Source organism: Hibiscus syriacus, unplaced genomic scaffold (assembly GCF_006381635.1).
Source record: "Hibiscus syriacus cultivar Baekdansim isolate YM2019G1 unplaced genomic scaffold, ASM638163v2 tig00003398_pilon, whole genome shotgun sequence".
NCBI lineage: Eukaryota > Viridiplantae > Streptophyta > Magnoliopsida > Malvales > Malvaceae > Hibiscus > Hibiscus syriacus.
This window is the reverse complement of record NW_024061969.1, coordinates 1,686,449-1,758,537: the sequence shown is the minus strand read 5'-3', so window position 1 is coordinate 1,758,537 and position 72,089 is coordinate 1,686,449. Positions and strand designations below refer to the sequence as shown.

General features: G+C 33.2%; 1 protein-coding gene across 1 annotated transcript; it reads right to left on the bottom strand.

Moving 5' to 3' along the window:
* Nucleotides 1-34,002: 34,002 nt before the first annotated feature.
* Nucleotides 34,003-44,610, bottom strand: LOC120176173 (F-box/kelch-repeat protein At3g06240-like). The gene is made up of 3 exons (XM_039182659.1): nucleotides 44,544-44,610; nucleotides 44,283-44,387; nucleotides 34,003-34,805 (listed from the first exon to the last, which is right to left on the bottom strand). The coding sequence occupies exons 1-3, from the start codon at nucleotides 44,608-44,610 to the stop codon at nucleotides 34,003-34,005; spliced, it is 975 nt and encodes a 324-aa protein (XP_039038590.1).
* Between the last annotated feature and the right edge of the window lie 27,479 nt (nucleotides 44,611-72,089).

Sequence of the window (72,089 nt, the reverse complement as noted above, 5' to 3'; positions counted from 1 at the left end):
GTGCATTAACTTAGCTTGGAAATCCCTTCAATCCGTGTGGATACGATACTTACTATTTATTAATTACTAGTTCGATTGTGTATACTTGCACAAATCTGCGTTTAATTTATGGCACTCACATACGCAACATTATTTTAGGTAGAATTTTTTTTCCAAATGAACGAGTTGGAAATTTATTTTGAGATCTAAGTCATTTGTTATAGTATTTATGGAATTCACTATGTCCACAAGACAATTCTTTGAAATATATTAATTTAATGGAACTCATTGTTTCAGCAGGACGAGTTCTACGAGATTTATTTTTTAAATTCAATTTAATAGAACTTCTCGACTTCTCGTATCACCAAGACGAGTTCAAAAAAAATATTTTTTATCCTTGGTATTTTTTCAATTTTTTTTTTAAATTTAAAGGGAAAACAACATTCCAATAGGACGAGTTACCATACATAGCCATTAAGATAACCATTTGAAAATTTTAATTTTTTTAATCAAGGGGAACCCACCATTCCAGCAAGACAGATTCCACCTGTATAATAGTTGGTTTTAAAAATTTTGGCCATTTGGTTTTAATTATTTTTTGTTTTTTTTTTCTTTGTATAAATAAGTGGTTTTGGTTTAGGGTTGAATTTGTTAGAATATAAGAGAAAATTTTGGGAGAGAAAGCATTGAGATTCAAGCAACGGAACCACGACAACAATTTGCATTTGATCTTAGTAATGAGTTATTTTCATTAGATGATTCCAGCTCCATCTTTTAGTATTCATCATCAAATTTTGAGGAATTGGATATTACGTCAATTATTTCCAAGCTTCGGTCGGGAAAAAAAAGATCCAACTCCAATTGAGAATGTGGTGATTTTAGACCATCAAACTCTTCAATTGTCGAAGGAAGTTGTAGAAAAAATTTGCAAGAAGTTATATGAGACCTTAAAAAAGTTATCGAATTTTTTTTGAATAAGTATAAAACTTTACACTTTGATTCAATAATCGACTAATTAGAAAAGCTTTAGAGAATTCGGTGCCTACATGTAAAGGAAAAATATCAATGGATGCACCATCATATTGTCAAAGGATAAATACAAATTTTAACCATTAAGCTTATTTTGTAAACTATTATAACGGAGCTCCGGGTTTATAAACCTCTTTTCAATGTTTTATGATATTAAGAGCCTTCTCGGATATTTTTGGGGCCCTGAGCGGAGGAGTAAAAATTTATTAATAAATCATAGAAAATAATTAAACATCATCAAATACATTGTTTTCATTATTTTATTAAAAGAATACAACTAAAATAATAAGATGTATTCACTAATTTACAAGATTGTCACTTGAAAAATCTCTCCCTCCGAGCATTCTTTGAAGTAAATTCATCAATCAAATCCTCTTTTAAATATTGTATTATACTCGATGGGTTTGTAAACTATTCAGTCGATGAAATTAAATATTTGAAAGAAAATTTATAATAGTAGTTTTTTCGATGGTGAATGTGACAAGTTAAGTCCATAAAGATTTTAGGATATTATATTAATTCAATCATCACAGTAAACATATTTGTATTGGTCATAAATTTTAAATTACAAAATATAAATTACATTTGTGTCAAACCAAATAGACAAAAATATTATATATGAATATTTTTAGGGAAATACATATCAAGTTAGATGCCAAATCCTTTTTTTTTACAGTCATGCGATGAAGGTAACACCTTCAAAGCGCTACGGGTGATCCGATCCGATCTGAGGTGTCACATTAGGGCCACCGGAGTGACCCACACAGACAAAATTAAATTTTTTGTTAAACCATTTAAAAACCATTAAACAATTTATAGATAAAAACATAAGTTCATAAATTAATTTATAATCAAAACAAAATTCAACAGTGCACTATATAAAATAAATTTCAAACCATAATATAAAAGCATTATATGACATACATGCCCCCTAATTACATCCACTGTACTCTGCAAAAAAACATAGTGGAACTCCATTACTGATGTTGATAAATGTACAAGATCAAATCCTTCAACTTGAATTAGTAAGTAACAGAGTGAGCTTTGGGAAGCTCAGTAATACATAACTACCAAATAAATGCAATAGGACATCAGGTAAAGCATAAATTTTCTTAGCGATACATGTATCTTCAGGTTCTACCAGTGAGTTCAGATTCATTAATTAGTTTTTCAGGTAATAGTCAGAAGACTTATAATCCGAAGGAAACATTGAGAGAGACATATTCAGGAAACTGAGTTGAGGAGTTTAGTGCATTCCAACAAAACCAGAGAAAAGTGTACAAATCTTTTAAAAACAATAGTAGTTTAAAAACATATTTTTAAAACAATAGTAATACCATCTAATCGAATATCGATATGCATTTCCCCAGAACTACATCCATAAGGACTTACCATAGGCCCATTGGGTGTAGGAGCCAACCTAAGGGAGCACCTTGGGTCTAGAAAAATTTCCCTATGCACAAAGAAAAAGGAGCATACGGTAAAGTTTTCCCCTATGCATGATGCAAAATGGGCATGAGATAAGGTTTTCCCCTATGCACGAAGCAAATGAGCTTATGGTAAGAACTTACCAAGTGCACAAAGCAAAGGAGTCTGCAGTAAGGACTTACCCTATGCACAAAGAAAAGGAGCTTGAGATAAGGACTTACCCTAGCCGTAGCGTAGAAGCCTACCCAAGGGTCACCTTAGGTCTCCATAAGGATTTAACAGCTTGATTGGAGCTGTACCTCAGAGACTCCATGTCTGATCCCAAATAAACCCCAATAAAAAGGAATTTTCAATAAGTAAACAGTAATATCAGAAATCAGGAATCGAGAATCAGATATACTATATCAGATACAGAAATCAGAAATCATACTTCATTTCAGATAATAGAGTCATACTTTAAAAAATTAGAGAAAATATCGATGTCCATAGGGAACACACTAGTGGATCCAGTTATTTTCCAAAAGTAATCGGTATTTATCAGGTAGGGAGCCATAAACTAATTGAACTTTAGAAACAAGATTGCTATTAAAAGGATTTGATAGCTAATGGATTAATCAGTCGTTCAAAAAGTGATACATTAGGATCATATAGTATTAAGATATATCATAAGGGTATTTATGAACTGTTGCATCTGAATTATTTAAGATTCAAAAATCCATGGGGATATTTCATCAATCAGAGTTACAATGACATTTTAATCATTTGATTCCTGGGAAATTTTGGTAATTTAGTTTAATAAGGGTAAGCAGTGATTTACAGTATTTCAGATTTTAACCATTTAACAGGCTTCCAAGTATGATCGAACTGTACAGATCCCATCAAAGGCGATGCTTACCAAGTATGCAGGTAGAGAATCTTCATGAATATTCATTTCTTAATACTAACCGCACTATAGAGTCTACTGTTTACCTTCAAAACCATCATTGGATGAAACTTGAGGAAACGAACAGGTACTCAGGTGGTATTTATTTTTATTCTCATATCAAATAGTAGCACACTTGGTCGATATGCTTGGGTCGTGGTTTAACCTTTAGGGATGATACAACCTTCAATTTTATTAGTACTTTTAGGATTTATCTAAGGCATTCACTTATTCCAAGTTGTAAGAGTGTTTAAGTCATTTGGAACCTCAGGGGTACCTCGGTCATTTTGGAGCCCAAGAGCATTTCGATCATTTCAAAGCTCAGGGTATTTTGTTATTTTAATGTTTAAGGGTATTTCAGTCATTTTAGAGTTCAAGGGTATTTCAGTCCTATCATTCAATCCATGCTTTTCATTTAATTCAGTCTTTTCATTTTTTAATCATTTTAAACAACTCGAAAATAAAGAATACTTCTGGTAAATTAGTCTTTAGGTATTTGCACAAAAATAAAAAAATTTAGGTCTAGTGTTGATAACCGTCGTTTTGTTTTCAAAATAATTCTGGTTTCTTAATTAAATAGAAAGGAAAAGGTAGTATAGAGAAGTAGGGTCGATCCACAAGGACTATGGTTTTTGTGTTTTAGTAAAATTGTTTCTTAATTTTAGGAAAAGATAGAATTCCAGGTAAAATTGAAAAGGTATAAAAATAAATAATTATAAATTAAAAAAATAAAAATCATAAAATAATAAATAATGAATTTAAAATAGTAATAAAGATAAAAGGGGGTTTAAAATTATTTAAAGAAGTATAATGAGATAAAAATTAAATAAACAAATAAAAAATAAATAAATTGGGATAAAGAAAACTTATAGTGAAAGTAGCCTCAGACTTCATCTTTGCCTCAAATTCCTCAGATCATCTAAACAGATTTTTACTTCAAGATTCACGTTGCTTTACAAGGGCAATTCTTCACTGCCAACTTAGATTGTGTTGTTTCAACAATAACTAATTTCGATCTCAGTATCCTCTTACCAAACAATTTTGCTAACTGTGTTTTCGCGAAGTTGAATATGCTTCAATAAGTAAATCCTTCTTCAAACGTTAACCATAACAACATCCGAACCAATGTCGAAATAATTTTGATTTAAAAAGTAAGCTTAGAAAAAAAGAGAAAAAAATTGAAGCAATTTAAGTACCTTACAATTCTCACGTTCGGAATTAAGCTTTCTCTTTAGTCTTCGGGTTGAAAAAAAATTAGCTAAACATGACCAAAGCCATACTTAGCATAATTGAAAAAAAAATCTAAATAAAAATAAAGGAGTATGCGAAAATAGAGAGAAAGCTAGAGAGAAAAAGAAGATTTTATTCTCAGATGAGAGAGATATGTTTCTAGGCTAACCCTGATAGAGTATTTATAGCATTCAAAATCCTAAAAACAAGCTAAAACATCTTAAATCCTAATTAAAATACTAAAACCTATTTAAACTAAAATACCTAAAACAAAGATAAAATATAAAAATAATATCCTAAAACATAATTAAAATACTAAAATCTATTTAAAGTAAAATACCTAAATAAAGATAAAATATAATGTTTAAAATATTATCCTAAAACTTGAGTTTAATCCAAATCCGAATTCCAGAAACGTGCAAACAATCCATTCGTGCTTTTAGAAACGCTGATTGGATCTTTTATAAGGTGTTGACGTCATCACCTTGTCGATTGTTTCATGTCCGAATTCATGCCCATTAATCCAGCTTTGATTCCAAAAATAAAAAAACTACAGAATTCTGTCCTTTTTGTACAATTTCCAGAATTGATGTCCTGCACAGAAAAATGAATCAAAACAAACAATTAAGCCACAAAAACCAATGATTAAGGAGTAATTTAAAAGCAAAATATTAACTAAATTAAGTTCTTATCAAATTTCCCTCACTTATTCAATGCTTGTCCTCAAGTATTCATCAATTAACATATCAAAATCATAAGTTGCCATCTTCAATTTCAATTTATTCCTCAGACTTCCAATCGAACTAAGTCCATGATATTTGTTGAATTCAAGTTACAATCAAGCAAAGATACAACCAAGAAAATTTAAAGTAAGCAAGATATCACAATTAATTGCCAACTTCAATGAAACATGACTCAATACCTCACAAAGATTCACACATATCAGCTCAAGGTGTTTGGGGTAAAAAATCGCTGATACCGAAATTAACCAAAATATTACCATAGGCTTGGAATCCAATCAAGTCTCCACTACGAAAAATGAACATATTGCAATAATCAAGGGGTCTTTAAACAAGGTGTAATGGGGCTTAGGTTAGGTTAGGGAAAAGGTCGAAAAGAAAGGTTTAAAATACCGAAACAAGAGATCAAAATAATTAAGAACAATCCATGAATTAACATGAAGCGCAATGAAGATCAAAACAAGAAAAAAGAATAGATGAAGTCAATTGAAACAATCGATTTTTCCTTCCTTTTTTGTCGAACAAGGGTATGTTTTTCCTGCTGTTCGAACAGTGAACAACTTGTTGTTTTTTTAGATTTTTTTGAAACAATGATTTTTTTTAATTTTTTGCTTTGTTAGTGGAACAAGAGTGATACAAGATCTCAAGTCTCGGTAAGGGTGTGACAAGAGAAGAAAAATAAAAAGAAAAGCTTCGGGTTTAATTATGAGGTGTAAAACAAAGAGAGGGAAATAGGATCAAATTTGGTTCACTAGTGGATATATAAACGAGTAGACTTTTTGGGGAAAGTGGGTTTATCCTAGGTGCCCCTATCATATTAAAAGATTATGTTCAACATGTAGTCTAGATATGCATTGTGATTAAAAGTTCTAGAATATCCTAATTAGTTTAGCACACACAAGTCAAACAATGAGCAAGAAAGAAAATGTATGCTCGTTAGGCCCAAATCTCTCAAGAAAAGTTTATGTGCATTGAGTCAAGTTCATCTCTATCGACAAAAGCATGAAATATCAATACTCAACAAAAATTCACTAGCTATTATGAATCACCAATCATGCAAATTAAATTCGATAAAAAAACGTGGTCATAATCCAAAAGGAAGCAAGAATACAAAGAAAAATTCAATACCAGCAACCAACGATCCCAACATATCAAACATCAGAATAACTCAATTTCAAAGAATTAAACAATTCAAGGTAAATTTTGACGACATGTTTTCCTTCCTCCCCTCGCTTATTTCGTTTTGTTCCAAAACGTATATCAAATTTAAAAACAAAGTGAGGGAAAAAGAATACTCCCTAATCTAGTAGAGACCGCGGCCACGTCGAGATGAGCTATTGTAGAGTAGAACGTCCGATACTGCACTGTTCTGTTTGAACTTTTCAGCACAGTTTAAACCAAATCTATTTTTTTGCATTGTTTTTTCTGCACTACATTGTTTGAATCTGCTGTGTATTTTTCTATATTGTTCGAACCAAATTAGTTTTTTTCTGTATTGTTTTGTTCGAATTTTTCTGTGCAGTTCGAACAAAGTCAGTTTTTCTGCACTGTTTTTAGTTAAATATTCGATCGGAATTCAGATTTGTTCAGAGAAAAATAAAATAAAATTACTCAAAATAAAATAAATAGAACGAAATAAAGTTCGCTAAAAATAAAACAAAAATAAAGTTCGAACCAAATGGTTTACCTCCCATCAAGCGTTTTTGTTTAATGTCGTTAGCTCGACGACCTGATTTTTCAAAGTGTGGGTTCCTCTAAATTGATTTCTTCGAATAGACCAATCGGTGTATTTTCATAATACGGCTTCAATCTTTGACCATTAACTTAAAATTGTAGTCATGAGTTATCTTCAATTTCAACAGCACAGTGAGGAAATACTGCAAACGGTTCGAGCCATTTTGATTTGAGTTTTCCTGCAAAAAGTTTAAATTTGGAGTTAAATAATAAAAAGTTTTAAAAGAAATTCTACTATCGTAAAATTATTTTGTTTTTTCTTTAAATATCCAAGCATTGTCATAGGCATTTCTTCGGATTTCATCAAGTTCTTGAATGTGTAATTTCCGAGCTTCACCAATTGCATCCATGTCCATGTTACACTATTTAACGGCCCAATAAGCCTGATGTTCTAACTCAACCTGTAAATGGCATGGTTTACTGAAAATAAACCGGTATGGTGACATCCCAATGGGACCTTTATAAGTGGTTCACTATGCCCAAAGTGCATCAGTTAATTTTAAACTCCAATCTTTTCGGTCCGGTTTAACAATTTTTTTAAGAATTATTTTAATTTCCCGATTTGATACTTCTGCCTATCCATTTGTTTGTGGATGGTAAGCGGTAGCAATTCTTTGAGTTACTCCAAATTTCTTCATCAATGATTCGATCACTCGGTTTATGAAATGTGTTCCTCTGTCGTTTATTATAGCCCTTGGAGTGTCAAACCTGGAAAAAAATAGTATTTTTCAAAAAATTAACTGTAGTTTTAGCATCATTATTCCAAGTGGCCTTAGCTTCCACCCATTTAGAAATATAATCTACAGCTGAAATAATATAAGTATTTCCAAATGACGAAGTAAAAGGACCCATATAATCGATTCCCCAAACATCAAAATTTTAACAAACTTGTATAGAATTAAGTGGCATTTCATTCCTACGACTTAAATTACATGTACGTTGACATGTTTCACAAGTTTTACAAAACATATAAGAGTCGTGAAAGATAGGCCAAAAGAAACCGCATTCAAGAATTTTATGGGTTGTATGTTTTGGCCCAAAATGACCACCGCAAGAGTAAAAATGGCAAAATTGTAAAATTGAATTTACCTCACTTTCGGCAATACATCATCGAATTACCTGATCCGAGCAGTGCTTCCATAAATAAGGATCATCCCAAATATAGTATCGTGATTCCCTCTTAATTCAAATGATTTCAGCTCTCGAAAAATCTAATGGTAACCTACACGTGGCCAAATAATTAACCATGTCCTCAAACCATGGAGTTATGTTTTGTGCCACCATCAGTTTTTCTTCAGGAAATTTTTCTCTAAGTGATGGTTCGGGTGTGGAAAGGGGAATTCAACTCAAGTGATCCGCTAACAGATTTTCACATCCCTTTTTGTCTTTAATTTCCAAGTTAAATTCCTGGAAAAGAAGGATCCATCGGATAAGCCTCGGTTTTGCTTCATTTTTGCTCATCAAATACCTTATAGTTGCATGATTAGAAAAAATAGTAATTTTAGTGCCAAACAAATAAGATCTAAATTTTTCTAAAGCAAAAATTATAGTAAAAAGTTCTTTTTCTGTAGTCGAATAATTTTTCTAAGTCGAGTCCAAAGTTCGAGACGCATAGGCTATGAAATGTGGCTCTTTCCCTATTTTCTGGCCGAGAACGGTTCCAACCCTAGTATCTGATGCGTCACACATAAGTTCAAAGGGGTAATTCCAATCTGGCGACTGAACAATTGGAGCTAAAATAAGCTTTTCCTTTAATGAATCAAAAGACTCCTTGCATTTTGAATTAAAGTCGAAGTCTTGATCCCTTTGAAGTAGATTGCATAAAGGTTATACTATATTCGAAAAGTCCTTAATAAACCTGTGGTAAAATCCTGCATGGCCAAGAAAAGAACGAATTTCCCTTATAGTTGTGGGTTAAGGAAGTGAGCGTATAACATCTGTTTTAGCTTTATCAACCGCAATCCCTTTTGAGGAAACAATATGACAACCATAAAATTATATTTTTCATAGTTTAAAACAAGGTTATATTCAAAGCATCTTTTAAGCAAATTAGTTAAATTATCAAGACATTCATTAAAAGAATTACCATAAACCGTGAAGTCATCCATAAAGACTTCGATGCCCTTCTCCACATAGTCGAAAAATATACTTAACATGCATTGTCGACAATGGTTTTCATCCAAGTGACGTTTATATATACGTAATAAATATAATAAATATTATTATATTTATATTATTATTATTCTTAATAATTACAATTTTACATGACCCAAATAAGCCTAGAGGCCCGATTACAACCCTAAACCCATGTTTTAACCAGATTTGATCCAAGTAGCCCCAGTAGGCACGGTAAAGAACCAAACTTGGACATAATAGTCCAATAGGCCCAAAAGCAAAGCCTAATGATGATAGGGTTTCACACATATTCCAACGCCGCAAGCTTCTACAGTCATCCGATCTAGAGACAGATCCAATGACCAACAAGGCACCAGCAAAACCCTAGGGTGCTCATTGCAACCCTAGGGCTATTCCGGCGCCGCCATAGAGATGATGATATCCTCGCTGCCGAACGCCCCAACCAGTAGTAGCCATATCTCCGCCAGATCTGTAAGATCTGGGTGCATTTAAGGCACCCAGTCTCTCTACCGTACAACTCACCACCCCTAGGGTGAGTCACCACCGTAGCTCCGGTGACTCACCGACGTTCGTTCATTTAATCGGACAAAAAAATGCATTTAAGATCTCTATAAATAGGGTCAAACCTGCGATGAAGAAAAAAACAAGCAAGCAAACCAAGGCAGCAATATAAACCATAAAAAATCATAAAATAGAGAAAGAGAGGGAAGCCTTACAGTCGTCGAAGATCTCAAGCGCCACATGAGAAGCCATGTTTTGAAGGTATAACTCTTAGATCTACGTCAGTTTAAAGCTTTTTAGAAGAAACGGTCGCCGGAATCGGCTTTAGGACGAGCAGGGGGTCATTTTGATGTATGTTTGTAATTTCTGGCAACCATAAGTGGTGGCCAGTGCTGGGTGTCGATGCCGGCGTAAGGTGGCTGACGGTAGTCGGATTCCCTCCGGTGAGGGAATCCTAGAGAGCGTTGAGAGCTTCATTCTCAAAGAGAGAGAAAAAAACGAGGAAATGAGAGAAATGTCTCTCTTTTAGGCCAGTTGGGGTTTATTTATACCCCTCATCGAACGACGTCTTTTTGGGGAGGGGCTTCTGGGTAAATTCGTGCAGGGTTCAATTACACGCGTAACACTTGTAATTTTGTAATTATTCGATTTAGTCACCAAAAAGCATGTTTTAGCATATCTTAATTTCATTTTCAAGTTTTACTAAATTTTATTTTAGTCATTATAACATATATATACATATTTAGGTTAAATATCATGTTTAGTCCTTTAAGCATTAGTAGTTCATGTTTTTATCCCTTATTAGCAAATTAGGATAAATTACATAATTAATATATAATTATAATATTATTTTGAATTGAGTTAATTAATTTTAATATTATATGTTTTAAATATATAATATTATATGATTATTTATTATTAGTATTTTAGGATTATTATTATACATAATATATACTTTAATATATATTTTTAATATTAAATATTATAATATAATTAATAATATTTATATAAAATATTATTTCGTAATTATTTAAATTAAATTATTTGTAAATTAAAGTAAATATAAGTTTATCATTTACTGTAACCGGTACCAATTTTGGGCGTTGTGGGGATGCTAATTCTTTCCCATACGTAATCGACTCCCGAACTCATTTTTCTGGTAAGAAGACCCTAGTTGTATTATTTTAATATTATTCTTAGTAATTGTTATTAAAATAATATGACATTTTGGTGACCAATCTCACCAAATAAAAGATTGGTGGTAACTCTACAATTTTGTGTTTTATCTGATTCGTAGAGGATAAGCACTTACTTTTTTGAGACTAGTTACACTGTCTGGGGTGTACTATTTACACTCTCGTCGCTAGGGCAGAGAAATGTCTCGACAGCTTGGCGACTCCACCGAGGAGATTTTTTAAAAATTGAGATTCCAACCACCAATTTATTAATTATTTGTCTTTGCAGTAAATAATAATTTGTTTTAATTTTGTTTTAATAATTTTTATTATTTTACTAACTTTGGTTTTTTTATGTGTAAACATATTTAATTTTGGGTCATTAAAATAGAATAATAGGTTGTATATTATTTTAAGCTTTTCCTCACCCACTATGCACTACATTCATGACATGAGCTAAAACCCCGCTCTTATTCTATTTAAGTAAATGAGAAACTACTCCCTCATGTGATTTTCACCTCCGTATAGGATAGGGGACCATTCTTTGAGCTCACACCTTATGTTCCTCGTGTGGTTTTCACCTCCGTATGGACATAAGGAAGTGTGTTCCCTCGAATTGAACTTAATCCGAAAGTCTGTAATGGACTAGGATTGAGGGCTTGGCAGTCTAAGGGGACACCAACAAAGGACAATTCGTTGACCCTTCTTACTCTAGAGCCAAAACTGAACATATAGTAAAACTTAGAGCTTAAGATCAGACGGAACCCAACCCGATTGAGTATCTTAAGACAAACACACAAGGAAAGCATGTTAAGTCCTTTTTAATTTTTTATTTAATATTATCTTATTCTCTGAATAAATACATGCGAACTAGAAATCATGTGGTTGGGTTTTTATTTTAAATAAAAGCATGAAACTAGATTGCATGGAATTAGGGTTTAATTATTTTTTAATGCTTCATGTTCATTTTTGCATTCTGTATTTTCATATCATGGTGTTGATTCATGACTGATTTCATATAGAGAACTAGAAATATGGAACAAAGAGTCCAATATAAAGTAGAAGACAATGCAGTTATTTTAAGATGGTCTTAGCAGTCTTAACTGGTCAAGGGAAATAGTATATCACCTGGATACGTGTCAGATCTAGTCAAATATACACATATCAACGTTCGCCAAAATAACCTGGATAAGTTAAAAGAAATCTGGGAAAAGTGGGAAGCAGCGGACAAGCAGCTGTTTCATCAGTTATATGGAGATATTACCTATCTTTTTTACATTCCTATTGATTAACATCTATTCAGATCTCTATCACAGTTTTGGAACCCTGCTTACAGTTGTTTCACCTTTGGCAAGGTAGATTTGACACCCACTATAGAAGAATATCGAGCTCTTATCCGTTGTCCAAGAATCTACGAAGATAGGGTATATATCAAGTCACCTAATACTGCTCCTTTCAAGAAGAAAGTGCTTTTATTAACCGGGATGAGTGAAGAACGAGCTACAAGGAATATCAAGAAAAAGGGTGATAGTGAATGCATTACTTTGACTTCCCTGAAAGAAGTAATCTACCGCCATCCAGACAAAAGTAAATAGATTGATATGTTAGCTTTAGGAATTTATGGATTAATCATTTTCCCAAAGATTCTGGGACATGTGGATATATCAACTGTAGACATGTTTGAAAAATTGAACAAGAATGTAGATCTTGTTCCTTTCATACTAGCTGAAACATTCCGTTCCTTGAATTCCTGCAGACGCGAGGGAGAGGGACATGTTATAGGCTTTGCACCCCTATCATTGGTATGGATTCTAAACCATTTTAAACATGAAGAAAGATCTCTTGGACGGGTATTCCTCGAAGGCTTCTCACCTTTACAAGATTTCCTTTCTCGCAAATGGCCTAGAGGTTATGATGAAGAAAAATGGATGAACATCTTTCGAAGTCTCGAAGATAATGATGTATTATAGTGATCCTCATGGAATACTTCTTCAAACATAACATATAAATGTGGAGAGCACGGTTGGGTTCCCTTTCCTGGCATATGGGGTTCTGTGGGATATATACCTTTGATGGTTTCCATACAATATGGATTAAGGTAGTTTATTCCTGCGACATCTGGTTTATCCAAATCAGAATTTGCATTCAAAAACGATCAATACAAGGAAAAGATTAGAAAGGTTGCTGAGGCCTGGAAATGGATTCATCGAGTAAATTTTTTTACTTTCAGTCAAAAGCTCTCACCCGAATATGAGCAATGAAGAATCAACTATGTTAACGACAACATTCTAGTGGTCAATTTCAAGAATGTCCAACCCATCAAAGAACATTTGAGAATTATACCATCTCCATTAGAGTTGGTAAAGCAAGATTTTGAGATCGAAAGAAAGTAGTGGAGAAACTCTACAAAAGTTGGAAGAAAAAGTCTACCACAAAGAAATTGAGATAGATATCCATAAAGGGCGAGTAGATCAAGTTAGCAGAGTTGAAAAGCATCTCAGGCTAGATTTCAATGATCTCCAGTCAACCTATCAACGGGTGGTGAAGACTCAGATTGCTGAAGGATCAAGCAAACAAGAGTCAACAAGTCTAAAAAGAAAAGCTGAAGAAGTAAAGAGGAGCTCAAACAAAGTAAACACCAGACCATGATGATTGCTAAAGAAAATGAGACATTAAAGCAAAGATTGAAAGGTTGGAAACTACACTGCAAAGTCAAGAAAGTAACTCGGAAGCTAAGAATCTAAGGAAGCAAGTGAGTGAGATGGAAACTAAAGTCCAAGATCTTCAAAGAAAGATGAATCAACTCCCAATTATTCCATACGAAGGAAATTTGCAATAGCGTTACCATTAGGAACGTGCTCAATGGAAAGTCAAGCAAAGAGACGACCTCATTGCAAAGTATCTGGAGCAAACTCAGGGAGTGGCACAATATTTAGTGGACTTGGCATACGAAGCTAATACTTTGAGTGAAGAATTGGAACCAGAAACCGAAGAAGCTCATAAGGTCTTTGAGTTACTTGAACATATACAGTAGTAAGAAGAAGCTGCTCATATGTATTTGTAATATGTATTATGTTTTAAACTTTGTAATAAGACTTTGTTTTAATATAGAAGTTGTTCTAAAGAAATCATCTTGATATCAACACCTTGCATTTACATATTGAGCATGAACATTTTGACATTATATTTTTCATCCATATTTATTAAAAAGGGTTTTTCTTCTTTTTCGAAGAATACTGGACCCCCTAAGCATCCATATAATACCAGAAAAAGGGCAATGGACGATAAGGTCGCTCAAATTGAAAGGAATCAACTTGAGATGCAAGAAAATTTCAAGAAAATTCAAGAATAAATACATGAATAGTTGATGAAATCCCAGAATGAGATGATGGAAAAATTTGCAAGTATGTTACAAAGAAGAAGCACAGATCAAACAAATGCCCCAGCTATTGGTACTTTCACTGAAGATCCTTTATATCCTATAGGCTTTACACCAAGAACAGATCGTCTAAAAGCTAAAGTAATTAAAGAGCCTTTATACCCCTGGATCATACAACCTCTCACGATAAAGCCCAGTCTGGGGCATTTACTCAAACAGGGAAGGTAAAAATAAATTTACCTAGTGCTTCTATAAACCAACAACAAGTTGAGAATGTTCCAGGTTTTGATCAGGAAGCAAAGAAAGAGTCAAAAAAACAACTGGAACAACTAATGGAAGAAGTTAGGGTAATAAAGGAAGGCTCTAATGTATATGGAATCGAAGCCAAGGAATTAAGTTTGGTACCTGATTTGGTATTACCACCTATGTTCAAAATCCCATATTTTGAAAATTTTGATGGTATGAAACGTCCTTCTAACCATAGCACAATGTTTTACAGGAAAATGACGGGTTATATTGGAAATGATCAACTACTGATCCATTGTTTTCAAGAATGCTTAACGGGTTTTGGCTATCCAATGGTATAACCAATTAAGTAGAGCTCATATTAAATCATGGAAAGATTTGGCTAAATCCTTTTTGTAACAATATCAGCATGTGATAGATATAAGGCCTAATCGAATGGTATTGCAGAACATGGAAAAGAAATTCAATGAAAGTTTCAGGCAATATGCCCAGATATGGAGGGACATAGCCATACAGGTACATCCACCCATGGAAGAAGAAAAAACAAATGTGTTCTTTGTGAACACTTTGAAATCTCCTTTCTTTACTCACCTCATAGGGAATTCCTTCAAAATCTTTGCAACATAGTTACAACAGGTGAGATGATTGAAATGGTGATTAAAAGCGGTAAACTTGAAAGTGGTAAATCTAGTAAGAATGCATATATGAAAAAGAAAGAAGGAGAGGTAAATGATGCAAGGAAATATGAGTCCAATAATATCACAGTGTCCCGACCTCAGGATATTGGACCTTCTACACCAATCTTCGTCAAGCAAGAAGCAAGGGAACCAAGAGTGGAAAGAGAGAAATTTCAATTTGACCTAATTCCGATGACCTACAAAGAGTTATACCAAATATTATATGACAAACATATAATATCACCCTATCATGTATCACTTATACAACCTCCATATCCCAAGTGGTACGATGATAACTTGCAGTGTGAATATCTTGCCGGAGCTCGTGGGCATTCCATTGAAAACGGCATCGCATTCAAAATAATTGTTCAAAGCCTGAGAACAAAGAATATCATAAATTTTTATGATAAAGAACAACCAAATGTGGCCCAAAATCCACTGTCAAATCAGACAGGAGCAGGGATCAATGCAGTTATAGAAGAAAAAGGAAAGCAGGTGATAAAGCAAGTCAGTGAAGTGAAATCGCCTATGTTATGGATATGGATTCAAATGATCAAAGTTGGTTTATTAAAATCTGATCTGTCAGTAAAACAATTAAGTTGTGGAAACATATGTAATTATCATGGTTACAAAGGACATGTTATATACCAATGCTCCAATTTTCAGGCTTTGATACAAAAAATGGTGGATAAAAAGGAGATGAAATTTTTTGAGGAAGTATCAGAGGAAGAAATGGATATTTGTGCATCTGAGGGATCATATAAAGAGTTTTATAACTCTAATCATCCTCTAATTATCACACCAAGGACCAGATACTAGATAAGAAAGCTCCAAAGGTGGTTATCACTTCACCATCTCCATTTCCTTATAAATATGATAAGCAGGCTCCATGGAATTATAAATGTCATATGAACGAAATAATGGGAGAAAATGAAAAGGTAGATGAAGTTGGACATTTTACCTGAAGTGGGAGGTGTTATTCTAAGGAATCTGAGAAACAAGGTCCAGTGGATAAAGGAAAAAAGGTCGAGCTACAGTTAAAAGAAGATGAAACTGTCATCAATGAACCTGTAACTGAAAATGAAGCTACAAAATTTTTAAAGTTTCACAAACACAGTGAATACAACATTATAGAACAGTTGCATAAATTGCCAGCTCGTACATCAGTTTTAGCACTTCTATTAAGCTCTGAAGCATATCGTAATGCTTTTATAAAAGTGTTGAATCAAACTTTTATACCAAAGGAGTTGTATGTTAACAAATTGGATATGCTGATTGTAAATATACAGGCTGATAATTTCCTTTCTTTTTCCGAAGATGAAATTCCTTCCGAGATGAATGGTAGCACTAAAGCTCTGCATATTACAGTTAAGTGCAAAGGTCATATCTTATCTCGAGTGTTAGTAGATAATGGCTCAGCTTTGAATGTAATGCCATTGGTGACCCTAAAGAAATTACCAATTGATAGCACACTTATGAGAAGTAGTCAGAGTATTGTCCGAGCTTTTGATGGAACCAAGAAGGAGGTATTAGGAAAAATCTATATTCCCTTAACTATTGGTCCAACTACATTTGAGATAGAGTTCCTTGTAATGGATATTATTCCACTTACAATTATTTGTTGGGAAGACCTTGGATTCATCAGGCAGGGGTAGTTCCATCTATACTACACCAAAATATAAAATTTGTGATAGATGGTAAGTTGATATGTCTTAATGATGAAGAAGACATCATCGCTTCAGTCTATACCACTGCTCCATATGTTCAATTGGATGAAGAACCTATTGAATGCTCTTTCAAATCATTGGAATTTGTCAATGCAACATTTGTTGCTAAGGGGAAAAGAATACCTAAACCCAAAATTTCTAATTGCACAAAAATAAGACTCAGATTGACCCTAGGAAAAGGGACAAATTGGAAAAGGATTAGGAAGATGTTTGCAAGGACCAGTGAATCTAGTTTTTCCTATTTCCAAGAAAGATTGATTTGGTTTAGGATATCAGCCAACGATAAAAGAGAGATAGAGAGGCATTAGAAAGAATCAAGAATTGAGAAAGACGAAGTTAGCTGGAGAAATCTCACATGGGAATCAATGACATTTCCACCATTAAATGATGTCTTTGTTTCAGGAGGACATGTTTTCCAAGAAAATTAGCAAAGCAAAAAGCTGGTTGTTAAAGATGCTTTAAAAGAAATGAGTATCAATGTCATATCAGATGATGAATCTACAACAAGAGAAGTTATAGGCATTTACCCCGCATCATCAGAATTTGAGTTAAATAATTGGACTGCGGAAGAATTACCTGTAGTTTTCAAATATTTTTCAGAGTAATACACCAAAACTTTCATTATTGCTTATACCCTGGGGCAATAGTTTGATTTTGTGTAAAGGGTTAAACTATGTGTTTTTCTTTTTCAATAAAAGATGCATTAGTTCTAAATGCCAATCATTTTTAAATACATTTTCATGATTATATGTATATATTCTTGTTTATTTTTCTTTCAGGAACTCAAATATCAATGACATAGATGCTAATGACACTGGCTCAAAAATTAATTTTGATCAGTGTGTGTCCTGAGAAAGTCGAGAATTATGGTAAATGGTATGATTTACCCTCTGAGCTATTAAAAATGATGGAAAAAGATGATAAACAAATTCTACCTCATAAACTATTGAGATCTTAAATTTAGGATCTAATGCATATAAGGAGGTAAAAATTGGTACCACTTTATCCAATAAAGGATGACAGAATTTGATTGAATTACTGCAAGAGTACAAGGATGTATTTGCTTGGTCATAAGAAGACATGCCAGGATTGAATACAGAATTGGTAGTACATAAGTTACCAATAAGATCATAATGTAAACATGTACAACAAAAGCTGAGAAGAATGAAACCTAAAATTCTACTCAAGATCAAGGAAGAAGTGAAAAAGAAATTTGAGGCTGGATTTATTAAGGTAGCCAAATATCATGAATGGGTAGCAAATATTGTCCCTGTAACAAAGAAGGATGGTAAAGTCCGTATGTGTGTTGATTACCGAGATCTTAATAGAGCTAGTCCAAAGGATAACTTTCCATTGCCACACATAGACACATTAGTGGACAATACTGCTAAGAATTCTTTATTCTAATTTATGGATGGTTTCTCTAGCTATAATCAAATCAGAATGTACCTTGAGGATATGGAGAAGATAACGTTCGTCACCTTATGGGCAACGTTTTGTTATAAAGTGATGCCATTTGGAAGTAAGAATGCGTGAGCAACATATCAAAGGGCTATGGTAACCTTATTTCATGATATGATGCATAAAGAAATAGAAGTTTAAGTCAATGATATGATTGTCAAAGCCAAACCTTAAGAAAAACTTGTTGGGAATTTAAGGAAGCTTTTCCAAAGATTAAGGGAATGTCAGTTAAAGCTTAACCCAAATATATGTACATTTGGGGTGACTTCTGGTAAACTTTTGGGATTTGTTGTAAGCCAAAAAGGAATTGAAATAGACCCAGATAAAGTCAAAGCTATTCAAGATTTGCCACCCCTACAAACACAAAAAGAGGTTCGAGAATTTTTAAAAAAGCTTAATTATATAGCTCGATTTATTTCGCAGCTAATTGAGAAATGTGATCCTATTTTCCGCCTCCTTAGAAAGAATGATTCTGGGACATGGAATGAAGAATGTCAAGAAGCCTTTGAGACAGTTAAGAAATATCTATAAAGTACTCCAATATTGGTACCATCTATCCTAGACAAATATTTAATTCTTTATTTGTCGATCTGGGATAATTCAATGGGATTTGTATTAGGACAACATGACCAAACTGAAAAGAAAGAAAGAGCTATTTATTATCTCAGTAAGAAGTTCACTGAACGTGAAACCAAATATTCTTTAATTGAGAAATTATGATGTGCTTTAGTATGGACTACTCGAAGGCTTAGACAATATATGTTGTATCACACTACCAGGCTTATATCTAAATTTGATCCTTTGAAATATCTAATAAATGTTCCTGCATTATCTGGAAGATTAGCTCGTTGGCAAATTTTTTTGTTAGAATTCGATATCCAATATGTCAATCGAAAAGCAGTAAAAGGAAGTGTAATAGCTAAATTTATTGCAAGTAGAACTTCTCAAGAATATGAGCCAATAGACTTTGATATTCCTGATGAGGATTTGATGGTAATATCAACAAGGGAATCAATCATATCCAACAATGAATATTGGAAGTTGACTTTTGATCGTGCTTCAAATGCTTTAGGACATGGAATTTGAGCAATATTTGTTTCACCAGATGAAGAGTATTATCTGTTTACTAGTCAACTTAATTTTGATTACACAAATAATATGGCTGAGTATAAGGAATGTATTTTGGGTCTTAGAGCTGCTATTGAACGTAAAGTAAAATTGCTTAGGGTTTATGGGGATTCAGCTCTAGTAATTTACCAAATCAGAAGAGAATGTAAGACAAAAGATTTCAAACTAGTAACATATCAGAAATTGGTTCTGAAACTCATCAAAGAGTTTGAACAAGTGACTTTTGATTACATCCCCAGAGAAGAGAATCAAATGGAATATGCTTTGGCAACTTTGGCAGCCGCATTTAAGGTAAATGAACATGCAAGTATGATGCCTATTAAAATACATGTTTATGAATATCCAGCTCATTGTCTTAACATTGAAGAAGAAAAAGAGAAACATTGGTATTATGATATTTTGCAATATATCAGATATCAGAATTTCCCTGAACAAGCAAATGAAAATGATAAGAGAACCATCAGAAGAATGGCATCAGGATATGTACTAGATAGTGAAATTTTGTACAAAAAGAGCCTAAATCAAGTCCTGTTGAGATGTGTGGATACCAGAGAAGCTAAATCAATTCTTGAAGAAGTACATGAAGGAATATGTGGTACTCATACTAATGGACATACAATGGTTTGATAAATTATGAGATTTGGATACTACTGGTCAACTATGGAAACACATCGTGTTAATTATGCCTGAAAGTGTTACAAGTGTCAAGTCTATGGAGATAGGAAGCATACTCCTCATCCATTGCATGTAATGGCAGCTCCTTGGCCATTTTATATGTGGGGCATAGATGTTATTGGACACATTTTTCCCAAAGCTTCAAATGGTCATCCCTTTATTTTGGTAACAATATATTATTTTACCAAATGGGTAGAAACAACTTCTTATGCGAACATTACTCAGTCCAAAGTCTGTAAATTCTTTAAAAAAGAGATCATTTGTCGATATGGTTTGCCAGAGAGAATTATTACAGACAATGCCTTGCATTGGAACAATAAAATGATGAAATCAGTTTGTGAACAATTCCAGAAAAAAAATCATAATTCCACCACCTATCGCCCAAAGATGAATGAAACAGTTGAGGCAGCTAATAAAAATATCAAGAGGCTTATAGAGAAAATGACTGAAACTTATAAGGATTGGCACGAGAAACTACCATTTGCTCTATTAGCCTATCAAACTTCAACACGAACATCGACTGGGGAAACTCCATTTTCATTAACTTATAGGATGGAAACAGTCTTACCAATTGAGGTAGAAATTCCTTCATTACGGGTTTTATCAGAAATAAAGCTATACGAGGTAGACTGGGTACAAACTAGATATGATAAATTAAATTTGATCGAAAAAAAAGAATGAAAGCAATTTGTTATAGTCAAATGTACCAAAAGAGGATGATACAAGCACATGATAAGAAAGTTCGCCTCCGAGAATTTTACGAAAGAGATCTTGTGCTCAGAAGGATTTTACCTTTTCAAAAGGATCACCGAGGAAAATGGATGCTTAATTAGGAAGGACCTTATGTTGTAAAAAAGGTTTTTTTTTCTGGAGGAGCTTTAGTCCTTACTGAAATGGATGGACCTGAATTACCTTACCCAATAAATTCAGACACAGTTAAAAGATATTTTGCATAAAAGGAAGAAAGATTTGAGTAACTCCATACCATCATCATGATGTCGAGATCCTTTTGACATAAGCTATACTCAAATCACTTTGCAATGTGTCAGTTCAAGAGCATTTATGATATTGGTGTTTGAAGATACCTACTTTGTCTTTTACAAATACAAGTTTGCCATGTAAATTCTTTGTATAAATAAAAATATTTTTCCTTTTGCAAAGCATCTTGATTTGAAAGTTTTAAAACATGAAGTTTAATTTGAAGTATATAAAATCATGGTGTATTACTGTACAAAAAGTTTTTGAAGAATACTGATATTCTGAGGCTAACAATGATTTTAACATATGATGATTTGATACATAAAACATTGAAGCACATGAGGTTTCAAATACTTGAAAATGGTCTGAAATATTTGTTATCAATTGAATAATTGTCATTTGTACTGGTGGAATTCGAGAATAATAAAATAAAGTTCAGGTTTAAAGGAAAAGATCAAGATGGTTGGTTGAGATAAAATGATTATGATTGTTGCATCTATGACGAGACTAAGTCAAGAATGGATAGCAAAAAGGGGTCCTCGTTCAAGAAAAAGAAAATACCCTAAAACTTTGTCATTACATACATTTTAGGCATAAATAGGCAAAAATAAGCAAAGAGGGGCAGCTGTCGACAATGGTTTTCTTCCGAGTGACGTTTATATATACGTAATAAATATTATATTATTATTATTATTATTATTATTATTCTTAATAATTACAATTTTACAGGACCCATAAGCTCGGAGGCCTGATTACAACCCTAAACCCATATTACAACCATATTTGGTCTAAGTAGCCCCAATAGGCTCGGTGAAGAACCAGACTTGGACCTAACAGCCCAATATGCCCAGAAGAAAACCCTAATGATGTTAACGTTTCACACATGTTCCAGCGCTATAAGCTTCCACAGTCGTCTGATTCACAAGATCCAACGATCATCAAGGCACCAGTAAAACCCTAGGGTGCTCATTGCAACCCTAGGGCTATTCCGGTGCCTCCATAGAGATGATGATATCCTCTCTGCTGAATGCCCCAACCAACAGTAGCCACGTCTTTGTTGGATCTGCAAGATCTGGGTGCATTTAAGGCACCCAGTCTCTCTATACCGCACAACTCATCACCCCTAGGGTGAGTCACCACCGTAGCTCCGGTGACTCACTAGGATTCGTTCATTTAACCTGACAAAAGGGTGCATTGAAGAGCCCTATAAATAGGGTCGAACCTGCGAAGAATAAAAAAAAAGAAAGCAAACCAAGGTAGTAACATAAACCATAAAAACTCATAAAATAGAGAAAGAGAGGGAAGCCTTACAGTCATCGAAGATCTCAAGCGCCACCGGAGAAGCCATGTTTCGAAGGTATAACTCTTAGATCTACGTCGGTTTAAAGCTTTTTAGAAGAAACGGTCACCGAAATTGGTTTTAGGACGAGCATGGGGTCATTTTGATGTATGTTGGTAATTTTCGGCCATCATAAGTGGTGGCCGACAGTGGGTGTTGGTACCGACGTGAGGTGGCCGATGGTGGTCGGATTCCCTCCAATGAAGGAATCCTAGAGAGGGTTGAGAGCTTCTCTCTCTAATAGAGAGAAGGAAAACGAGGAAATGAGAGAAATGTCTCTCTCTTTTAGGCCAGCTAGGGTTTATTTATACCCTCCCCGAACGGCGTCGTTTTAGGGAGGGGCTTCTAGGTAAATTTGCGCAGGGTTCAATTACACGCGCATCACTTGTAATTTTGTAATTATTCTATTTAGTCACAAAAAAGCATGTTTTAGCATATTTTAATTTCGTTTTCAAGTTTTACTAAATTTTATTTTAGTAATTATTACATATATATACATATTTAGGTTAAATATCATGTTTAGTCCTTTAAGCATTAGTAGTTCGTGTTTTTATCCCTTATTAGCAAATTAGGATAAATTACATATTAATATATAATTATAATATTATTTTGAATTGAGTTAATTAATTTTAATATTATATGTTTTAAATATATAATATTATATGTTTATTTATTATTAGTATTTTAGGATTATTATTATACATAATATATATATATATTAAATATTATAATATAATTAATAATATTTATTTATATAAAATATTATTTAGTAATTATTTAAATTAAATTATTTTTAAATTAAATTAAATAAATGTTTATCATTTACTACAAAGACATTTAATTAATAAATATTGGTACCAATTTTGGACGGTGTGGGGATGCTAATTCTTTCCTATACGTAATCAACTCCCGAACTCATTTTTCTGGTAAGCAGACCCTAGTTGTATTATTTTAATATTATTCTTAGGAATTTTTATTAAAATAATATGACATTTTGGTGACCAATCTCACCAAATAAAAGATTGGTGGCGACTCTACAATTTGGTGTTTTATTTGATTCATGGAGGATAAGCACATACTTTTTCGAGACTAGTTACACCGTCTAGGGTGTACTATTTGCACTTTCTGTCGCCAGGGCAAAGAAACCTCTCGACATGCGTCTTTAGAAGGTGGCCGGTGCGTTACAATTACCAAAGGGCATTTGTCTATATTCAAATGTACCGAAGGGACAAGTAAAAATAGTTTTTTCTTGCTCATCTGGCGCCACTGGATTTGGAAAAAACCTGAAAACCCATCAAGGCAACAATAATGAGTTTTCCCATCTAATCTTTCAATCATTTGATCTATAAAAGGAATAGGAAAATTATGTTTTCGAGTAAGAGAGTTAAACTTCCTATAATCAATACAAACTCGCCATCCATTTTGAACTCTTGTTGGCACTAACTCCCCTTCTTGATTTTCGACTACTGTGACTCCCATTTTCTTGGGAACCACATGAACTAGACTTACCCAATTACTATCCGATATCAGATAGATTACGTCAACATCAAGGAGTTTCTGAATTTCTTTCTTTACTACTTCCATCATTGGTGGATTTAATCGGTGTTTTCCTACTCGTGATGGCTTTGTTCCTTCTTCGAATTTGATCTTGTGCATGCAAGTCGAGGGACTTAATCTTTTAATGTCGAAAATGGTTCATCCTATGGCTTCTTTGTGAGAGCGCAACACTGCTACCACAACTTCCTCTTCTTCTTCTTAAGATAATTTACTTGAGATGATGACAGAAAAAGTTTCATTTTTTTCAAAAAAAAGAATATTTCAAATTCTCCGGTAATTGCTTCAATTCTACCTCAGATGCCTGCAAAACAGAAGGTAAAATTTTAGTTTTAGAGGAAGATAAAGATAAATCATAATTGATTGAATTAATATTTTCAAACTCATTTTCCTCCTCTTCGTGCAAAAGTTTAGGATCCTTAAAAAGTTCATAAGAAAAATTAGATTCAATATATTCATCAATTAAAGGATCTATAATATCAACAGAATTAATTATTTCAACATGATCAGGGCATTTTATTGCTTTGTAAACATCAAATTCAACGATCTCACCATTAAAATCTATTGTCAGTATACCACTTCCAACATCGATCTTTGCATGTACGCTGCTTAGGAAGGGTCGGCCTAAAAGTTCCTCAGAATCAGTATCCGGCCTATCATGTTCCATGTCAATGACATAGAAATCTGCAAGAAAAAATAATACATCGACCTTTACTAAGACGTTTTTCATTACTCCCACTGGATAGATCACAGATTGATCAGCCAACTGTATGGTTATTCTTGTTTAGTAATCATTTTATATATAGAAAAGTACATAACATTAATTGAAGCTCCTAAGTCACACATTGCACGTTTAATTTCAAAATCACTTATTTTGCAAGGTATAACGAACATACCTTGATCCTTCATCTTTGGTGGGAGCTTTCATTGAAAAATTACAGAGATATGTTCTCCCAAATTTAATTTTTGTGCCCCAATAATTCCTCTTTGTAGAGCAAAGTTCTTTTAAAAATCAAGCATATATTGGTACTTGTTGAATTACTACAAGAAAAGGTATGTTGACTTGAACTTTTTGGAACACCTCTAAGATATTATTTTCTTCAGCTCTTTTATCACGCTTCATCAATCTTGATGGGAAGGGTGGTGGCATGATTTCATGAGAAGAAAGAGAATGATGGATGTAAGACGTACCTTGTATTTCTGAAGGTGGTGTGTTCTCTTGTTCTTTCAGATGTGCGACTTTTTCTGTTGGAACTTCGGGTGAGATAACTTTTCCACTTCGGAGTTTGAAGGCAGTAACATTCTTCGTGCTCGTGCTTCGATCTCTGGATCTAGATCTACTAATTCACATGGGTTCCTTCCGGTCATAAATCAAAAACTAGAAAAATAAATCAGTACTTGTCGTTAGTCCCCGACAACGATGCCAATTTGATAATCATCATTTTGTTATCAAAATAATTACGGCTTCTTAATTAAATAGAAAGGAAAAGATAGTATAGAGAAACAGTGTCGATCCATAGGGACTATGGTTTCTGTGATTTAGTAAAACTGTTTATTGATTTTAGGAAAAGATAGAATTCCAGGTAAAATTGAAAAAAATAAAAAATAAATAATTATAAATTAAAAAACAAAAATAAGAAAATAATGAATAATGAATTAAAAATAGTAATAAGGATAAAAGGGCTTTTAAATTATTTAAAGAAGTATAATGAGATAAAAATTAAATAAAGAAATTAAAAAATAAATAAATTGGGATAAAGAAAACTTATAGTGAAAGCAGCCTCAGACTTCAGCGCAACCTCAAATTCCTCGGATCATCGAAACAAATTTTTACTTCAAGATTCACATTGGTTTACAACGACAATTCTTCACTGTCAACTCAGATTGTGTTGTTTCAACAATAACTAATTTCGATCTCAGTTTCCTCTTAGCAAACAATTTTGCTAAACGTGTTCTCGGGAAGTTGAATATGCTTCAATAAGCAAATCCTTCTTCAAACGTTAACCATAACAACATTCGGACCAATGTCGAAATCGTTTTGATTTGAAAAGTAAGCTCAGAAAACATAGCGAAAAATCTGAAGCGATTTAAAGTACCTTACAATTCTCACGTTTGGAATTGAGCATTCGCTTTAGTCTTTGGCTTGAAAGAAAATTAGCTAAGATGAGAGAGATATGTTTCTAGGCTTACCCTGATAGGGTATTTATAGCCTTCAAATTCCTAAAAACAAGCTAAAACATCTTAAATCCTAATTAAAACACTTAAAACTATGTAAACTAAAATACCTAAAAAATAATATTTAAAATAATATTCTAAATCCTAATTAAAACACTAAAACCTATTTAAACTAAAATACCTAGAAAAGATAAAATATAAAAATAATATCCTAAAACTTAATTAAAATAATAAAACCTATTTAAACTAAAATACCTAAAACAAAGATAAAATATAATGTTTAAAATATTATCCTAAAGCTTGAGTTTAATCCAAATCTGAATTCCTGAAACATGCGGCTAATCCATTCGTGCTTCTAGAAAAGATGATTAGATCTTCTAGAAGGTGTTGACGTCATCGTCTCGTCGGATGTTTCATGTCCGAATTCATGCCCACTAATCCAACTTTGATTCCGAAAATAAAAAAAGTGCAGAATTCTATCCTTTTTGTGCAATTTCCAGAATCTGACGTCCTGCATAGAAAATGAATCAAAACGAACAATTAAGCCACATAAACCAATGATTAAGGAGTAATTTAAAAGAAAAATATTAACTAAATTAAGTACTTATCAAGTGTCTTCTCAAAGGTTAGCAATCGATTACAAAAGTTTTCCAAACATAACAAGACTTTAACAGGTGAAATAGTAATTTTATCAGGTCGATTACAAATGCTCAGGTCAAATATGTTGTCAGGGTCAATCCATGTCATTTTACATCTCAAGAGTAATTTTTTAATTATCCAAGTATTTTATGGCCTTAAAATTCTTTTCACATGAATAATCATAGTTGAAGATTTCAAGGTTAACCAATTTATTTATTGACCACTGAAATTAGAACTTCTAATCGGTCATTAAATTCTATTATATGAGTCCTCTGAGTCTTAATCAGTTGTTTATAACTTTACCAAAATCATATTGGGTTTAAAATAATCAAACGAAACTTATATCCAAATCATATTCAATCATGCATTGACCAATTACCGGCATGTACCGTAAAGCAAGCATAGAGTAGTAAAGTATTACCTCAATTTTTTAGCTACATCAATCAACCATTTACTCTATTCGATCGCTCTCGAACTTGAATTTGATGTTCCATGATATCTCGGATACATAACAAAAGAAATGAAACTTAATCATGAAAATCGGATCGAATAGGAAGGTAAATCAGTGAAAAATAGCGTATCGGGTTTGAATTTGGTAAAACGGACTTTGAATTCAAACTTAGGACGTTGAAAAACATAAAATACGACTTTTTGAAAAATTTGACTTTTTTTGTCAAAGTCAACAATCAAACTTGATCAAAGTCGAGTCAAAGTCAATGGATCAGGTCAAAAGGGTTAGACCGATTTGGGTTGACTCAAACCGGTTCAGGTTAACTCGGTTTGATCCGAGTTGACTCAGACCGATTCTAGAAGGTTTCAAAATCAGTATCCAACCCTACGAATGCAGGCGGCGCATGTCAACGCGTGAGGTGATGGGAACGATGTTTTGGGTGGTTCGGTCACTCCATGGGCATCCATTCAACAAAAAACAACCCAAATCAACTCTAATTCAAGCTTAAAAACAAGGTGAAATAACGAAAATAAGTGGTTGGAGTTTTTACCCAACGACGATGATGAAAGATTGACGGCAAGGAGACGAACCCGGTTGGGTTTTGGTCAGAATCAACTGAAGATTGCAATAGTGAGAGGGGTGAGGCTTTCGGACATCTATTGTGGCTTGGATAAGGGAAAAACAACAAATCGTTGGGTTTTCTCGGGTGGATCTTCAATCGGTCCTCCACGACTGACAACAAATAGTACCAAGAAAATAGTACCAAGCAATCCATTGAAGTCCAACGTTGAATTGTTTAGTCCATGACCCTTTCATAGCCCATAAATCAAAAGACTTGTCGGTTCCTTCCCTTGGGTAAAAAATAGCACCAAGCAATTTATTGAAGTCCAAAAGTTGCAAACAATATTGTGCTAAATTCCCACCAAATTCAGGCAATGGTAAAGTTGAAAACTTTTCACTAACCATATCAAATGAAAGAATAAGTTTACCACCAGAATCCACATATGCCTGCCAATAATAAAACCCACTGACAAAATTATTAAACAAAGTACAACCATAAGCATGAACCCCAGTAACTAAAATTTCTTTCCATTAATCAACTTTAATATAATATAAATCAACTTAATTGATCCAATGACTATAAATGCTCCTGCCTTCTTCATTTTCCCATGTAAAACAATTAGTAACAAATATTACAACTTTGAGGTCATCAGTTTGAGAATCATACCCAAAACCAAGGCAATAAAAACTAGTGTAATCTAGTCCAGGAGGGCATTTGATTATGGATTGAGGAAGGATTTTAAACTCTCTGATAGATGGGTTCCAAAGGGAAACATTATGTCTAATATCTAGCTCTGCTAAACACAATATTCCATTACAAGGACCATCAATTTAAGGTACATACACAAAATTCTCGAAAACGGACATGTGAATATTGTGTTTTACCATAAAGTTTTGACCTTTCTTGATCGAAAGTTGAGAGAAATAATGGATGCCATCACCGGTGTCACCGTGACAACATTTTAGGAGGAGATTAAGGTTGTTTTTTAGGTTGTTCTGATGATGTTTGGTAATGAAATGAAGGGTTTCAAAAGATGAAGACCAGGGCTTTCAACGCACCTGAAACGGGTCAAGGATTTAACAAGAAGCTTTGAGAGAATCTCCAACACCAACATCTCAGGTAATTCAGTTCTATTTTTTTATCAACCCTTGTATCTTCTTCTTCCCTCCTCTTTATCTTCTCTACTTCCTCTAGTATCAATTTGACGTAACAATCGACTTATTCCTTTGAAACTGTCTTAACCTCCTATAGGATATCTCATACTCTTCTTTGATTGAGATCACATTTTTTTACCCTTTAAATTAAACCAGTGTCATCCGCCCAATTAATGAACCACTTGAAAGGTCTATACACTTTTTTCTCAATTTCTTCCTTCACCACCGGTTTGTGATCAGACAGGCTTCTAGGCAATGTGGTCTGCAATAGTTGGGGAAACTTATTTAAAACTTATGTGGATACAAGAATTCTATCCAATCTGCTTGCATTAGCATCACCACTTCCTCTAAACCATGTGAAATGGCTACCAATTAGTGGCAGATTAACTAGATTGTTGTTCGAAATAAACTCCCCAAAACTTCTTATTACATTATTGTGGAAGTTTACTCCGATCCTTTTCGAATCTGATTTAACTGTGTTGAAATTCACTCCAAAAATAACGGGGCCACTAATATAAGCAATTAACTCAACAAGATTCAAAAAGAAAGACATCCTCTTCCCTGGATCGTTCAGCGCATATACATTCACCACACCAACTTCTAAATTAACATGAGGAAATTAATTCACTATGACCACCATTCTGTTCTGCACAATTTAGCAATAAAAAAGCTTGTATCCCATACTGTGACTAGCCCACTGAAGCCCTAGTGGATGGTGCGAAGGCTAACTCTCCAAAATATCTTCCCATCAAACATTTTGATGTCCAATAATTAATGGCCAACAATTTTGTTTCTTGCAATGAGGCCGATTCGACTCAAAAAATGGTTTTTTTACTCTGATCGACTTGAAAAAACTCGACTCAAATTGACTTCAAGTTGTAGTTTCATAATCTCGACTCAAAAAATTTTAAAGTTCAAATCAAATTGTAAAATACAACTCGAATAACTCAAAATTTTTAGTAATTAGTATATTAATTTTCAAGTTTGAGTCGAAGTATGAGTCGAGTCCCTCAACTTTGTTCGGTATATGTAAATTACATATGAAAAAATACGAGAAATATATATGTATTATATATAGTTATAAAATAGCATTTAAATTGGAATAAAGTAATGGCATGATATTGTAAATATTTACAATTAAATTTAAATAGAAACTTGAAAATTATACTCGACTAGACTCAACTCGAAAAAATTTCAAGTCAACTCCGACTTATAAAATATAACTCGTCAACTCGAATAACTCGAAATTTTTTTACTCGACTCGATCGAAAGCTCACCCATACTTGTAAGACGTTGAAATTACATGAGTTATAGCCCTTACTTTTTCCTTTTTACCCATCCCTCTTATGTTCCAAGATAAAAGTGAAAAAATCATGTCGAACATTTAGACAAAAACACATACAAGGAATCAAAACTAACCGCTATAATCCCATTCTTTCAGCATCCTCAATTTCCTCGATCTTTTGATCACCTCACTCCTAGGCGCTTTGAATTAAAACCTTAGCTAGAAGCCTCGTTAAAAACCTCCCTAAAACTAAATGGAGGAAAAGTGTACTCCCACAAAGAACAAAACAACGCTATAAAGTAATCTCCGTAAACAATACAACCATCAGAGTTCACACCAATTCTCCATCAAGAGACCTGACCGACAATTGAGGGCATAATATTAACCTAAGAAATACTGCCTAACAACATATTAACCCCAAAATTATGAGAAATAACTGCCATGGAGATGCTTGACTATAACCACTAGTAGGATAAAACACATAAGCTGAGAAAACATTGAGATTCAAGCAATGGAATCATGACAGTTATACATTTGATCTTAACAAAAAGTTATTTTCATTAGGTGATTTCAATTTCATCTAGTTTATTTATTCATCATCTGATTCTGAGGAGTTGGATTACGTCAATTATTTTCAAGTTTCGGTCGGAAAGAAAAATCTGACTCCAATTGAGAATGTGGTAATTCAAGACCATCAAACTCTATAATCGTCGAAAGAAGTTGTAAAATAAATTTGCAAGAAGTTGTCGAATGAAAATTTTAAACAACTATAAAACACTTTGATGCAACAATCAACTTATTTTCGGTGCCTAAAGTAAAGGAAAAATAACTATGGAGGCACCATCATATTATTAAAGGAGTCAAAGGATAAATATTTAAAAAAACCTAGCCATTAAGTTTATTTTCTTTATAAATTTTTATTTTTAGTATTTTGTTCAATTTTTTCATTTAAAAAAATTAGAGTGAACACAACATTCCAATAGGACGAGTTCCTCGACCTTTTTTTTTTTTTTTTGCAGTCATGTGATGAATGGTACAAGGCCTTGACCCACAATATCTCATTTCAGCAAAACCATTAAACCAATGTAAGGATAAGCACCAATTTGTCCAGGATACTCATAAATGTACGTATCTTCGTGCATTTTGGGATATACGTACGAGCATATGATCCTCTAAGGACCCTCTAACTACATTAAAAAGCTATCAGAATACCCATATTCGACATGTTTGACACTTGCATACGAGCACGAACAACCTTAAACAAGACCTTTGCAAGAATACAATCCACTTACCTCTAAAATAAATAACTGAGGTCCAGAATGAAAATCATCTCACACAAAAAGGTCTGGAATTCCGACTCTTAAATTGAAACAGTAAACATGCAAAACCAAATAAACTCTCTATATGCACACACAAAAGCTCATGTGAATTATTATATATATGCAGAAAAAAAAAACAATTTCCATAAATATTCCAAAAAGGAAACAAAACCAAACCAATGATGATGTTTCATTGGATCTAAAGTACGGACAATAACACATGATCATAAAAATACCAAAAATAATAGTTCATAGATTAAACTTCAAATGACATTCAACTATTGAAGACATTGACTTCTATGAAGCAAAGTCAAGTAGGAAAAGCACTCCGAGTCTAGCATATATACACACCTGCAAATCATAATATCAAGTCAATAGAACTTCATATAAGAGTTAACAACTAAGAAAATCTGTAGGCAGTAATTTTGCGCATCCACTGAAACAACAAAAAGAAAACAGAAACCTAAACAAGCCAACATTATTTGAGAACATCACAAGACAATATATTTGAGATAAAGTGGATATCAAGAGACCAAATCCCATTAAATCTTTCCTCTTTTTTTTTGTAGCTTCCCATCCATCGTAGTGTTCAAAATCAATTTGATGAACCTCCGGCTGGCCGACATATTATATGTTCCTCATGCTTTTGTCTTCCATTTATCAGAACCAAGCTCTCAACATATGCAATGATATGTGTTGTTTCCCGATAAGCATGTATACCGAGATTTTTAAGATCTCGTGAGGAGGGGTCAAACAACACCAAGTCATGATAAGAGCTCTGAAGAAACAATTCGTCGTTTTTCTAAAACCCCAAAGATCTATGAACTCTAAGAAAAGATTCAACACTGAATTGTTTAGTCCATGATCCATTCATAACCCATAAATCAAAAGCCTTACCAGTTCCTTCCCTTGGATAAAAATAGCACCACGCAATCCATTGAAGTCCAAAAGCTGCAAATAGTATGTGCTAAAGTCTCACCAAATTCAGGCAATGGTAAAGTTGAAAACTTTTCATTAACCATATCAAACGAAAGAATAAGGTCATCACTCATAAGAATCCCCAACTGCCTCCCTATAACTCAACTTGATTCACTTTTAAGTGAATATAACTCGACTTGGTTGTTCCAATCTGCCATCAACCCTTCAACTAGATTCTCTTCAAAGTAATTAGTAACAAATCTTACAACTTTGAAGTCATCAGTTTGAGAATCATACCCAAAACCAAGGAAGACAAATATAGTGCAATATACTACATGAGGTTCTACAAGTGCTCTTTCAATCCATATATTTTGCTTCGAGACAATATTTTTCAACTTTGTTTTATGAGATTCTAAGTAACATAAATATTGGATTTGAATATTTTTAGAGAAATACAGATCTAAGTAACATGCCAAACCTTATTTTATTATGCAGTCATGTGATGTATGATATAAGGCGTATCTCGTTTCAGCAAAACTATCGAACCAATTAGCACCAATCTGTCCAAAATCTCAACAGGTATCCTGTAAGGGCTATTCAATTCTACAGGCATGCCGTATCCTGTGTTCGTACATTTCGAGATGTAGGTACGAGAATATGATCCTCTAAGGACCCTCAAACGACATGAAAAAACTATCAAAATACTCATATTTGACACTCACATCCAAGCAAGAACAACCAAAGACAAGACCTCTGCAAGACTGCAATCCATTTACCTTTAAAACAAATAACTGAGGTCAAGAATGAAAATCATCACACACAAAAAGGTCTGGAAAAACAAACATACAAAACCAAGCTAACTCTTTATAAGCACACACAGAAGCTCATGTGAATTATCATATATATGCAGAAAAAAAGACAACAATTTCCAAAAATATTCCACAAAGAAAACACTTTCAAGAAATTAGTGCTAACCCATTTACCCCTGCAAATACCCTTAACAATGGCTTCACACAAAACAAGACCAAACCATTGACACAGTTTCATTAGATCTAAAGTACATATAATAATAACAATAGTTCCTATGTTCAACTTCAAATTACATTTAACTATTGGGGACGATGAGCTCTCAGAAGCAAATTCAAGTACGAAAAGTACTCCGTGTGTGGCATATATATGCACCTGCAATCATGATATGCAGGTCAATATAGTTGCATATCAGAGTTAACAACAAAGAAAATTTATAGGACGTAATTTTGTGGATCCACTAAAACAACCAAAAGCAAACAGAAACCTAAACAAGTCAATATCTAGGGCATGTATATACAATTTGAACAATAACAACAATATTTGAGAACATCACTACAAAATATAGATGATATAAAGTGCATAGGAAGAGACCAAATCCCATTAAATCTTACCTCTTTTGTTGTAGTTCCACATCCGTCTTAGTGTTCAACATCAATTTGACTCTCCTCCGGCTGACCATCGTATTATACATTCCTCATGCTCTGATCTTCCATTCAATAGAACCAAGCTCTCAACATAAGCAGCAATGCGCATTGTTTCCTGATAAGCGTGAATACCAAGATTTATCAGCTCTTGTATGGAGGGATCAAATAAAACTAGTTCTTGATCTGAGCTCTCGAGAAACAACTCGCCATTTTTCCAAAACCCTAAAGGCCTCTCAACTCCAAGAACAGATTCAACACTGAATTGTTTAGTCCATGACCCATTCATAACCCATAAATCAAAAGACTTGTCAGTTCCTTCCCTTAGGTAAAAAATAACACCAAGCAACCCATTGAAGTCCAAAAGTTCCAAATAATATTGTTCTAAACTCCAACCAAATTCAGGCAGTGGTGAAGTTGAAAACTTTTCATTAACCATATCAAACGAGAGAAAAAGGTGATCAATTCCAAATACTTGCCAATAAATAGACCCATTGACATAATTATTAAACAAATCAGAAGCAAAAGCATCAACCCCAGGAAATGAAATTTCCTTCCATGAATCGTTTTTAAGCGAATATAACTCAACTTGATCGATAGAATGACTATAAATGCTCATTCCTTCTTCATTTTCCCAAGAAAAACAATTAGAAACAAATATTACAACTTTGAAGTCATCAGTTTGAGAATCATACCCAAAACCAAGGCGATCAAAACTAGTGTATTCTAGTCCAGGAGGGCGATGGACTGTGGATTGAGGAAGGATTTTAAACTCTCTGGTAGATGGGTTCCAAAGGGCAACATTATGTCCAACTACTGGCTCTGCTAAACACAATATTCCATTACAGGGGCCATGAACTAAAGGTGCATGCACAAAATTCTCGAAAAAGGGAAAGTGAATATTGTGTTTTACTCTAAAATTTTGTTCTTTCTCGGTCGAAAGTTGAGAGAAATAATGGATGTCATCACGGGTGTTACCATGACAACGTTTAAGGAGGAGATTAAGGTTATTTTTTTTGAGATTGTTCTGATGGTGTTTGGTAATGAAATGAGGGGTTTCAAAAGATGAAGACCAAGGCTTACAAACACACCTGAAACGGGTCAAGGATTTAACAGGAAGCTTTGAGAGAATCTCCAACACCAACATCTCTGATAATTCTGTTATAGTTTTGATCAACCCTTGCATCTTCCCTCTTTATCTTCTCTATTTCCTTTGTGTTTTTTAATAGATGATTTTGTTTGGAGAAAGACGATGAGAACTAAAATGAAAGAAAATGAAGACAAACATAACAGGTAACATCAAACATTATTTTGTAACAAGAAAACTACAATGGAAACTGATCATTGGTTACGCTACTTTGATGGGCCTGGTCGAGCCCTTTTAAAACCCATTAGCTTATCATATACAGGGTTTACACAATATTGACTATATACAATATATTAGTAAATAATTGAAATAATATATTTAATAATATATATATAATCATTTATTTTATTAAAATTTATTAAAATAATTTATTTTAAAATAATTTGTTACATTTTAACTATTAAAGAATATATTTTAACATTATAAAAATAAAAAACTCTAAAACTTTAAATATATTATAAATATAAATGAGTAAATTAACAATTTATATAAGATCAAGTTGGATAATTGATTTTTTACCTGAAATATAGTCTCAACCCAACTCGAAGTTATTTATTATATAACTCGTCATGCCCCGAACTCGACTCGAAATTTAAAAAAAAATTGTTTTTTCGTAACAAGAAAATTATCATAGGTGCGGGCCTAGCCGAGCCTTTGGTATCTTGTAAAATCCATGAGCTTAACATAGGTGGGGTTGGCACAATATCATTCTGTAAACCGTTGAAATATCAAATATTATTATGAATTTTTTTAAGGGTAAATTATACTAGTGATATCTTACGCTTTTTTATTCGTTTAGTTTTTGTCACTGGTTTAAAAAGTTTTTGGTTTTGGTCACTTTTATCTTTGGTCCTTATTGTTAATAAAAATGGTTAAATTTTAATTTGACATATGAATTTAGGTAAAATATTAATTTGACCTTAAAATTTACATAAAATACTAGTCTAACTCTTAAACTCTATATAAATATGAATTGGCCCCTAATTTCAGTCAAAGTTAACGTCTCTACTCACCACATATCGTCGTTGTCGTCCATCATCAGTTTTCATCACCAGTCATCATTGTTGGTTGTCATGTCAGCATGTGATGCCATGTAACCTTGATGCTTCACCTTCATATGTTGATTGTTTGTTGACTAACAATTTTCAACCACATAGGAACTCTTTTTCCCCAAATGAAATGTTAGAGGTTAAAATGCTTGGCTATTTATAGATAGGGTCCAATTACCCAGTGTAATATTTGTTAATTTTACACAGATTTAATACTATTAGATGAGTGAAAATAGAAAAGTGAGATTAACAACAGAAAATGAGAAGATATTCAATGAAAAAAATAAAGAATTAATCTCATTCAACTATCTCTACTCATCCAATAGTCTTAATATGTATATAACTAAAAATATTTTACACTGTATAAATGGATCCTTATATATACTTCAAACCCTAAATTTTGATTTCAAGATTAATCGTGTTGTTGAAGGATAACTAAATTATCACAAATTCACTAATCGAAAACCTCTAGCCTCATGCATTTTTTCTTCTATTCTTTCTTTCTTTTTTTTTCTTTTTTCTTTTTCTTTTTTTTGCAAAATCTCTTCAGTTTAATATTGAAATCAATAGCAATACTAGTCAACAATTTAATTCTCAATCCTAGTCAACAATTTAATAAAACAATACAAATCATCATCAATTTCAGTTTAAGATTCATATCAGATGCGACAATCATGCATATTTGAGCGAGTTCAAATTTTATTTTAGTAGAATTAAATAGGTCTTTAAATGAACTAAACAAACACGAATAAAAATATGTTCATGTTTGTTCGTTCAATTTTAATTGAACATGAACAATTAAATAAATATTTTTTATTAAATCTCATATTCAAATTTTATCTGACCTATTAACATTTTTGAATAATAAATTTTATTAAATCTATAAATGCATTTAAGATTTTTATTATTGTCACTTAGTCTATTAATTTTGTTCATGAAATTTAAGGGATAAATCATAATATCTATAAGACAAAAGCCCATAATTGCATCATTTCCCTCTTTCCAAACCTTCTATGGTCAAGTTGATCCACGTGAATTATTGTCACCAAGATCCACGTGTTTTTATATATGTTCTGTTAATGTTCAAGTTGATGACTATGATTATGACAGGACTTAATTGAAACGATATTAGTACTTTGAGAAGTAAATTAGAACATTTAAAATTTGGGGACCAATTCAAAATATGATACATGATTTAGGGATGTCTAATGCAAATAACATATGTATTAATTTTACAATCTCTACTCATTTTCAATTTCTAACTTTGATTTTTTAATTATCTCTATATTTTACCTTTATAATTGAGGGTTCCTGATTTAGATTATTTTTTATATAATTATTAAAGTAATAAATTTTACTTTCATTTTATAGAGTCTAAATTAACATAAGATTCAATCAAAATAATATTTTATTCAAAGATTTATCTAATTATCTTCTAATTTGATAAGATAAATTTATTATAAAAGCCTTGATTACTTTTAGAAAATACTTTATAAAAGTAGGTATCCCAATTTCGGGTTGATTAAGATTAAATTAACATAAGAAATTATATGTCATTATCAACATTAATTTTCTTTTACTTCTTAATTTTATGTTATTTTTTTAATTAGTTCATGCTGATGAAGATACATGAGGAAAATTAAATAAAAATATCAATAATGGATTTGATTTAAATCGATATATTATATTATTATTTATTATTTTTATAATTTAAACACTTTTATATTTTAAAAGTTAATTTATTTTTATAAACACTTTTATAGTTTCACCATGACTTGAAGTTATAAATTATATAACTCATCCTGCCCCAAACTCGAAATTTCAAAAAAAATCCCTATAAGATCGAGTCAAGACCTGTCGGGCTCAAGTATTTTGACCATCCCTAAGTGTGAAACTCAGCAAGATTAGGATAGCCACGAACCATTCAAGCCGTAGGAACCTTTAAATATATCAACTTCCAAATTGCCTAATTCACCTAACTTAACATGTTTATCTATTTTGATCTCTTGATAAATACACAACAGAACACCCTGGATGAAAACTAGTAATATCACAAAACGATTCCTCCCTTCCTTGAGTGTTGTCTTCAGAATTCTTCGTATTGGACAAAGTCTTCAACAATATCCTCTTGTTATTGTTTTCTTTTTTCCTTGAAAAGTAAAAAATGTCTCATTAAAATTCCCTCATACTTCAATTAAGTCGGAACTCGATCAAGACAGCGGGAGGAGAAAAGGGTTTCCAAAATTATATTAATATCCAAAATAATACAAAGCTTACAGTAACAATAACAAAAAAAAAGTATCAAGAACCAACTTAACCTCTCAACATAAAACAGTATCCAAAGCTACTTCAAAACAAAATACCAAAATGAAACTAACCCTAAAGAAAATAAGCTAGGAAAACACTCCAGCCAAAGATCCACTTCAAACCAGAAACACCGTTGGAACCACATTCCACAGCAACAAGACAATCACATTCAATATTTAGACGAAAGATGAGGCCCGCATATAATGAAAATAAATACGATATGAGTCATTTATTTTAGATGTCATAATGATCACACAAAAAAATATACAGAGACGAATTCAAGCCTTGGAAGGATTACAACAATCATTATTTGATGTTTTTATTAGGGAGAGGACTCTTTAGGAAAAATTGCACTAGTGTTCATGGTTCGTAAGGGGCCTATAATAGCACCATTTTTCACTGGCAGTGTGGACAAATTTGAATCATCTGAACCTGATTCGGAGGCGTTGGTCTAGCATAACATAAACATATCTCCCACAATTACATAAACATATCTCCCACAATTACACTGATCCATTGTTATTTGTGTTGCAAGCAACCTCAGGTAAAGCTTTGGCAAGTTTTTGAACTTTACTTATAACCTGTAGAACCGTATAATTATTTCCTGGAATAAGTCTCATAATTGAATTAATCAAAGCAAATTAAGGATTGTGTTAAAAAATGAATAATCAATTATATTATGACATGTATAACAATATTCAAACCCAACTATTAAGGGTTAATTATACCAAACACCTCAAAATTATATTTAAATTTTAAATTGAACCCTAAATTGTAAAATATTTTAATCAAGTTCTTAGATTATCAGTTTCATTTCAATCATGTCCTACTATCAGTCTAACAATATGTTTGAGTGTTAAATGTCTACTCATATTTAAAATACATGGGTTGAATCATAAATATGTATACACATGATTAATGGATTGATCGAATTTAACCATATCAAAAGACATAAAGTTTCATTAAAATTTGATAGGGTCATTTCTTTACAATCTCTACTTATTCTCAAATTCTAACATCTTATGCTATCGACTCAGAGACGGGCGTAGAATTTTATGCTATGAGAGTAAATTTAGAAAATTTTATAGGAAAACGAACTTATAAAATTTCAGGGTGACGAAAAAAAAATTATCAATAAAAAATATACATAAAAAATCTAAAATATTGAAGAATTTGAAAATTTCAGTAGAACGATTGCCGCCACCCGTCCTCCTTGTTCCTTCCCTAACTATTGCATGCTTTCATATATATATTTACATAAAACAATTAAATTTCTAAGGATTTTGTTTACAATGTGCCATATTATTAATGAATAAATTAATATGCACCTGCAAATCATAATATGCAGGTCAACATAACTGCAGATAAGAGTTAACAATTAAGCAAATCCGTACGAGGTGCATCCACTAAAAGAACAAAAGCAAACAGAAACTTAAACAAGTCAACAATATTTGAGAACATCACAAGACAATATAGTTGAGATAAAGTTCATATTAAGAGACCAAATCCCATTAAATATTTCCTCTTTTGTTGTAGCTCCCCATCCATCGTAGTGTTCAATATCAATTTGATGCACCTCCAGCTAGTCGACGTATTATACGTTCCTCGTGATCTTGTCTTCCATTTATCGGAACCAAACTCTCAACATAAGCAGTAATCTGTATTGTTTCCCGATAAGAATGGATACCGAGATTTTTAAGCTCTCGTGTGGAAAGGTCAAACAACATCAATTCCTGATCAGAGTTCTCAGGAAACATGATAGGTTAAGAAAATATACAAGAGTGTCAAAGCTGAATCCCAAGTATTTGGATTAACAAGCCATCATGCAACACCCACGTAGGAGTCATCATGGAAGGAGTGCAATCGTGGGTCCACTAGCTGCTGAATAATAGAACGTATTTTAATTTTCTGTTATTATTATTAGTTGGTTATTATTTTATTTGTTTTTTTCATTATCCTAATTTTTGGAGACGTGATAGGATAAATAGGAAAAGTTGTTATTTGTCAATGTTATTTAAACTACTGGAAGTGAAGAAGAAAGGGAGAAAAATTTCAACCAATTTTTTTGTGGTTTGTTTTTACCCAAAGTAGAACGTTATAAAATTTCTAGAGATTTGATCGAGACCTATCATAAAAAACAATTCGTCGTTTTTCCAAACCCCCAAAGGCCTATAAACTCCAGGAACAGATTCAACACTGAATTGTTTAGCCCATGAACCATTCATAGCCCATAAATCAAAAGACTTATCAGTTCCTTTGCTCGGGTAAAAAATAGCACCAAGCAATCCATTGAAGTCCAAAATTTGGAAATAATATTGTTCTAAAGTTCCACCAAAATTCAGGCCGTGGTAAAGTTAAAAACTTTTCATTAGCCATATCAAAGGAAAGAACAGGCTGATTAGAACTCCAAAGTATCTGCCAATAATAAAACCCATTGACATAACTATTAAAAAAAACTATAAGCAAAAACCCCAGGAAATGGAATTTCCTTTCATGAATCACTTTTAAGTGAGTACAAATCAACTTGATCGATCAGCTGAATAAAATATCTCATGCCTTGATAATTAGCAACCAATCTTACAACTTTGAGGTCATCGGTTTGAGAATCATACTCAAAACCAAGGCAATAAAAACAAGTGTAATCTAGTCTAGAAGGGCGTTGGACTATGGATTGAGGAAGTGTAATACCCAAAAAAATTGGTTAGTGACCAAAATGAGTAAATTGAAAGTTTGGTGGCAAAAATATAAAATTTGGAAAGTTTAGAGACCAAAGTGTAATTTTAAAAAGTTGTATAACCTGGTCCCGTAAATGAATAGTTTACCCCAGGATTGATGCTCTCATGGGTTTCAGATTTTTCATACGGAGTTTGTGTTAAAAGCAATATAGTGTGAAAGTTCGAGAAAAATTCGAATAATTGGATCGACTCAAATTTAGGAAAGTTTGCTAGATGATAAAGCAAGGGCAAAAATGTCTTTTCCATGCTTTAAATTTATAAGATTTAATGTGGACCATTGGATTTGAGTTGATTTCCATGTTAAATATTAGCCATTAGATTAAAAAGGACAAGATTGTAATTTTGGACCTTTATAAGGGAAAAGTTGTAAACTACTAACTTCATGAATTAATTTCAGCCCTTGGATGATAAATATGATATGTGGCATGATTAAGATCATTGGATTTTAAGTTCCTAATAGTCATTTTGGACTAAAATGAATTTTAAATTCAATTAGGTTATTAAAAATCTAAAAAGGACTAAAATAAAAAAAAAATCCAAGAACTTTCTTGAATTTGTTTGCTGCTGCCGTGAGTTACAACAAAAGCAAGGTAAGTTTTAAAATTGATTTTTAAGCATTTTAAATTAGATTTAAGGTTAAGCCATGAAATCTAATTTTGTTCTCCATTGAATTTTCTTTTATTTGGTATCATTTTTTTTCATTATTCATGCTTATAACCCTAAATTTATGAAAAAGGTGGATGAAGGGATGATGAAATTTGGGGTTTCAAGGCTTGAAAATGATAATATAGGTGTTATGATGTTGATTTCATGTTCCAAATAATGAAAAATCTATCAGTTTTCCTTTAGGGATTCATTTGGAAAAGATGAAAAGTTAAGGAGTTGATGTTTGGAATTGATTTTTATGTTATATATGATTAGAATATTATGTTTTATACCTTAGCATGTTTATTCAAGCTTGAAATGAGGAAGAATGGTTTAATCCTAAAAGTAACCAAAACGACACTTTAAGAAAAATTTGAGAATTATATTCAAAGCTTGAATTTGATGAAGGCTATGGTAGAAAATCACAATACATGTTTAGATTTGTTTTCTAATCTTGAAAACACTTTGGAAAGTGATGGATTATATTGGGCCATATGGATTTCTTAAGGAAAAATTTATAGGAAAATTCAAGTGACTTATTTATGATACTTGTTATCTTTTAAGGATTAATTTGATGATTAAATTATTGGATTTAAACTTTAAATGTGAAGTTTTATGATTAGTCCTTAAAGTCTAAAAGAGAAAAATAAGGACTTAAGGTGAAATTATGATTTTAAAGGTGAAGTCAAGTAAGTTAAGGTGAAAAGAAGTGTAGGAAACATTGTAATTACAATGTTGTATTGGAATGAATATTATGAATTTTTCCTACACTATATACGCATGGGTTAAATGGTTTCTAACATGTACTTTTGATTATTTGTGTTATATGTTTGATGTATTTATGGACAACAATCAAAACCGATATCTAACTAGCAACGAAAGAGATGAAAAAGATCGAGCTTAAAGCTTAACGAGACTGACATTTTGACTTGTATAGAAAGTGTCGAGGTGAGTGCAATGCATACATAACATGATACATGGATGTTTTATACATGATTAAGAAGACTTACAATGAGTCTACCTTGTTTATATTAGCATGATATTTATGCCATTAATCATATATTTGACATATTTTAAATATGTCAAAAGTTAATATAAAATACATTGATCACTATTTTAATTATGATGTTATATAATGAATGTTATTTTGGGTATGAAATGCCCAATGTTGAATTATGTTGATATACAATGCCATGAATGAAATAAATATAGACTATATGTCCACGTAGATCATTGAGGGACAATAGTATAGTTGGCATGCCATAGAGTCCAACATCATATTGTATATTCGAATTAGCACTATAGTGTATATAAATGACACTTAGTGCATATGGTGGGCACGACCTTATGTGTATTAACACTTTGGTGCATATTTAACTCGTGTACCCAGGGTTCTCATAGGCTTATGTTTGGGCTATGGTTTATGGGTTAATAAATTATAAGCAGTCATATTGTATATCGAATTAGCACTATAGTGTATATAAATGACACTTAGTGCATATGGTGGGCACGACCTTATGTGTATTAACACTTTGGTGCATATTTAACTCGTGTACCCAGGGTTCTCATAGGCTTATGTTTGGGCTATGGTTTATGGGTTAATAAATTATAAGCAGATGATTAAGCTTATGAGCTTACGAAATAAATGGTAAGTATATTGGTAAGAAATTATATACATTGTTTATTTCATTTTAATATGTGTAACATGAAGGTAATACAAGTAAAGTGATCATGATGCATTGAGTATTGTTATTTCTTTATATATACATTGTATTGCACTGATTATTATTATTGCCTCACTAAGTATATAGTTAGCGTGTGATGATTTTCATGCGTAGGTAAAAGCATAAAATTTAGTAAGGAGTATCAAACATCACACTCATCAAGAGGTATATCTACAATATAAGTAATTAAATCAATCTGATGTAGATTAAATTTCTAGTTGAAATGTATATAATAATAATAGTTGGTTTCTACTAGTTTAGATATAACTAATAATAAATTATAAGCTAGTCATGTTGGTAATGATGGATAATGGTTAAAATAGACAATGGATAGTTTATATTAGTGTTGTAATTGTTAAATGAATTACAAGTTTAATAATATGGTAAACAATAGAATACAATGAAGCTATTGATTAAGGTTGAATATAGGAAATTTTAAGCTACTACTAGTTATGTACTGCTAAGTTGCTACCTGAAATAGGATTTAGTTTGGTTAATTAAAAAACTAGAAATTAATGTTACTTGCTAAATCGATAAATGGTTTAAATTTAAATGTTATAAAATCAGTTTGTGACATTCTGTGTATTTAGGAATTAAATAAAGGTAAGGGTGTTACATGAAGTATACTTTAAACTCTCTAGTAGATGGGTTCCAAATGACAACCTTATGCCCATTAAATGGCTATGCTAAACACAATATTCCATTACAAGGACCATCAACTATAGGTAGATACACAAAATTCTCGAAAAAGGGTAAGTGAATATTGTGTTCTGCTTTAAAGTTTTGGCCTTTCTCGGTTGAAAGTTAAGAGCAATAATTGAAGTTATTACAGGTGGCACCATTACGACGTTTGAGGAGGAGATTAAGATTGTTGATTTTAAGGTTGTTCTGATGATGTTCAATAATGAAATGAGAGGTTTGAAATGATGAAGACCAGGACTTACAAACGCACCTGAAACATGTCAAAGATTTAACGAGAAGCATTGAGAGGATCTCCAACACCAACACCATTGGTATTCCAGTTAGTTTTTCTCAACCCTTGCATCTTCTTCCTTTATCTTCTCCGTTTCCTCTGTGTTTTTTATTCAAGGTTTTATCTTGTCGAAAATAAATGAGAACTTAAATGAATGAAAACAATGATGACGACAACAAAAACAATAACAAGCAACATCACACGTTTTTATTTAGGGTAAACTACACCAGTGGAAATTAATCTTTGAGTATGTTTTAGTTTTCTTTAGTGAAATTTCAAAAGTAATAAATTGATCATTAATATTATTAATTTATAATAAAATGATCATTTCACCTTCTCCTCGTTAAATTGATAATGCAACAACATTAAAAAAAGATTAATATTTTATTTAATTTTTAAACTATTTCTAAAATATTAAATAGATCGTTGAGCACTAATTTTATATCTAAATTATCTCATTGATTTTCATTTTTTCCAAACACTCCACCATTGAATTCCATAATCATCGACAAAGAAATTGCAAACTTCATCGCAGTACTAAATGATGAAATCATGCTCTTCCATCTCCACATAAGTTGTTTTAAACGACCAGAAGCAACTGCTCATGGAGGACGACGAAGAACACGCTGTCGCGTTGGTTATACTGTCGTTGTCGCTACCTCCATTGTTGTTGTCTTCGTGTTAATGTGAATTTGGATTTAAATTGAATCAATGTGAATTTTTAAGGATGTTTTCTTTAAACCGTGAAAGTTAAGGGGCTTGCTTTTCAATTTAACCAATTTTGTTTTTATGGGTTCTTTTTTCATCAAATCACCGATTTCTGCATTTGATTTGAAATTCAATTGTTAGCTTATCTTGATCAAACGCTTATTTTCCTTTTATCTATTTATTTATTCTAAATGTTTATTTGATAAATCTATTATTTATTTCTTTTAAAAATAATTTCATGTATATATATTTATTTCATGGTTAATGAGAAGGGTTGTCACTATCCTTTAAATTCCCCCTTTGTCGAGAAACTCCATCAGCCGCCCAACCTAAAACCGTAGTATTATCTCACCAAGATCAGTTTTGCAACACCGGTAAATTAGGTATGCAACTAGGGTTAAGCCAAATTCGATCCGATTCAGAAAATCGATTTTTTATTCAATTTCAAGTTATTCGAGTTAACTCGAAATATCAATTAGATTTTTGATTTCGAGTTGAGTTGAATTTTTGAAAGTTTGAGTTACTCAAAAAACAAAATATTTGACTAAATATTTTTATAGTTTTACGATATGGTCACTGATTTCATTATTCCTTCGATTTATCCTTCATTTTAAGTCAAATATTTACCAAATTTGAACCACATGCTTCCTAAACCATTGCAGAATACATATGTACTTTCAATTTCTCTTTTTGATAACAAGTTTTCTATTTTTCAATTTAGTCCTCAAATTTTTCATAATTTCTTTATTTCTTCAATTCATCGTGTATTTTAAGTTCGTTTTTCACCAAATTTGAACAACATGCTCATATACCACTATAGAATGCCCATGTAACTTCAATTCTTTTTTTTTACTAAAAATGGACTTTATTTTTTATTTAATCCCTTAACTTTGCATTTTACTCAATTTGATCTTTTGCTTGTGATTGTTTCCAAATTATTTCTTCTCATCAATTCATTGACTCATTTATACTCTCATCAATATTTTTACCATGAAAATAATTTCTTTAAAATATAATATTATGAATATATTTTATAATTTTAGATTGTATTTGATATATTAAATAACATTATAACGTGAAAAGAATATGAAATATATATCTTAGATAGTTAGAGAAAGTCGAAAAATTAGAACAATTCCTTATCATAATACTATAAATAATTATAATAAAATTAGTATAGAAACTCGAATAACTTGACTCAAATTTTTTAAACTCGACTCGACTAGAAAAAAATTCAAGTTGAGTTCGAGTTATAAAATACCAACCTATTTTATAAAAATTTCAAGTTGAGTTGAGTTTGTGCCTATTAACCGAACGTTGCCTCGATATTTTAGAAATCTTCATGCAATTTAAAAAATATTGACCTATTTTGGGAATCACCAGTAGTCAACCCCTGAGCATACTTGTGGGAGATATGCTATTGACTACCTAATAAGTGAACATTGCCTTAGGTTTTAACATGATGCAAACAAACAATTTATTATTAACCCTAATTAAACTAAGAATAGATTAAGGATTTCTCTATATTAAGTGTCAAATTATGAATAATTAAAGAACCTAGAGGCCTAAACCTTAAAATATAGGCTCTATCATTAACTTAAATTAATTTTAATCAATTATGGGATTCTAATAATTAAATTGGAACCTCAAGCAAAAGTGAGAACCAAATTAAGAATTCTCCTAATTTAAGGATTAAATATGAAATTAGGCCTAAGATGGAAGCTCTAATATTAATCCTAATTAATTATATTAATTCGATGATCTGAATAAATTAAAAGATCCAGGGACTAAATCAAAAGGAATCTAAATTTAAAAGGTAAACTTAAAGCTATGGTAATCTAAATTAGGACAAAAATGCAAGATAGCAAAATAAGGCACTAAATAAAAAAATATGAAACTTGCATACATATTCATGGGACTAAAATAAAATAAAAAGAAACTAAAGTGAAATAATTAAAGGACTCAAATTAAATTACCGAAAATAAGTGACAAAATAAAAGATCATAAAATTAAAGCAAATGATATGTAAGGATTAAAACTAAATAAAGACAAATAAAAAGCATAAATTTAAAGGTGCATAAAATTAAATAACAAAAGTTAAAAGTGCAATAAAAATAAAGTGTTATCGTTAATTTTATTTTTTAACCCGAACAGTAAATAATGAGAGTCGTACCCTAGGGCGGGTCGTCACAAGGTCATACATGATTCGAACATAAAATAAAATACATAAATAAAATGTTAGCGGTTAAAAGTTAATAGTTAAAAGAGTCCATACCATAATAATGTGGATCGTGCCCCGGATCGGGTCACCACAAGGTCGATTAATAATTTGAACAAATTAATAAAAAAGGTTAGAGTTATAAATTAGTAAAATTTTGGATCGTAATAATGTGAGTCATACCCCAGATCGAGTCACTACAAGATCGAGTCAAACATTGACAATAAATAAATTAATTAAACAGTGCTTATAATGCAATAAAATAAAGAGTCAGTGGTTAAGTTGAGATAAAAAAGCATATGTATTGATGCTCATTTTTTCCGGAGATAACATTCGAGTTTCGTTTGGGTTTATATATATTAAGTTATTTATACATGTCGTATTATTAATTACACGAGTTAATTATTTAGTCATGCATGTGGATATATATATTATTAGGGGTATACACAATTATGATTATATACGTATAAATAAATATATAATAAGTGAACAACCGACCATTATAAAAGAAACCCCAAAGAGGAAAAACTCACATTCTCAATCCAGAAAGCTTCGTCGCCATCGCTAGGAATCAAAACCCCATCGAGTCGAAGGTAAACCCTTCATCCCTTGGTGTTTGGCGGTCAGTTTCGAGGTCGTGAGGGTCATCCTCATTGGGGGTTTAAGTATCGGGTTGGTTTTTTGTCTTTAGTGGAGTTGGGTTTAGGACCTCTCGACTTCTCGAAAGAGCCCCATAGGGGAGGAAGTCACGATGGCCACTTGGTTTAGCAAGGAAAATGAAAGTTTGAGAGTCATTTTTGGGGGTTTTGGTAAGCTTTGTGTCGGGGTTTCAAAATTTAGGGGATTTAGGAGATATTTCACTCCTCATTGGAGCACCTAAGAGGAGGCCATGGCGGCCTTGGGTTCTGTTGGTTGAGAGCAGAAGAGAGGGGTAGGGTTTGAGAAGAGAGAAAAATGACGAGGGTTGGTTAATTGATATAAAATGAATTAGTGTTAGATTATTACCCAATATAGCCTATATATAAGAGCACACCAAAATGACATCGTTTGAGGGAATGCATGAAACGACAACGTTTTGTGAGGCTAAGACAACTTGCGTCTGGTGAGAGGGGTAAATCACGTGAGGGATCCTTTTAGTTTCTAGGCGTTACATTTTGGTCCTAAAGCTAATTTCTGGAGCTTTTGATTTTGTCTTCAAGTTTTACGCGCCTCTCGTTTTAGACCAATGATGAGTTATTTCAAAATTTCACCTGTGTTTTTGTATTTGGTATGTAATTTTATTCAGTTGCATTTTAATCCCATGTTTTTTGATGAATAAATTATAACTTAGTGCTTGAGATTCAAAACTTTTATGCTTTGTGACTTGATGTTTGCCTAGTTTCTGATTTTGATTTTAGATTTGATTCTTTTTTATTTTAGTCACTATGTGATGTTCTTTCATGTATGTTTATATATATATATTTAAGTCTTTTTGGTTGGTTGAGTATAACGTATCATGTTAGATAACTTATGGTATCGTTAAATCAGGTTATGCATGCCGTTAAGTTTTATTTAATTTTATGTATTTAAATAAACATGTTTGTTCGTACACATAGGTTTAGGTGTAATTTATCCTTTCAAAACTGACATGTAAGATACCCTCGTAAGCATCACTCGCCTTCATCCAAATAATTTTATTAAGGGTAATACATCACCATTTTAAATTCGTCGAGAAGTGATTGTCTCAACGTATGAGAATACTACTTCCGATAATTTAAAATGAATGTGTATCCCGTCAAGCGAAACCCTAAAACTTGATTGCACCTAAAATTTGGAACGAAAGAAAAAGAAATGTTCATCTATATAAATTCTTCGAGAAAAGATCGTTAGAACTTATAAAAGGTTTGATCTCGACATCTTTAAATAATCGAACATATTTCTTTTTTCTAAAAGGGATGGATAATTTTTAATTTAATTTGTTTTATTTTATGCATTTGGATATTATAATGGAATTATAATATTTCTTTATTTCGATTGGAGTAAGAATTGACTACCTCAAGGTATGAGAGGTTGGTTATTCTCGATAGGAAATAATTAAACATTATTATGTTTTGTTTTAAAATTCAAAGAGAATTGTTTTAAAGGGATTTTAAATACGTAAGCTAGAAAGTAGTTAAGGGGAGTACCATAACAGATGAAGAATATGAGCGGATAACATGAGCCGCTAAGTTTTGATTTCCCAGATGAAGATTTAATGGCTATTTCAATAGAAGAAGCAACTGTATCTACCAATTAATATTGGTAGTTGAACTTTGACAGTGCTTCAAATGCCTTGGGGCATGGAATTGGGGTAATTTTGGTTTCACCGAATGGAGAACATTATCATTTCACAAGTCGGTTGAATTTTTATTGCATAAATAATATGTCCGAGTACGAAGCTTCTATTTTGGGTCTCAGAGCTGCCATTGAACATAGAATAAAAACACTCAAAGTATATGGGGATTCATCCCTAGTAATTTATTAACTCAGGGGAGAATGGAAAACAAAAGATCCCAAACTGGTAGAGTACCACAAATTGGTCATGGGGATCATTGAAGAATTTGAAGAAGTAACATTCAATTAGCTCCGCAGAGAAGAAAATCAAATGGAAAATGCATTGCTACTTTAGTAGCAGCATTTAATGTAGACGAGCACTCAAACATGATACCCATCAAGATGCAAGATTATGAGTATCCAACCCATTGCTATATCATCGAAGAGGAAGAAGATGGAAATCCTTGGTATTACGATATCTTGCAATACATCAGATATCAAAGTTATCCTGAACAGGCAAACGAGAATGACAAAAGGACTATGAGAAGGATAATTGCTGGGTATGTGCTTGATGGAGAACGATATATTAGGCTCTATTGAGGCACGTTAATGCCAAAGAAGCTAAAATGATTCTTGAGGAAGTGCATGAGGGAGTATGTGGTACCCATGCTAATGAACATGCAATTGCTAGACAAGTAATGAGATTTGAGTAATACTAGTTAACCATGGAAACTAATTGCATCAATTATACCAGAAAATGTCACAAATGCCATATTTATGGAGACAAAATCCATACCCTCCTCATCCATTGCACATGATGACTGCACCGTGGCAATTCTCTATGTGTGCCATAGATGTTATTGGACATATTTCGCCCAAGGCTTCAAATGGTCACCGTTTTATCTTGGTGGCAATAGATTACTTCACTAAATGTGAAAAAGCAGTTTTCTATGCAAATGTCACTCAATCAACGATCTGTAAGTTCTTAAAGAATGAAATCATCTGTTAATATTGCTTGGCATAGAGAATCATCTTCGACAATGCCTTGATCTTAAACAAGAAAATATGAAATTAGTCTATGAGTAGTTCAAGATAAAGCATCATAATTCCACTACTTACTGCCCGAAGATGAATGTAGCAGTAGAGACAACTAATAAGAACATCAAGAGGCTTATAAAGAAGATGACCGAGACTTATAAAGACTTACATGAGAAGTTACCATTCCCTTTGTTTGTTTATCAAACTTCGGTGCGAACGTTGATTAGGGCAACTCCGTTTTCTTTATCCTATGGGATAGAGGTTGTGTTACCCATTGAGGTAGAAATTCCTTCACTTAAAGTTTGTTAGAGGGTAAGCTATATGATATAGAATGGGTACAAGCTAGATATGTCCATTTGAATCTAATTGAAGAAAAGAGATTGAAAGCTATTTGTCATGGTCAGATGTACCAGAAGCGCATGATACGAGCACATGACAAGAAAGTTCATTCCTGAGAATTTCGCGAGGGAGATCTGATGCTTAGAAGGATCATGCCTATTCAAAAAGATTTTCAAGAAAAATGGATGTTGAACTGGGGAAGACCCTATATTATGAAAAAACCTTTTTTGGAGAAGCTTTGATCCTTACTGAGATGGATGACCAGAATTACCCAACCCTATGAACTTCGATGTTGTCAAGAGATATTTTTCCTAAAGAAAGAAAAATAAAAAAAGAAGAAAAATAAAGGAAGAAAAAAAGAAAAAAAAAGAAAAAAAGAAAAAAAAAAGAAAAAAAGAAAAAAGATAATGAATAAAATAAGGGTTACAGATGAAAATCCGTAAAAAGGCATCTTGAAACCAAATGAGGTCTTAAGTTGAAAACCCGTAAAGGGTGGCTTGAGTTGTTTTAAATCTAGGATTCGTCCATGGCAAAGGTTCTGGATTAGTTTTGAAGCTGAAAGAGTTCCTGATTTGAGTAGTAACATCAAATGGTGATCAGGGTTGGAATTGGAGATTGAAAGGTCTCAAATAAAGCAACCAGAAAAGAAATTGAATGCATACGAGATTCAATATTGGTTTATGGCATCTAATATATGGAGATTTGGTATTCTAGAGGGAACTTCACACCCTTATGCATTGTCACAACTCTCGATATCCTTCTAACAGAAGCTACACTTGAGTTACTCTGCGGCGTGCCAGTTTAAACGCATCCTTATTAATGATATATGGGGATGTCTACTTTTTTTCTTTTACTTTTCCAGTTAAAAGTTTGACATGTATTTATCCAAAAACTCTTTACATTTATATAAATAAAAAAGAGATCTTTTTCTTGTTAATACCTTTTTGCAAGCATCTTACTTTAAAATTAAAAATATGTAGTTTAACTTGAAAAATATAAGATAATCATGTGTTATTGTGTTCTAAAACTGACAATGGTTTTAGCATGAAGCTTGCATGATAATGGACTACAAGAAACTTAAACTTTATAGTACATAAAAAGTTTAAGCAAATTGAGGATAACCTGAAATGTTTATCATTGATTAACCAGCTAGTTATAAATACTGTCTAGTTTCAAAAAGGAAGAAAACCAAGTTCATGTCCAACCAAGGTGCATCTAATAAAGATTGTTAACTGGGGTAAACCGATCATGATTTCTATGCCCAAGATTAGATCAAGTCAGAAGATGGCTAACGAAAAATGATTCTCATTCGAAAAAAAATACACTAAAATCGTATTATTGCATACATTTTAGGAATAAATAGGATCATGACATTCATAAATCCATGATAAACAGATGTAATTAAGTACCTATAGGTCTTTCAAGAGAAAGCCACAAGTATGTTGAAACCTCAAGATAAAAGTAACCAATTCAAAGTTTGAAGAAAAGAGAGGTTCAAACGACACTCGAGTCAAGGCAGATTCCCATATCTGATGGCTGCAAGACAAGTTTCCACATGAGAAATTGATTTTCAAAGATTCTACTAAAATCTAAACATTTAGGTATGATGTTTTTGATTTCTCAAACATCCACTAACAATTGATAATGTTTAATTTTCAGATTCGATAATCTTGAAGACAAGAGAATCAAATCAATCCTGGTTGATTTTTTCCAAAGAATTATGGAGTGAAACAAATTTCTTTGGAAGATCTGGTTTTCCCTAAAGAGTAGTGGAGCATATCCCTATTTCCCCCAAATTTGGTCTTCCTGAAAAGCAGCGAAGCAAATCAAGTTCAGTTTAATATTCCTTAAACATATTCTTCTTATTTCAGATTTGATCTTCCTGAAGAGATATGAAGCAAATCAATTCTAATTCAATATTCCCTGAAGAGCAACGAAGTGGATCAAAATTTTCTTGAGCATGATCTCCCCTAAAGAGTAGTGGAGCAGATCCTCTTTATTTTAGATTTGTCTTCATGAAGAGCAGTGAAACAAATCAAGTTCGGTTCAACCTTCCCTGAAGAACAACGAAGTGAAAAAAAAATTTCAGATCTGATTACCCGAAAAGTGGAGCAGATCAAATATAACCTATCCTGAAGTTGTAGTGGAGTGGGCTAACCTTTTGAATTCCTCAAAACAAATATGACCATCCTTTGATCTTTCCTCTATTCTCGTTGCACGATAACGAGCAAAGAAGAGCATCTGTATATGCTCATTTTATTCGAGGATTATATTCGGATTTCATTTGGGTTTATATATATTAAGTTATTTATATATATTCATATTATTAATTACATGAGTTAATTAATTAGTCATGCGTGAGGATATGTATATTATTAGGGGTAAACACGATTATGATTATATACGTATAAATAAATAAATAAAAGAAATTAAATCAAATATATATATAACGATAATTTAAAATGCATTAAATATTATTTTATTTTTTTTGTTACAGGCCCATAACTTACAAGACTACATGACCCAACGGTGGAGGCCTAATTGAAACGAGACCACATATTGGAACCCAATGGAGATAGGGTTTTGAAATAGAGTCCCAACACCGCCAAATCTCGACCATCGGTTGAAGGACGAGTCCAACGACCCAAATTTGATTCAATCTAGGATTTCATACCCTAATGAGAATTCACCAGCGCTGCCAATAGATATGAACCGTCAGATCAGTTGACAATCCGATTGTCTAGATCTGCTTAGAGGATTAAGGTTTATAAGAAGTCCCAAACCATTTTCTGCAGTCGATTTTTTGTCGTTAGATATGGACCCAAAGATTCAACAGTTCTGGTACAGTTAACTTTAGGGTTTAACCCTAAAAGATACTAGCCGCCACTACAAGAAGTTCCCAACCGTTAGATCTAGTTAATTATATAACAACCCAGCTTCATCCAAGGACACCAACAGTCTAGATCTCGTGTGTGAGATGCATGCGCGCCTCTCCAGCTCCCACGCACTCACAAAATGAATCCCCACAAGGCTCTAGCCGTCCTTCCCGTGTCGTATAGGTTGTACTCGATACCACCAGGGGCTCTTATGAGCCCTTCAATTGTCTCCTCTGCCACATTCCTTTGACAGTGGCAGAGGCTCCCTCATGCATGCAAACAAAAATGAAATATCATAAGAGGGACAATAACAGAAAATAGGCAAGAGAAAGAAAAAAAGGAGAAGGGATATCAACATCCATCAGCAACACACTAGGGAGAAAAATCGAGTCTTTCTTTTTCATCAGCAACCCAAAACAGCAAGAAAACAAACCAAAAAAATCCCCTATGTTTATGAGTGAACAATTGATCCATAAAAAAAAAACCCAAAGAGAAAAAACTCACCTTCTCATTCCAGAAAGCTTCGTCGCCGTCGCTAGGAATCAAAACCCCATCGAGTCGTAAACCCTTCATCCCTTGGTCTTTTTTGGTCGGTTTAAGGGATGTGAAGTTCATCCTCATAGGGTGCGTAAGTCTCGGGTTGGTTTCGGTCTTTAGGGGAGTTTAGTTTAGGACCTTTCGACTCCTCGAATGAGCCCCATATGGGAGGAAGGCATGGTAGTCGCTTGGTTTAACGAGGAAAATCAAAGTTTGAGAGTCATTTTTTGGGTTTAGGCAAGCTTTGAGTCGGGGTTTCAAAAAGTAGGGGATTTAGGAGATATTTTACTACTCATCGAAGCCCCTAGGTGGAGACCACGACGACCTTGGGTTTTGTTAGTTGAGAGTAGAAGAGGGATAGGGTTTGAGAAGAGAGAAAAATGTCTGTGGGTTTAGTTAACTAATATAAAATGAATTAGGGTTAGATTGTTACCCATTATAGCTTATAAATGAGCACGCCAAAATGGCACGTTTGTGGGAGTGATCTTTTTAGTTTCTAGGCATTACATTTTGGTACTTAAGCCGAGCTCTAAAGCTTCTGATTTTTTCATCAAGTTTTACACGCCTCTCTTTTTAGTCCAATGCTGAGTTATTTCAAATTTTCACATGCTTTTATACTTGACACGTAATTTTATTCAGTTGCATTTTAATCACTATTTTATTTTAGATTTGATTTTTTTTATTTTAATCACTAAATGATTTCCTTTCATATATATATATATATATATATATATAAGTCCTTTTGGTTGGTTTAGTATAACGTATCATGTTAGGGTATTTATGGTATCGTTAAATCCGGTTATACATGTCGTTAAGTTTTATTTAATTTTATGTATTTAAATAAGCATGTCTCTTCATACACATAGGGTTAGGTGTAATTTATCCTTTCAAAACTGACATGTAAGATACCCTCGTAAGCATCACTCGCCTTCATTCAAGTAATTTGATTAAGGGTAATACCTTGTCATTTTAAATTCGTCGAGGAGTGATTGTCTCAACGTGTGAGAATATTAGTTCTGATAATTTAAAATGAAGGTGTATCCCGCCAAGCGAAACCCTAAAACTTTATAACAATTATAATTTGGGAACAGAAGAAAAATAAATGTTCGTATATTTAAATTCTTCGAGAAAAAATCGTTAGAACTTATAAAATATATGATCTCGTCTTTAAATAATAGAACATCCTTCTTCTTTCTAAAAGGTTTGGGTAATTTTTAATTTAATTTGTTCTATTTTATGCATTTGAAAATTATAATGGAATTATAATATTTCTTTATTTGGATTGGAGTAGGAATTGACTGCCTCAAGGTATGAGAAGTCGATTCTTCTCGATATGAAATAATTAAATATTATTATGTTTTGTTTTAAAATTCAAAGAGTATTGTTTTAAAGGGATCTGGAATTTAATTAAATTTGAACTCGTAAATTTCATTGCAAAGATAATTAATTAATCGACTAGGCACCGTTTTAGGGCGCTGTGGGGGTGCTAATCCTTCCCCACATGTAACTGACTCTAGAACTCAATTTCTGTAAATTGGTTATTTTAATTAAAATTAATATTTTTATTAAAATGACAAATATGTTTTTTTGGTGCCCAATTACACCATAATCAAATATTTTATTTTATTTTTAAAAGGGATTCCCAAATTTTTTTGAAGCGATATTTTTTAAAATATTATTACTTTTAATAAAAAATTAAAAATAATTAAAAGTGTTTTTTAGGAAAATCAAAAATCGTTTCGACAATATGTAAGTGGCCTTATTGTAAATAAATTAAACAGTGCATCCGGATCAAAATGAACAAAATGTAAATAAAATGGTCAAAATATAAATAAAGAAAAGCATTAAATCAAAATTAAAATGTAAACAGATGAATAAAATAAAATAAATAAAATCAACCAATTAATTTAAAATAAACAAAAAAAAAAGCATTAAAGTTATGCATGAAATTTGAAATTTAACCAATTTTGAGACAACCAGTGACCATAGTGAAGAAAACATTAAAGTGCGGGGACCTAAAATTGATTTGACCCTAAAACTAGTGACTTAAATGTTAAAACACAATGAATGTTGGATGGGTAAAGCGGAAATAAACAAAAAATCTAAAAATAATCCTAATTACTAATTTTAAAAAAGTAAACTAAACCTAAACTAAACCCGCTTTTTATCATCTTCCTCACGAGCTCTCCCTCTCTAACCACGCGAACGGCACCCCAAATGACTCTATGGCTGTCGTTGCATATAGGTCATTCATCGACGACCAAATGACGCTCTAACCAGCGTCAACTCTACCCGAGGAAGGCAAACTCGACCCGAAACTAAACCGAACCATACCCCTCTCTTCACTATCACAAATCAACATCCTCCCACAAACCCGAGGACTACATCAGCCACCACACCTGGTGGCTATTCACTGCTTCGGTCGGTATAGGTGACGTAACAACGGCAAGATCGAAACATTGCCCCTCTATCTCTTAACTTTATCCCTTTCCCCTTTACCAAAACCAAAAAAGCTTATGGTGTCCATTTGGACCCATCGAGGACCGACAAAAAACCCCCTTCCCTGATGCTCCAACCACGACGAAGCAACTCCGACGAACAAAGACCGACCATAGAAGGTAACCAATCCGACCCCTCTATTTTCTTTCCTTGTTGTTTTGCTGCTTTGGTTTTTAGAAATAAAAATAGTAACCCGAAGATAATGAATACCTTGATGAGAATAAAATTTTCTTTGTATTGTTTCCTTGAATTGTTACAATTTTTCTTTAGGGAAAAGAATAATGGGGAAACCCCCTTTTATTCTTTTCTCTTGGGTTGCATAATAACCCTTTTATATTTTTAAAAATAAATAAAAATTATTGCTGATGATTTATCCTCTTGTTTGCATTACTTGGGGATGAGGCCATGGATCTGGAGTAGGGGAGACCATGGGTGGAGTTGCTGACGTGGAGGCTTGTTTCGACAAAAAAATGGTGATTACAACTGCCCCACTTTGATCGTTGATGTAGAATAGGAATAGAGCAAAAATAATAAGCACTATTTTTTATCCGGCCTATATTGTTGCAATTATTAAGCTACAAGTTATTCTCATCAGGCAAGTTCTTCTTATTATGAACTCTTTGTAGGGAATGTCAATCCATTTCCTTCTACGATGGGTAAGAACTGATTGTACAAGTTCTTCACATTATGGACTTATTCTTTCAGAAATGTTAACTTATTTCCTTTATGATGGTTGAATTGAGGTGATGTTGATCCAACTCCTTACGTGATGGATGAGCCAAGGTGATGCTGATCCAACTCCTTATGTGATGGACGAGGAAAAATGATTCTAATACAACTCCTTATGTGATGGTCAAGCGAAAGTGATGATGATCCAACTCCTTATGTGATGGACGAGCGAAATGATGATGCTGATCCAACTCCTTATGAGAAGGATGAGCCAAGGTCGATTCTATTCCAATTCCTTTTGTGATGAAATCAAGCTGAGGTTGAACAAGTTTTTCTTATTATGAACTTCTTCTCCCTCATCGCATGATTTCTTCTAATTATGAACTTCTTCTTATTCATCGTATAAGTTCTACTCATTATGAACTATTCACTAGAAATGTTTATCCTCCTCCTTTTGTGATGGAATCAAACAAACTAATGATGTTGATCCAACTCCATATGCGATTGATGAGCCATGTATTGGTGCTGTTCCAACTCCTTTTGTGATGGAATCGAGCTAAGGTTGAACAAGTTCTTCTCATTATGAACTTCTTCTCCCTCATCGGACGAGTTCTTCTCATTATAAACTCTACTATTGGAAATGTTGATCCACCTAATTCTGTGATGGAATCGAACCAAGGTTGATCAAGTTCTTCTCATTATGTTCTTCTCCCTCATCAGATGAATTCTTCTCATTATGAACTCTCCCATTGGAAATGTTAACTGGTTTATCCTTTCTTTGAAAATTTGTAAACCTGCAAAAGATTATCATATGTTAATGATTTGTATTTAAATTACCTGAAGGTAATGATCTGATGGTCCTCAATTTTTTCTTAGATCCATTTCTTTCAATGGTGAAAAATATGGATTGGTTATTTATTGAAATCATCTTCTTCCTCGTGAAATCGTGAAATGAAATCTTTATTGACTATTTGAATTCCTGTCAGATATTCAAAACTTGATGAAAAATGAATGTGTATGCTCCTATTTTTGCAAATGCCTAATTATATATGCATGATGTCATTTTAGTGTTAAAAAATCTATCGTATAATGAATCATTGCTCCTTTATCCTCGCTGAGTTTTTTTTGTCTTTGTTGGGTCAATCCTGGAAACGACACTGCTCGCTTGCATTGAAGCGATATGGTCACTTCCTGGTAAATGCTTGACTTCTTTACATGAATAAAAGTCAAGTTGAAGAAAGACATTACTGAAAAGGCTTCTAGGGAAAAATCTTAAGAATGACTCAAGTGATATCCAAGAAAAATGGTTGTAAGAAGGTATAACCCCTAGATCCGACCTATACATTACGACTAGATCTAGCAGATTACGATAAAGTTTTCGAAAACAATTTCAATAAGTTAAAACCATATTCTGAATAAGCATCTTTAAAAATATATTTGATAATATTAAATTTTAATTCCAGTAAATAAAAGTCGTCGTAAGGACTAAATAAAAATAAAATATTCAAACATCAGTATCAAAGGCATTACAAATTGTAAAACAAGTATTTCAAAATATAGTTAGACACATGTCACCCATAAATAATGGCCAATCAGAAGATAAATACATTACAACAAAATATCATTTTACTAATGTGTCGTTCCTCCAAGTGCCAGGTCCGAGATGCCTATCCAAAATACCTGAAATAGAGAAGTTTAAGGGAGTGAGATAAGGAACTCAGTTTGTTTCAACAGTGAGAAAATGAACATATAATTAAGGTTTCAAAATTAGTTCAACATTAAAATCATGAAACATGGATGAAGTTTCCAAAATAAATTTTAATTTGTGAAAAAATTAGCAGTGTTTTTAGCTTAAAAATACATACTCGCCCTCTAACCGAACACCATATGTATTTCCCTAAAATTGTATCCATAAGGACTTACCCTAGGCCCAAAGGGTGTAGGTATCAACCTAAGGGAGAACCTTGGGTATATAAGGTCTTACCCTAGCTGAAGCGTAGGTGCTCACCTGAGGGCGTGCCCTCATTCCCATAAGGACTTACCCAATGCACATAGTTGAGGTGTCACCCTAAGGGAGTACCTTAGGGTATATAAGGTCTTACCACTAGGCCCATTGGGCCAGGATCCTACCCAAGAGTCGCCTTAGGTCCATAAGGAATTACCAATTGGATTAGTTTGAACCTATGTAAGGAATTACCAGTTCGAACAAAGTTGAACCTACAGAGACTTCATACTAAATCCCAGAGTACCCCAAAGAAAACAGTTTTTTGACAGAAAATAGCCGTAGCAAAGAAATTAGAGTTCAGACATATCAATTCAGTAATACAGTAATCAGAGAACAAGGGTCAGAAAATTAGTCTTAAATCTTTTTAAATTAAAAATTAGACTTTAAATCTGGTAAATCATTCGAAAATAAGTCAAACATATAGTCACATTGCAAATCAGATAAAACAGTCATGTGCACATGGTATTTCAAACATATATTTAAAATAGTTATATGGCACATAATGAACACATCTCGTAAAAAGGATTGGTCCAATAGATCTATCGAGCACTGGCTTCACTACGTTCTTTAGAGGTATGGGAACCTAAGTCATAACAGTGTAGAGTTATTACCAGAGTATTATATTAAACTGAATATTTAAGAGGGTTACATAATTATATGAGTATTCACAGGCTATTACGGATGAGAAGATAGGGAGGAACGAGGTCAAGCAATTGAACAATCAAGAGATCCACGAGTACCTTAAATATACGATAACATTAATTAGTCTTTAGCCCTTCAGTTAAATTTGATGCACTGAACAAAATACATAATTTACATATGCACGGTCGGTTTTATGGGTAAATTCGGAGGATTTTAAGTTTGAATTTGGAAAAATAGACTTCGGATTAAAACTCAGGATTTCAAAAAACATAAAATATAACTTTTCTGAAAATTTGACTTTTTTGGTTAAAGTCAACGGTCAAACTAGTTAAGGTCAATGTCAAAGTCAAAGTTAATGAGTCTGGTCAATGGAAAGGTCAACGATCAGGTCAAAGTTAACGGTTATGGTCAAGGTCAATGAGTCAGACTAATTCGGTTAACTAGGGTCAATTTGGGTTGACTCAGATAAGTAAAAACTAGTTCAGGTTAGTTCTGTCCACCAGGATCATTTCTAGAAGAGACCACGACTGGAAGAGAACACCACGTGCACACGACGACGATGATGGGGTCGGCGTAATCAGTCAATTACTCCAGGATTATCCAATTAATATTAAAATACCATTCAAATCAATAATCAGCCAAAAACCATAACCATTTACCGAATTTAAGCATTTAGAGGCTTACCCATGGAGGACGGCAAGAACAGCGATAACAGACGACATATTCAGTCGAGTTTTAAGCGCACTGCAATGAGGTGACCAAAATTGTTGAAAAATTGAGTGACAGGGCTAGGGATTTGACGGACTTTCTTTGGCTTTACCACGACGTTTGGTTACCGATCCAGGAACAAGAGTTGAGAGGTTTTGGTCACCGAATCCTGGTGAGTCGAACATTGGTTACGATGCGCTGAACGAAAGCTGGATAGAGCAACGAGGATTGCTTGGTATAGGGTTTGGGATATCACAGAGTTCACTAATATAGATTGGGGGAAAATGGGGTTTTGGTTTTGGGTTAACGCCCAAAAAATTAAAATGAAACATATATTTTATTAATTAAATAACAAATAGGAACCTAACCTAGTAGCTAGGGCATGGGCACCCATGACCCTAGGGTCATGGGTTCAAACCCCCTCAGCCACAAAATCCCCATTTTTTATTTTTCGAGTGACCAAAAAATGGGTTAATTCATGACTAAGTCCCTACACTTTCCATAATTTTGAAACTATACCAAAAGTTTTTAAAATTTACAGTTTAGTCTGTAAAAAAACAATTAATTTATTTAATAAATTTAAAATTGAAATTGATGGTGTGACTATTCTCCTCCCCATAAAAGAATTTCGTCCTAGAAATTCACCAAAGTCGAATAGAAAACAAAAACTACATTTTTAAAGGTTCTTCACAGGACAAAGGCTAATTATTCTATTGACGATAAAGGAGACTCTTGATACACTCGGAGCGAAAACAAGGGTCTCAGTGTATTAAATCAGAAGTATGAGGGGATCTCAAGATACGAAACTCGAGTATAGAAAGGGCGATATTAGAAATGAATGACAAGAAACATAAATAACAATAAATATACATGCAGAAGTTTCTTGTTCATCTCAGACACCAGAACGTCGGGTAGAATAAACAAGGGGATGCTATCGAGCCTCAGAAGCTATTGTTCTCCTACTCTGTGATCGAGCTCTACTGTCGACCCTAGAAACAGATCTGGAAGTCCTACCTTGATAGTGACTCCTAGTTGGGGTTTGAACAGAAGCATGTGAACGTGTAGGAGTCTGAGAAAATGCTCATTGAATCCACATTGATAACATGTACCCATTTTCTTATGACACTCTTCCCCGTGTCAATTTCTATAGTGCTCGCAGCTCGGTTCCGGAGTGAAAGCTAAAGAATCACCTCGACTAACATATGGAGGTGGAGGTGACGTAGGGCTCGAACCAGTATGACTACTCTGATGTGAAGCAATACAAGATCTATTATCAGGGCATACAGAAGGCTTAGACTAACCGAAATATCTCCTAGATCGATCTTAATCTAACGTATCTCTATTAGGAGTAGAAGCCATAACTTCTTCAGCTTCTTTTTGCTCTCCCTACTACAACATCGAACACCTCATCCTGATGAGTAACAACCTATCGACGCAGCTCGTATCTGAGTACATAAGTAAACTTTTGGCACTTATCCCTCTCGGTAGTTAATAAACTTGAATCATACTTTAGTAACTTCAGAAACTCTATCTCGTAATCATACACTGTCACATTACCCTAAACCAGATATTGGAACTACTTTCACCTTTGTGCAAGGTAACGCTCTCCCAAGAAATGAATCCTAAATCGCTCTCTGAAAAAATCTCAGGTCAAGCGATCGGCTGAAACACTACTGACCATATATTGCCATCAGGTGTGGCCATTCCTGTCTAACATCGAGATGGATCCCAAATAACACCATTGCAAATCTAATCCTAGCTGATCCATACGTCGCTCAGTATCGCAAAGCCAATCCTTAGCCACAGTTGAAACTCCTCTAGTAGGGCCTTCAAAGGTCCTAACTCCATTAGCAATAAGGGTCTGAGAAATAGGAACCTCGGGTGCAACGACTACAGCTTTGACCGCTCCCTGAATCAACAGGAGGAACTGTCTACCGAGATTCTCATCTAGCACTACTCTAGTAGGCTCGATCTCAGAAATGGTCGCTCTTCTAAATGGGGTGGTCAAACCTATAATAGGGGTAGGGGCAGATTTATTGGGGTTGTAAGAGCAAGATTATCTAACGGAGGTAGGGGATCTATACGCATCTAGTCTACAGGGTATGTAAACCTTGTTGTTCGACCTCGCCCATGGCCAGATTGACGACCACATCTAACACTCATCTTGGTGGATCTCGAGCTTTACTACATAAAAAATAAAGCCTAAGATTACTTTTGGCACTTGGAGTCCTGAACACGACTAAAATTGTAAAAAATTGGTGACATGGCCTTCGTGACTTATTTTGTAAAACATTTTAAAACCGTATTTTTAGTTTAGACCCATCAATAGTCTGAAGTTTAAAAACTGAAAGTTCTAATACCAAAAAAATAAGCCCTTAGATCCGACCTATACGTTACGACTAGATTTAGCAGACTATGATAAAGTTTTCTAAAACATTTTCAATAATTTAGAACCATATTCCGAATAATCATCTTTAAAAATAGATTTAATAATATTAAAATTCAATTCCATTAAATAAAAGTCCTCGTAAAAACTAAATAAAAATAAAATTTTCTAACATTAGTATCAAAGGCAATATAAATCGTAAAACAAGTATTTTCGAAATATAGTTAGGCACATGTCAATAAGAAATAATGGCCAATTTGTAAGATAAAAACATTACAACAAAATATCACTCTACTAATGTGTCATTCCACCAAGTGCCAGGTTCGGGATTCATATCTAAAATATTTGAAAGAGAGAAGTTTAGGGGAGTGAGCTAGGGAGCTAATTATTTTTCAACAGTGAAAAATAGACATATAATTAATGTTTCAAAATTAGTTCAACATTAAAATCGTGAAACTTCGATAGAGTTTCCGAAATTATTTCCAAATTGTGAAAACATCAGCAATGTTTTTAGCTTAAACATGCATAATCGCCCTCCAACCAAACACCATATACAACTCCTCAGAACTTCATCCATAAGGACTTACCCTAGGCCTAAAGTACGTATGTGCCAACTAAAGGGAGCACCTTGGGTCCATAAGGTTTTACCCTAGCTGAATCGTAGGTGCCCACCTGAAGGGGTGCACTCAGGCCTATAAGGACTTACCGACAATGTACATAGAAAAGGTGCCACCCTAAGGGAATACCTTAGGGTCTGTATGGTCTTACCACTAGGCCCATTGGGCCTAGGATCCCACCCAAGAGTCACCTTAGGTCCATAAGGAATAACCAGTTTGATTGGCTTGAATCTATATAAGGAATTATGATTTTGACCGAAGATGAAACTGCAGAGACTTTATACTAAATCCAGAGTACCCTGAAGAAAACAATTTTCTGACAGTAAATAACATTAGCAAAGAAATCAAAGTTTAGACATATTAATTCAGTAATACATTAACCAGAGAACACGAGTAATACAATCAGGCTTAAATCTTTGTAAATCAGAAATTAGACTTTAAATAAGATAAATCATATGGAAATAAGTCAAATAGATAGTTACATTGCAAATAAGTTAAAATAGTCATGTGCACATGATACTTCAAACATATATTTAAAACAATTATATGACACACAAGAAACACACCTCGTAAAAAGAATCGACCTGGTAGATCTATCAAGCACTGGCTTCACTACGCTCTTCAGCGGTACGGGAACCTAGTCATAACAGTACATAATTATTACCAGAGTAGTATACTAAATTGAATATTTAACAGGGTTACAGAACTATACGAGTATTCGTAGGCTATTACGGACGAGCGGATCGGGAGGAACCGAGTCAAGTAGTCAAACAATCGAAAGATCCACGAGTACCTTAAATATACGATAACATTAATTAGTCATTGACCCTTCAGTTAAATTTGATACACTTAACTAAATACTTAATTTACATATGTGCACTCAGGTTTATGAGTAAATTTGGAGACTTTTGGGTTTGAATTTGGTAAAACAAACTTTGAACTTGAAGCCAAGACGTCGAAAAACATAATTATGACTTTTTAGAAAATTTAACTTTTTTGTCAAAGTCAACGGCCAAATTGGTTAAAGTCAACGTATCTAGTCAACGTTCAACAGACAAGTCAATGGTCAGGTCAAAGTCAACGATTCAAGTCAAGGTGATCGGGTTAGATCGGTTCAGGTTAACTGGGGTCGGTTCGGGTTATCTCGGACTGGTTTAAACTGGTTCGAGCCGGTTTAGTCCACCTAGACCGTTTCTAGAAGAGATCACAACTTGATGAGAGCACAATGTGCATGCGGTAGCGATGCTGGGGTTGGGGTGATTGGTCGATTGCTCCACGATCATCCAATTAACATTACGACAGTATTTAACTCAATAATCAGCCAAAAACCATAATAATTTATCGAATTTAAGCGTTTGGAGGCTTGGCCAAGGCGGACGGTGAGAACGTCGATGGTGGACAACAAATTTAGTTAGGTTTTAAGCGTATTACGACGAGGAGTTCAGTTATACCGACAGTGAGGTGAGATAACGTCCGAGAAGACCAGAATTACCGAAAAATTGAGCGACGGGGCTAGGGATTTGGTGAAGTTTCTTTGGCTTTTCCACAATGTTTGGAGACCGATCCTAGAACGAGGGTTGAGGGGTTTTGGTCGCCAATATTTGGTGAGTTTAACTGCGGTTACGATGCGCTGAACGGAAGTTGTATGGAGTGATGGGGATGGCCTGGTTTGGGGTTTAGGATATCACAGGGTTTTCTAACGCACACTGAGGGAAAATAAGGTTTCTGGTTTTAGGTTAACACCCAAAAAATTAAAATAAAACTTATATTTGTTTAATTAATTTATAAATAGGAACCTAACATAGTGCCTAAGGCATAGGCACCCGTGACCCTAGGTTCACGGGTTCAAGCCCTCTTAGCTACTAAATCCCCATTTTTTATTTTTCAACTGACTAGAAAAATGGGTTAATTCAAGGTTAAACCCCTACACTTTTGATATTTTTAAAACTAGCCTAAATTGTTTTAAAATTTGCAGTTTAGTTTGTAAAAACAATTATTTAATTTAATAAATTTAAGATTGAAATTGGGATGTGTGATAGAATGAGTCGAGAATTTTCTAAAAAGTGATCCTAAGAAGGACAAAATAATTTCTCGAAATAGACTTTACATGCATCCTCATGAGAGGGAAATCAAAATTTATCATGTTTACAAAATGAAGAAATATATGATGCATATATGCAAATTCATGTAATATGTATGAATGCATGTTTTCTTGATATATTCGAAATTGTTCAAGAGAAATCTTCACTCTCTTCCTGGTTTGGATGTCTTCTTTATCTAGCGTACATGGGTACATTCCTGCGAATCGTTACTTGTGAATGGGCGCATCTTGCGCCATTAAATTTCAACCCTTGATATATTTGGCTTCTCCCGCCTTAACTTGTGTGGAAATCCAATAGATTTTCATCTTTTCCATAAGGTTTTGAAAAGAGAATCTATCATTTCAAGCTTTGGAGACCGTGTACTCACCGCTACCTTTTGATGGAAAAATCAACAGCCATTATCTAGAACTAACCACTACAGAAACTGACAGAACATTCATGTTCTCTGACAAGTCCTACAATACATTCTTGCCAAGGATGGTAGTTGGAACCATAGAAAAAACTGGAATTGAAGGTGTTTGCTCAATTTCTAACATCGAATTCATCCCTCCAAGCTTTACATTGATATTTTCAAAGTTTTATCGCCCATTTAATGGAAAAAAACTTCCCGGTTATTCACTTTTAATCTTGGAGCATATGGAACATGACCTTCCAAATTCAAATTTATAGGAACCCCTTATGAACTCAACATTGGCTCAGCATCAAAACTACTGGTACAAGAAGCATTTATCAAAACAAATTACCAAAATATTGCAACTATATGTTACGATGCCCGAAAAACTTATCATTGAGAAACCTTTGAAAAATGAAACTTGGCTTCTTCTAAAGTTCTTTTATAGTTATCACCAAGAAACTCCTAAAAATTAGGCTTAACTTCTTAAAAAATTCAAGAAACTCCTGAAAATCAGGCTTAGCTTCATTCAAAATTCAATTTAAGATATCAAGAAACCTTTGGCACTTAGGATTGTTCTTGATTGGGCTCCTTTAGGCTTAGCCACTTCGAACAAAATCCCCTCCATTCGAGGCTTGAATTATGCTCTTTCTTCACTCTCTTCTTTCTTTAAACAATCCATAAATTATGCCCTGATGCATGAAATGTGAATACAATAGATATGTATCTATATGTAATGCATGAGGATCTTTAAAACAAAAATGTTGATCATCAATTCTTCTTCTGGCTTCTAAGTGGAGAACTTAATCTTTCTTCACTTGATCATCTTTGAATTAATCCTGCCTCAACGAATTGCCAGCTCAGGTTTTCAATCTTCTGGGAATCAACCTGATCATCTTGTGGTCTTTGTTTTGTCTTTATTTTGGAGAAAATGCTTTCTCTCTATAATTATTGTTATGACCAAGTATATGGCCTTGATGCCATTTTTTGTCCTTGACTCGACCACTCAATTAAATTTGTTTCTCATGACAGGTCTTCCAATTAAAGTATGAATGGTCTTTTTCTCAAGGTAAGCTCATTTTGTTTTCATCTTTTGACCCTGACACTCCAACTGGCAAGGGTCATTCACTTTGTCTATTTGATTTGAATCTTGTTATCTCAGCGAGATATGGTATTGGGTAATGCTCCAATATGGGTACTCATGGCTCTCTTCATGCTAAAATCTTAATCTTGAATGGTCTCATTCTAGTGTCACTAAACAACAATGTTATCGAATATCTTAAGGGCTTCTATTCATGACGACATTGACACTTAATAAGTGATAAATTCTTTTAACATAAATGTTTTGCATTTTTTCTATGAGTTGGGATATGTTCCCCTTTCAAATAAGGCGATCATTTGTTTCTTAACGGGTTACCGAAAATGTCACAAGGAAGTTTTAAAAGTTCTATCCTCCAATCATTCTGATCTCTCAGACTATTTACTTTCAAGACTGTGAAATGCTTTATTATTCTGGCATCGTTTTTTCTTTTTCTCCGATTGAGGCAGAATGAGCCTCGCTAGCTTCAAGGACCTTTTTCACCTGAGATTTTCCAATTTGAAAATGTTTTCTTCCTCGTTAAATTTTAGAAATGTTACAAATTTTGATGAGTAAGTTTCATAAATGCTACCATTTTCTGCAAGCTCACAATCAAAACAAATTATAAAACAAGAGTTCATTGAATATCAAATAAATCAACTTCTCTTTTAATCCTTTAAACATTATATACATTTGACAAGTGTAAAGATTAATGCTGATATGAGGCTTAGGTTGAGTTAGTAAGGTAGAATGTTTTATGTTAATTTGGGGAGTAATGTGTTTTGGGTTGATTTCTTTTGTTAAAATCTTGCATCCTTGATTTTGGTGTTTATTGATATGATGAAGTAGTTATTATGTTTCTCTTCTGGAAATGTTCACTGGTTCCGAGCCCTCGTGAGCGCCTTTGGGTTGCACAGTGCTTCATCAAGAGATGTATAAGATTGTATTATGTGCAGTAGTTGACAATCTTCGTATTCGAACTGCATTTTTAGTCAACTCAAATTCTCCTTTGGTTACAAGTCGTCTTCTAAAATTTTACGTCATGAACCCTCCTTTTATTATTTTTCCTATCATGCGTTAAAGATTTTAAAAACTACTTTTTGCAAATAAAATTAACCCTGAGGGGCGAAATTAAATCTGAAGGTAGTTTATCCACTTAAAAAGCAATGTATGATTGGAAGGGACTTTTTAGGCACGTAATATAGGCCAAGGCTTATAGTTATGAAAGAAAATGATAAATATGCCCAAACAAGTGTTTAAGGGTGATCAAACCAAGAATTAATTATTTCTGATGTCTTCAATCTTGCCTTGCTTGATTTTAATATTGTTGTATGTCTTTTATTTTCTTTTGGTGTTTCATGATCTTCTGGAAAATTGATTCTAGATCATTGAGCCATTTGTACTTGATCAACCTTATGACTTGAAGCTCAATGAGTCGCTCATCTTGAAGTACTTTATCGATTTTCTTTCTTTCTTTCTTTCTCTTTCTTTTGCTTTCTTTTCTCTCTTATTTTTTTATTTTTTTGTATCTTCTCTTTTTCTCTATGTCTTCAACTTGATTTGATCTTTGATAACTTTGTATTTGGTCCACCTTGTTGTATCTTCTTATTTCACTTTATTTCACATAACTTGGCTCTGTAAGTAGATTTCCTTCAACTTGCCCCATGGTGTGGAAGGTGATCCTTGGTTAGGGTTGAATCAGAAGAAAATATTTCAGGCTCAAATGGGGACAATAAGGGATATATTTTCTTTTTCTATTTTTTTGGAAGGATAAATAAAACAAAGTCGTTCACCATCTCATACACAAAATTCCTTGTAAAAGAGGTATCCCCATGGGACAAGTATTCAGGATTAACCATATTTACCTGAAAATAATGTAATTAATGCATCATATAATTATTTGAATGATTCCCTTTATTTATACTTCACTTTGCTCTTAGTATGCCCCAATTATTCGAATTCTCTTACAAAAACTTAATCCGTAGCACTCCATATTGTCTTTCTTACAGGAATAATCCTCGTACATATGGACATCTTGTACTTTATGCCTCCAAGGTTTATTGAGGTTGGAAAATGAATGTTGGTTTTTTATATGATGGGAAATGTGTGACTTTAAAGTAGTAATTTTTAAAAAGGTAATGTTATGGAAAGGTTAAATATATCTGGAAAAGAAAAAAACAAATTTTGGTTCCTTGGGGAGGATAAGGGCATGAATTTATTGTTTCAGAGGGAGGTGATGTCAATGTCGATCTTTTAGTAAACATATTTTATTTCAAGTAAGGAGTCAAGTAATGGTTCTTTCGGCTTTGGATGGGCATGGAAGGTCTAATCTTGCCACTTGTAAAAAGTACTTAATTAACAGAGTAGTAAAAAAATCTTTAATTCATCTGATATTCAAAGAATTATGATATTAAAACTTGATTTATTGCTCATAACCTTGGAAAATGACATAAGTTCAATCAACAAAATATTTATTGAGCATACAAAGAAAGAACAAAAATACATTCAAATTGGACAAAACCAGTGCAATAAGGTTTCACGGTGGATCGAAGAACTTTTTCCTTACTGGAACCAGAATGTTCCATTACATGTTAAAGGTCAATACCCCTGTGTCAAATAAATTTTGGACCATGCTCTTTAGTGCCCCACAGATTTCAATGTTGTTCCTCGAACTTCAGACAATTCTAACATCAAGTTCATAGCTCTCCATCCTTTTTTTATGTACGAATGGGTAACTTTAATTTACCTCAAAACGTCTATCATAAGATTCTCCGTGAGTTACTACCAGGATCTGTCATTAATGCACGTTGAGATGCAATGTATATCATACAATGTACAATTTATAGATGCTAATACAAAAATGCACATGCAAATGCAAAGATGCAAAAATGGGAATAAAAAATGCAAAATGTAAATGCAACAAAGGAATTGATCCCAAGAATAATTGTTCTTTGAACAATTCTTGAAAAGCTGACAATGTCTCGATACACTGGGGAAGTGAAAAACTGGTTCATCTTCAAGTTGTCTAGTTGTTTCAACATTAGCTTCAGATTAGAATCTTCTTGAGTCCAACTTGTTACCTCAACAGATAGATGTCTGACTTGTCTCCTTTGTAGGTAGACTATCTCTTGATGCTACTCTATTTACGTAGAGAATCTTCAAAATTCTATCAAACCCAATGAAAGGCATTATTGTGGGAATTGTTTTTCAAGAACCTTCTAAAAGATCAGTTATTCCAGGGATCAATACATTTGAAGGATATGCCATGTTCATGCAAAAATATAGTAAAGCACAAGACAAGAGAAAAGGAAATCAAGTTAGTAGAAACAAGACAAAAAGAATCAAGTTAGTTAAAATGATTATTCAAAGAAATACAAGCTTAGCAAAAATAATTAAATACAACTCAAAGTTTATACTTAAAAATAAAGCATACGAAGGAAATTAAGAGTCCTAACCATATACGTTCTAGTTCTCATAGGCTATCCACGTCGCTCTAGCGAGGTAGGTTTAATAAATTCTTTACACGAGGCTGGGTTCTAGCAAAGGATTCCCAAGCCATCTTTACAACATGCTAGGGTTGACTCCGATTCTGGCCCATTACAGACTTGCAAATTGGATTCAACTTAGGAGATCACACCACTAAAAATGTCTCTCAAAACTGATATTCGGATAGACAACTTAGGATGCTTTCCGGAGGTAATTTTTCAGACCCACACGAGGAAGCCCACTACTCCCCGTAAGGTGTGACATTTCCCCTACTTAAATTAATTGTGATTGATTTCAGGTTTAAAGCTATGATATGCAATAGTCCTAAATATTTTCATAGAAGTGCAAGCATTAACTAGAGATAATTTTTTATATAACATACTGAACTGTAAATTAATTAAGATCCCCAGCAAAGTCCCAAGTTGTCGACACCGTTTTTCACTCGGGTGGGAAAAACAAGTACTAACTTAGGAGTTTTTCTTTTAAAATGTTTTAAAATGTGCAGTGTCGCCACCAATCGTTTTAAGGTGTGATCGGGACACTATAAAAATTAGACAATTTTAATAAAACATTTTATTTTATTAAAATACAAAGTCAAGGATCTACAAAAACCAGAAAATGAGTTGGAGAGTCAGTTACTCGTGGAGAATGATCAACACCCCACAACGCCTAAAAATTGGTACCTAGTTGATTACCCTAAATTTAAGAAATTGGAAATCTTGAGTTTGAACTTTATTTAGTCGAATATTCACTATGGATGCAAAGTTGAAAAGGATATTAGTTTATTAAAGCCCATAACATTTGCCCCTAGGATGAATGCGTGGGATTAGCTGTTGTGCCCAATAACCAGACATTGCCTCTATATTTTAGAAATTATTATGTGATTTTGAAAAGGGCTTCGACCTATTTCAGGAATCACCAGTAGT

Excerpts from the sequence above, each read along its gene's own strand:
- LOC120176173 (XM_039182659.1), bottom strand. The coding sequence starts at position 44,610 with ATGGTGTTGGTGTTGGAGATCCTCTCAATGCTTCTCGTTAAATCTTTG. Across the intron at positions 44,388-44,543 it reads GACATGTTTCAGGTGCGTTT|GCCAAAACTTTAAAGCAGAA; the intron begins GTAAGTCCTGGT and ends CAACCGAGAAAG. Across the intron at positions 34,806-44,282 it reads TGGAATATTGTGTTTAGCAT|TTGGACATAATGTTGCCCTT; the intron begins AGCCATTTAATG and ends CAGAGCCAGTAG.